Below are 72,089 nucleotides of genomic sequence, written 5' to 3' on the forward strand. Positions count from 1 at the left end.
GGATCATGTACACAACATTTTCTCTCAAATGCTTTTTGCTTCTTCCTGCTTTATTCTCCCACACTTTGCTTCTTGCCCCTTTTCTCAGATGTTCTTTGCTCCTTAAGGTTTTCCTGCAGCTCTCTTTCTCAGCATCCTTGCTGCAGCCACAGCCCTTCAAGGCTGTTCCTGCTCAATGTGCCGCCTCCTTCCAAGATCATGTTTCCAGTCAGATGCTCCCACACCCTCAGCTGCCTCTTTCTTTCTTAAATATTTTTCTGCATGGTGCCAGCACAACAGATAACACTGCGGTCACTTTTGTGTCACCAAAGCAACATTTATATGTTGTTATTTACTTAAAGGAGTAGGAGAAATCATGTGTTCTGTTTTCTCTCTGGTGCATTGCAACTGTTGCTACCACTAGGAATGATGACAGACTGCCAGAATGACCAGTCCACGTTTCTTGTGATGCTTTGCACAGAAGAACCACAAAAAAAGGGATCTCAACATATTGTTGTGGGATTTACTGAAATAAGTGCAAAATAGATTTCTACAAGTAAAGCCAGAGTGGTGACAGAAAGACACTTTTCAGAGCTATAGGGAACCTAAAGTCCATATGGCTTAGCAAGAAGATTGAGAGAATGGAATATGATCCCACTCTAGTTTTCACTCAGTAGGGTTATTGCCAACTTCAAGCAGAATTTAAGTCCAAATTTACAGCGAAAAAAATAATTTTCAGACATTCAAAACTATTCATTTGATGCAAATTGTCAGTCTAAAAAGACACTGTGTACCTAGTCATTTCCAGATCAGGGGAGAACAAAATCAATTAAAATGCCTATTGAATGCTGTATGTTCATTTTGTAATCAAAAATGTGCATATGTTATGACAAACCAGTGATGACACTTGTGGGCTTTGTAGCTAGTAGTGCCTTTGGGGTTTTTTTGCATTAATCTCAGGATTCCAGCTAAACTGTGACCCGTACTACACATACTGTTAAAATCTTTTCATAACCAGCAGTTCTCAGGATTTTAACTTGGAATCAGGGAAGAGGAGACCTATTCAAAATTCACACACACATGTTTTCCTTTATGTTTGTCAAGAGATTTTGAAATGGCTTTTTCTAACTGAAAGAACAGCTAGAAATATACTTGACATTTCACTTATTTTCGAGTATTTTTAACCTTGGTGCAAATGTTTCATCTCTTATCTTGTATACTGGGATGCAGTTCATGAAAAATTTATCTTCCATGTGGCATCCAATATTTGGAGATTATACCACCTGGAATCTATTTATTCAAACACACCTGGTGCTGTCTTCTCTTTTTAGACTGTATTACAACTTACCCTTGCCGCTACCATGAATCATAATTTCTGGGCTGTAAAGAAGCCTGTTTACTTCTTTCCCAATAAGTTCCATACATTTTGGAAAATGGCTGAAAATTCATGAATTCCCAGTGCCATTCTACTGGAGTTTCTCTACCAGTTTGTTTTTATTTTATAATTTTTTTATGTTCATTTAATAAATGCCAACAATGGAGAAAAGGACTAGGCACTTTCAGTATCAGAAGCCAAACTTTTGTTACCCCGAGCGTATTTATTGCTTTGTTTTCTGTTTAGCTTCACTGTTCTCCAAACAACTCTGCGTCAGTGCATTCCCTGAAGAAGCCACAAGCCCTGAAATAAGAAGGATTTTTTCTACAATTACGTGACAGAAGGTACTCAAAACCCTGTGCACCTTAATGCAAGTCTTACTTTGGCAGTTCATAGAAATTCCCTCTGCTAAGGGCCTGAACATCAAAAGAAATATTTTAAATTAGTTCACAGTAGATTCTTCACATGAATTAAATTATCTTTTGAAAGCCAAATACCATAAAAATTGCAAACCTCATAGAGCTAACTATAATGTAAATCATTAGAAGCAACATTAATCCATTTCATCTTTATCCTTCATTTTACAATGGAAAACAATCTGTGATTCTTTTCCAATATTCTGGCTTTGTAAAGATGACGCTACAATATTTTATCAGCCCACTTTTGCCTAGCCAATTTATTTCTCAGATCACTGGGTAAAGAAGCAAGTTTATTGCAAAACTGTCAGATATTTATATAAAATGAGAGGCCAAGGAATAAAAATACCCTCACTGCTACTGTCCAAAAATAAACCTTTTACACACTATTTTTTAATCAATCTCTCTGTAATTTGCTTCTAATTGTTATGCTGTCTCTCTGCCTCTCTGCTATTGGTTTGTCTTGAAAAGAAATTTAAAATCCTGAAAATTCTGTCCTTTTTTTGGTTCATGAAGAATTAAAAAAAAAAAAAAAAAGTAATAGGCGTTTCTTGATCGTCTGCCTTGAAGCAAGTACAGGATGTTTTTGGCCTGGGATATTCCATTAGTGGTTTGGGTGGGCTGTTTTCTTTCTCCCCTCCATATAAATAATGGGGTTCCAAAGCAATTTGTGGGAACATTTCAATGTTAGTTATTTGGGGCTAGCCTTCCCAAAATACCTCTGTTCTCATTTATCCTATATTTTTATACCTTTTAGTAAAAACAACAAAAAAGCCCAAAAAAAGTCTAGTAAAGAAATAGTTAGTGACAATCAAGATTCTAGCAGAACACACACTACACCAATCTCCAGCACTCACCTACAGTATCATCAAACTCCCTATGTAAAGTCTCAGTACCAACCTACAGTGTTTTAGCATCTGTTTTCTCAGTGTGCGTGGCTGCCACACAATACAAGCATGGTGAGTTACCATAATTTAACACCCAGAATTCCGTGGTTACTTCTCCCATCAGATTTTACAAGTCTGACCATTTCTTCCTTATTTGGCCCTAGCAGGTCTACTCGATCATCTTCCCTGGTCAGCTTCCTTATTGCCTGTATCAAGAGCTGCCCTTGATGCTCACAAGAGAGCTGGACTGTAAAGGTGTCTCTGCAGAAGATGTTCAAGTGCCCACTAAAGATTAATGCCTCTGATACTGACGCTTTCTCTAGTTCTCCAGAAAGAGGCTTGATCTACTTTTTCTTCTTGACCAGGTTTTCTATAGCAAATGCCCACCAAAATGCCACACTTGCTGATCTGGTCCTTGCTCTTAAGTTCCCAAACGGCTCCTCCTCTTTCCTTACTGTCCTGATCCTTTCCTTTAGCATGTACCTATCCAAAGAAGCCTACTAATTATGTAACCTATCCTTACCACTCTGTGATTCCAATGAGATCATAGCTCTGTGACTGCACACCGACTTCTCATTCCTCCTTTGAGATTCCCGTGCTGCAGGCATTCATGCAAAGCATAAATGAAGCTTAATAAATGAAAATGCAAACTCTTTGCATTTTTTTATTTACAATAAAACAACCTGTGCAACAGGACAGGCTAGGCTTTTTTTGGAAAGAAAGCATAACAGCAATATATCCGTGTGGAAAAGATGACTTAAACCATACTGGGCTATATGCAGTAATAGAGCTTGTGGTCAGCAAGTTAACACAAGGGATTATTGCCCACTGTTCTGTATCTTTGGGACTACATCTTCAATACTGTGCTTTAATTTTGAGATTCGAGTATAAGAAAGATAGTGCCATACCAGAATGGGTAACCATCCCTGTAAATTCAGCAAGATGTCTGGGGTACTGGAGAACCCAATGTGCCAGAAGATGCTAAGATAACTGGTTTTGTTCAATCCGTCAAAGAAAGAAATCTGATGTGGGATCTTATTGCCAAAATGAGCTACTCAGTGAGAAGGTAAAGACAGATCAAGAATTATCTTGGAGGTACACAGTGCCAGGGTGAGAGGCAACAGACACAAGATGCTTGAAGGGAAATTCTAATTAGATACAAGGAAAGAACCCTTTTTGCAGTGAGAGCGATAAAATACTGAAACAGGTGCCCAGAGAAACGGAGGAATTTACATCCTTAGAGATGTTTAGAGTTTAACTGAACAAGCTTTGAGAACAGCTTCATCTAGCTAAGCTGGTTCTGCTTCAAGTGTGCAGCCAGACAAAACAACCTCCAGAGGCCCCTTCCAACCTAAATTATTCTTGGATGATATCACTACTGAGGTCACTAAAACATGTCAGATAGAAAGACTATTTTTTCTCATTTTTAGTTTTGTGAAAAGCATTGAATTTCTTTCCTGCAAAAGAGTGAAAAAGGCACCAGAATTTCCTGAAGTTCCTATGCAAAGACATACAATGCTGCATTAATTCTTCATCTACCTAAATATTAAAAGAAGTAACAAAATTAGGAGATGAAGCCTAAAAAAAAATTCAAGTGAATATATTTCCTTGCTATTGAAATACCTATTGTGTATTTCTAAAAAAAAAGGTGACTGGATAATTCTCAGTATAACACTTCCTCCTCAGGATTTCTGTTACCTGTAAAGCTAAAATGTGGTAACAATGATAATGCAAATGACAACATGTAGTTTCATTTTATTTTTCCTTTTTTTAAGAATGTAAAACGGTTGGGATATTTACCTATTTGGCAAGCAGTCACAAAATATTATACGTCCTGACAGACCTCAAAGCACTTCACAACTCTATAATAATAGACTAATTCCATTTACTACTGAAGTGCAGCCAACTATGAGACAGAACACAGCAGTGGTTTAACAGCACAGATGAACGCTGTCAGCCCTTTAGATTAGTAGGTAGATGTAAATATCTTATCCATTTAAAAACCATAGGGTGCTTTGAGACAGACAGAGTAGAATTAGCCAAACTTCCAAATAGCAAAGCAACCAGAAGTAATATCACTGTTCTTCTGTTTTTTGGAGGTGTATTACTTTTTTTTCTTTTTGTATTTCCATTCTGCTTTTCTTGTTTGGTGGGTTTGGTTTTTGGGGGTTTTTGCTGGGGTTTTGCTTGTTTGTTTGTTTTGTTTTTTAATGTACAATCATTAGAAAGCCTTATTTGGGATATCTAAAAGCCTTACTCCAAATGAACACTGAATTTGACCGGAGTCTAGAAAAAAAATAATTTCATCTATGGAAATCACACTGATGTCTCGTTTGATGGCCTGCAGTTAAATCCTGACTCACGAAGAACTAAAACACTGAATTTGTTCTGATCCCAGCTCAGAAATACTTTACTTTTCCACAATGCTCCTTGAAGTCCCTCAGTAAAGCTTAATGACATATACTCTTGGTATTTAAACATACAGGGCTCAATCTGTTGCTTAAATATAAATGTCTAATGCTATTTGTCATGCTCCAGAATTATGTGAGACATTGTCAGGAGTCTGGCAGATGTAACAGGATCTATGGGAGACTCATGCCCATCTGGGAAGGCAGCTGGAGGCTAGATATAGGCAACTAAATCAAGACTCCATTGCAAATTTTAAAAGCAGCAAGCTGGTGCTACATACACCACTCTTTCTACAGTTTCTGCCTATTTTATCTGGTGATACCAATTACTATGGAAGTGACAGAATGAAAATTTCTTTTGTTTTTAGAAACTGTAATGGCATCCTACAAGTGTATCAGTTAAAAAATTACAGATTTCACTGGCAAAGAAAGTGTGTCTGGTTCTGATTAGAAAGTGTGTCCTTAACAAATTAAATCGCCAGAATCTGAGGTTGCATTATTATTATTAGCAAGACAGAGTTCTATAATTAGTAGGAATAGTTTAATATTGCACCTACATTTGTCATGTAACAGAGGTTACGAGCTTTAGTTGGTTAACTAATCTGGCCAGTGTCACTATTCGGAATTGAATGAACGAGACTGAAGACACGTTTGACTGTAATCATAAGGACCAATATTTCAATTTTTCAATTTTTTCATTCTGCAAAGATAGTTGAAGATTAATTTTAACAAATAGAAGAAATACAATTAATATTCTCTTATTTCAGATGGTTTAACATGTTCAAGGGTTAAATGTTTCTAATCTGAAGACAATATGTACTGGAGAAGTATTAGCAGTCAGTTGTTCAGGCTTATAGCCTATGTCCTTAGGTTAAATATGGTGTGAAGAACGAAAGAAAAAGTAGTTTAATATTGCTTGCTATGAAAGATATTTTTTTGCTTCCTTTTCATCATGTTAGAAGAGCCAATTTGTCTGAGTCATTCAGCCATATTTCTCTCTGATTTCTTCTTTTCTATCTCTTCATCTTTTCCCTAATTTCAGGAAGTATTTAATGAACCCTGACATATTGATAAGACGGTCAAGAGGTCTGCCTCCAGCTCCTGTTTAAATATGTAAAAGAAAATACTGTTACAGAAAGTCCAAATGACACAATAAAAACTTCTTGCCATGAACTCTATCTATAAAAACTACTTTTAGTAAGTCAGACTTTAGATGTGACTTTTTTTTAATATGGGTATAAAATACTTTCATACTTTTTTAATGTGCCATCTTTGAGGCAGTTTGACCTGAGAAAGTTACCTAAGATTTTGGGCTTGATTTTTACCTTACTCTTAGGCAGACATACAAACAAAAAACCCAAAGTATATTTTCATTCATATACATGAGTGTATCTGGTAATTTTATACAGGGTATTAGCAACCAAAGATGATATCCATTCCCTATGCAAGCTCTTATCAAGTACCTCAGCATCACAGCATCTCAACTGTGCTATTTGAAAATGAAAGGAACAATGATGTTAAACTACTTTATTAACTTTAGATATTATTTTAAGTGCAAAATGTTTCAAATTGACCACAAATGTAATGCAACAACTACTCATGTTTCCTATCTTGTTCAATATCTCCTGTTCTTGTTTCTAGTGAAGACATGTACAACCAAGTTACCTGGGCTGCCTTTTGTAGAAGGCAACACATCACAAACACATCACATTTTTAGGATGCAACACAGCATGGACTCAAAAACTCAGAGCAGATTTTTTCCGTTTCAGACATGAATATTGTATCATGCTCTTTAATACTGAGCACAGAAACTTCGGCTAAATTTGATGTGGTGCAGAGACTAAAACAACAGCTAAGCAAGTAAACCAAAACAACAACCTACCATCAAAGAAAAATTTTCTGGTGTGGGTAAATTTTTAATTAGGAGAGATTTCAGAGAGATCTCAGTGCTGGAGCTGGACACCAGCAGAGTGCACAATACAGAGCACTACAAAAGTTTCCCTATAAACTGCAAATTTTTCAGTAAAGACCTGCTGTGGTAGAGCAGCAGGAGAGTCAATGAGAGTTGATTCATCCATTCACTGATTCCCCTCAAAGCAGTGTGCACTGTTCAGTGGAGCCACAAAACCTCTTGTTCACTAAGAACTGCATCTGTGTTTCTGATTTTATCCTTCTGCACAAACACAGACACACAGAGTAAATCTTCCTATAATCAGTCCCTGTTCTAGAAGGGTTAATTAGTTTCTAAATAAAACTTAGTGTTACTTTTTTAAATTGCTTGTTGCAGCTTGTCTTCAGATAAACATAAAATCACTGAAAATATTTACCATTTAGAAACTTATTCTTCTGCAGAAGTAGTGTATTGACTATTAGGTTATTTGCTCTACATACTATTTATGCTGCGCTGCTTTTTCTTTTCCGTAAAGGAATTGAATGTTGTGGTTTTATTAGTATTAATTTGCAAGGCCTTTCCCTCTTGCTACAGTATTAATGCAGAAAAGAAAGTGCTGCTTTGTGTATAAACTGTTTTCAAGGTCTAAAGTACATTTCAGAATTAGATGAAAAAATTTGATCTTTTCGCTTTAAAAAAAAAAAGCTGGCTAAAATATCTTTAAGCATAATTCTTTCTGCACTGGGCCATGACTGGCTTTTTAATCATTAATTTTTATAATTTTGTGAGCATTCAAAATAACAAAAACATTACTTGAAATGCAGCAGTCAGCCACTATGAGTGACAGTATAACACTGCTTTACCAGTGATATTTTGGTATCTTTGAATTTTCCTGTTTGAACTCAGATAACATAAGATGTAAATTCAACTACAATGCAAACCAGTACAATAGATATATAAATGTTGTATACCAACATGAGATCTGTTTTTAATTTGAATCAGTTTCAACATTTTGGATAGTTGGACATAGCACAAATTTACTAGGGTCAAGGATGTGTGTGCACGTGTGTGCATGTTGTTTAAACCAACAAAGTCCACAACAAAATCAGATTTGGTGAAAGGCCAAAAGCTAACTTAGTTCAACCCTCAAACAGTGCAAATTGTCAAGAACAGTAAAGTAGTATTAAAAGAATATAATCAATTCACTGAAGAGCTCTAGGCAGTCTATCAACTGTTTACCTCTTGGTTTCCTCATTTATATGGAACAAGCCAATTCAACCATATGGTGATGGCAGTGCTGCTTTAATAGAAGAATCAGAAGGATGAAGAATGTCTATAAACTCTTCAGTGAATAGCTTGTGGAAGCAGAGCTTCTCCAGTTTATAAACAAGGTTTCAATGGGTGAGGCTTGAGGTGCACTGACAGTTTCAAAACCTGCATTGCATTTGTATACTCTATACCTAATCTCCAGTAAAAGAGATCATAATCTTCAGGGCTGTCGATTGATACCTGTCACCATCACAGAAGTCATCATAAAAGAAAGGAAGGACAATTACAGAACTACTGAACCTAACGAAAGAGAGAGAACTGGAAAGAGCACCCATCTGTGGCCGTGACTAAAGCATGAACAGAGGCCATGTTGTGATGCGTGTTGTGAGCAAGAACAGAGGCCATCTCCTTCCTCTGCACCAAGCAGCCTGTTCTGCATGCTCCAGTATTTCAAGGGCCTAAACAGAGGATCTTCTTCTTTTGCAATCACAGAGAAACTACTATGGAAAGACCTTTGTTTGATATATGACATCAGTTTGGTTTATCTTTGTTTCTGCCTTCCCAAATTAGATAAAAACAGTAAAAATTTTCATTCTTGGGTACTGCTGAATTCAAACAATTTTTTTTAGCAGATTTCAAATTAATTGAATTTTGCTAAAAATAAGCAAGGCAGAATATGAAATCTTCTCCATATAGAATCTGCTCTTACACTTCCAATATTCCAGCATTCCAAGGGAAATACCAACAGGGATTGCCATAATACACACCGCTGACACTCAAAATGTCCTTTTCCTCTTCAAAATTCCAACAATTCAATAGCTCTCAAAAGAGTTATCGGCAAAGACTAAAATTAGCTGTAAAAGTTCATCCCATCACAGGCCTTTTCAAGTGTATTCTAGACGGAATTATAGCAGAATTTGAATGTCACCATTTGTAAAATAATTCGGCCCTGTGAACAATGGGGTTCTCTGAGGATTTCTTCAGATTTTCTTATTAACCTCTGCCAGTAGAAGTAAAGAAAAAAAATTATTGCGTCATCTGAAAGTTTTTCCCTTTTATATACTTACTGCAGTGGTGACCAGATGGTTACAATTCTGTCCTTTTAATCTCTTTTTACTCTCCAGTGTTTGTGTGTGTTATTGAACAGCTGCCATACTTCATCCCAGAGGAAGGCTTGTGTCTCAGTTTTGGATAATGGATTTGCTGTAGCATAATAGTTTTTTTACAGTGATTTACCTTATCAGCAAAGCCCTTAAAGACTGACCCCTTCTGAAATTCAATACTTTTACACGGTATCAGCTTGTTACATCCATTTCTCTTCAGTTTAATAGTTTCACTTAATGTAAGTTGAACATCAAGAATAAGTGAAAGCTGTTAAAATGTGATACTCACTGGATGGTGCCTATATGGAATAGAGATCCAGTGTTCCACAAGCTTCACCACATTCCTTTTTCAAACCATTCCCTGTTGGCCAAACCCACAGAGATCTTTACATAAAGACCTTTTACATTTGCGTACAGCCTGACTACCAAGACCTCCTGGAATCATGAGATACATTTTGAAGTTGGTCCCAACTGCTCTGCTATTTTCAATGGGAGCACTCAGCAGAACAGCTGGTTTTACTCATGTTTAATCTTTTGCAGTTCTCCTAGGCAAGACGCACTGACTGAAAGAAATGAAAAAAAATCTTTTCTCTCAGAAAAGTATATAGACATCCAAAGACAGAAGAGAAGATTTTGCATACTGAGATGCCAGTGGTTGGAGGAAGGGATAAAAACTGACAACAAAAATATACCTGAGAATTCAGAGGTCACTGTATCCAACTTCTTGCTGCCAGGCACAGTCATAATTATCAGAAGCTGTCAAGCACTGTGGTAAGAATTCTCCCTTTTCCCAGAAAGTTAGCTCTTTTCTAGCTAGACTACACAACTCCTTTATAAAATACTCCACCAAAATGTATTCATGGCTAATTTCTCTATTTACCTCTCTGCTAGCACTGGATTTTAATAGATTCTTGCTGCTCTGGCACTTACTTGTGTCTTCATGCATTTAGAGAAAATAAACACAATCCCCTCTTACTTCTCATTTTTCTACACTAATTATGTCATCCTCTTCCAGATCTCCCTCATAAAGGAAGCCACTATTCCTCTGAGTATTGTAGATGCTATTGTTTACTGTAATTTGAAATCATCACCTGAATATGGAACACATAAAAGAGACCTTTGCAGTATAAATTTACTATGGAATTTTTATTTTCTCTACCTCTACTGGAAATTCCTCCTTCACTGCCCAGAATATTTTAAGATTCAATTTTTCTCTGGTGATCTTGTAATTATTGAGACCCAGTCAAGGAAATGACAATTTTCAAAGCTGCTACCCTATTATACATGCTGACATTAGCCATGAAAAAAAGGAGCAACAAAAAAACCAAAACAAAATGTAACAAATAAGACTGTAAGAAAACAGTAGCATTTCAAAACATTTATACTCTTATAAACCATAAATGGCCATACTCAAGTATATAACTTTAATGCTGATTTCTGGAAAAGTATGTCTGGACTTTTCTGTATATCAAGCAATGTATTCATATTTCAGATGGCAATGCAATCTTTGCCTACCTCTACAATAAGTGAAGAATAATCTGATAAATGAAAAAGAAATATTGGATAACAATTACCTGGTATAGCTAATATTCAAAAGATGACTCTTTCTAAGAATATTAAGAATATCCCTAAATGAGGATTTCATAAATGATTTAAATTGCATAATAAAAATTTATTGTACTATGAAGTAGAAGATCTATTCAGCAAAGAGAGGAAATTTTGTCAGCTACTGTAACCTACAGCCAATATAAGTTGCAAAAGAAAAAGCACATGATTGAGGAATTAGGAAGAGAGATGTGAGTCACTAGACCACTGCTCTTTAGATCTATTTTGGCTAAAGGAAGATATTTTTATGCATTTTTAGCTGCTTTTGTGAAATGTCTTCTAGGGCAGCATGAACTTTCCTAATGGACAGATATTTGAATAAGATGACCACCAAAAAGCATATCACAACCAACAAAGGTTCAATTTCTTGTCTGTGCAAACATAACAAAAAGCGAAAACCAGAAATGCATTTATGTAAAACTTCTCCAATTACAAAACCTCCACCACAGCTAAGCACCTCTGACATAAAGTGGTTGGGAAAGCATGAAGCCATGCTTTGCATGTCTCCAGGGCTCCCCCCCAAACAACCTTAAATGCAAACAAATAAAAGTAGCCCCTTGGAGGAAAAAGCAGGTACAATCTCAGGTAAATAATGCAATCATGATGAAAGTAGAGAATATTTATGAGCTATCTCAGAAATTCCTTCCTCAATTTTTTTAATTGTGTAAGGTTTTTTGATTCCTGTACTTCGTAAGTTCATAGTTTTGTTAACAAAACAAAGCCAAATGTTACCCAGAACCATGTGAGTAGCACCAACAGATGACACTGAAAGCAGATTCAAACCCAACCTGACAAGCATTTAAATAAAACTTAAATCTGATCATGCCATCATTCAAGTGTTCTTTGCACACCTCACAAGTATTGCACCATGGACAAGGGCAGTCTCCCCTCTCTAGTCTGCATGGGAGACAGCAAGAAACAAGGTTCAGGAAGCCACTGGGAAGCTGCCAGATCTCTGCCATTGTAGCAACAGTTTTCCTTTGAATTGACATAAGGCTTTTGTATGTTCCAGTTTTGCTTGGAAAAGGGAAGATGGAATGAGTATTTCTCTGATCAAGTCTTTCAAGTGAAAGACAAAGTGGGTTGGTCAAAGAAGGCTGCTGATGATCTGAAAATGAAAGTAAGAGGAATATACTTCCATAACCTGTAAATGGCATACAAATAACTCTTATACTGTTTTCTGGTTAAAACCAAAGGAACTGAAATGTCAGTGGCTCCATTTTTTTTGTCTTATGCATCCACATGGTCTTACAACTGTAGTTCTTGTTTTCAGAGCCACAAAAAACTATGTGAAACACAACAAAGCTATTTCAAAGAACATACAATTAATATTATATGACCTCATTTTCCCTGCACTTTTTCTCCTCCTCCAGTAAAAAGAAGTATCGGCAAACCATATATATATTAAAACTGCAACTCGTCATCAGATTATATATATACTCCATGATATATTCCTGCTTGTTCAGAAGCAAAACCATGTCTCATTTAAATTCTGAAAGTAAGATATACTGCTTTTCCTTTTGTAAGTCATTTCCAGTTACGTAATCAAGTACCTTCACAGCACTGAATGGTTTCAACGTGGTCCACCAGGCACAGAGAAGTTTCTTTCCCTCAGGGAGCGGCAAATCTACATTGGAGTATTTTGCAGGCACATTTCCAGACTGCTTGCTATCCAAAGCCTGTTTTGGATCTCTCAAGTGCTAACAGTATTTCCTTCCTGACCTTGAAACTACTCAGTCACTCCTGACTGAGAAGCACCCATGGTAAATTTTGTGTGACACAGGACCACCATTCCCCAGCAGTACTAGCTGGTTCCTCAGATCATCAGGAGAGTGAAACACCAATACACTTATAGCCTCATCATCTTCCTGCTGCTGTTCTACAACTTTGCTTTGCCAGCTACTGACACAAAGCAAGATATTTCTTCAAAGCTGTTTAATGAGTGATGAGAGTTGATAATAGAAATAATTGTTATGTATACTGCTCCAAAACTGACAGAAGAAACACCTACGAGTATTATAATCCTATACTCTTTTCCAGAAAAAAAAGATATAGAAGAAGGTTGTTTGACTGTGCACAACTATCATCTTCCTTTCAGCATAATAATGGTTGTGTATCTCTATAATTAAAGATAATTATAGACCATAAAATTTGTACAGCGATTAACCAAAAACAAGATGATGCTCTGTGCTGCCAAGACATCCATCATTTAAGTTTCTCCCTCTCATATTTGGAATTTCCCCCCATTCTATTTCTGCTCCCTTCAGCATTACAGTGTATCTGTAACTTCAAAAAAAAATCCCTGATTTTGAAAGTGGCATATTAAATCTGAGTTGCTCCATTATTTTAACCTTAATAGAACAGTGAAATGAGACTTTTACAATTATACTTTAACCAAAGAAGCACATTTATCTCTAATACCTAGAATGTGTTCAGTGTACATCCTATAATAATAAATACTATAATCCTTACAGATATGCTCTTCACTAATGCCATTGCAGGTACTCTCATTATTAACTCTACATGCTTAATCCCTTTCTGAATACCTGATTTCTGTAATTTCTATAATTATATAGATTACTCAGGCTATCTATGCACCAAACATAATGGTATTTCCTTCTTTATGTTATTTCTCCATTCACTTTAACAACCATTACTAACATGGCACATTTATTTCTTCTGATATGAGATTTTTGAGATTTTGGAGATATTCCTTTGAAGAAAAGAACACCAGACTTACTATCAAGGTTTTCCATGTAGTGACAAGCACATGTACAAATTAGCTTACTATTTAACAAGGAATAACTTGGAACCCTGAATATCTGCTCTATGTTAAATACCTGTACCTATACATACTTTACATCTGCAAAGAGAGAAAATATAAAGCCCAAGGTACCAAAAGAAAGATTTCAGAAAGCAACAAAAGATGGAAACACATTTAAACTGTATTTCCTCTCTAATTCCTATGTATTTTTGTTGAATGAAATTCAATGCAGTTTGTCTTTTTTTTTTTTTTGATGACTCTAAAATGTGCATTTCAAGTACACCTGGTTGAAAAGTAAAAGCAGCATATCGTGAAGTGAGGCTAGAAAAATCAATAGTTACCTTGTCTTCTGTTTGTATTGAGGGTTAAAATCCATGACCTACTATTGGTTTGCATGTAATCAAACACCACTTCCACTGCATAACAACCACAGATATGCAACTGTCTTCATGGGTTTCAATTTGGAATCATATTTGTTTTTCTTTGGCAGGAAGCATTAGGAATTTCTCATTTTCTCTGGAGCTGTTTGGCCTAAATTCAAAGGATTTTTTGGATGCACTGTCATCATGAAAGTGCTTTATTTATATTTAAATTTCCAGCCCCTCCATGGAGAATGCTACTGAACATTTCATTGCCTTTCATTCATTCCATTTTCACTGGAAAAGTGCACACTGCTTGTTTTTCTTCTCTATGACTGGAATAGAAAAAGGACACTTTTTAGTGATTTATCTATTTTCTTTACAGATTTGTTGAAAAACTTTTATCTAATGGGTCAGTCAGCATTTTCTATTCCTGGTATTTTGTGGGTTCCTCCTTATGTACATGACTGACTCCATAGGTCTTATGGCACTGCATCCTCATTGAAATAATAAGAGCAGAAATAATTCTAATTTCAGCACAGGAATTATTTATTAACATCCCATGGCTACTTTGTTAAAGCAAACTTTGTTTTTAATTTTTCAGCAGTATTAATTTGAAGGGATCAGAAATACCAGTGAAACACATGAGCAAACTGCATGTGCAATAAATACTTTTGGTGACATGGTTACCCATTTTGACTGCCAGAAAAAAAATCAGTGGATAACGTTACTCAAAACACTTTTAATGGAATAAAATTCCATTTACTTTCACTTTGTCTGAAGAAAGGAAGAGAAAATGCTAAGTTTATGCTGAAATGGAGCAACCTGGTCATTTTCATGGTTTTTCTCAAGATGAAGGATGAAAAGGGTCACTCATTTCACACTGCTATCTCTTGAACTTCTCAAAAATAAAACAAATGTGGCTGCAGTCCAAGAAGCTCAAGCAGTCATCCAAGAAACTGACAGTATCTTTCAGGAATGAAAAATGACTGTCAGCATGAGAGACAGTTCTTAGTTTGCCTGTCATTATTTACTTCTAAGGTCTGACTAGTTTGGGGAGATGTCAAGGGAGCAGCTGTCAGACTGAAGGCAACAGAACTGGGAAAACAACCTAAACTTATACTTGAATCATGATTGATCATAACCTGTACTATGCAATCAGATAAGCACAATAAGAAGACAAAACAAAAAGAAGTAGTTGCTCTCTCAGTTAAAATATTAGCAGTAGTATAAACTAATAGTTTAATTTATAGTTGCTTGGAAATATTCTACAGAAATGAAGTCTCACTGAAAAATAATGATTTGCTGAATTCCAGGTCTCTTCAAGCATACAATAAAAAATAAAAAAAACTTACTTATATTCATAACTGGTTTGGTTTTTTGCACTTTTTGCCAAAGAGGAACAAAGCTCAAGAATTACTTGAAACATACATACCAATTTTCCTTCTTCTCCACAATTTTTCATCTCAAAGCATCTAACAAATAATCAGTGAGTATAACATTCATTTTTAAAGCTGAGGGAAGGAAGGGACTCGTGTAACAAATATCACAAACCCACTAACAAAATCCACTGGTGAGCTGAGAAAGTGTTGAGCTTTTCTAGCTCACAGTCTAGGCGTGGACTATGCCTTTGTCCTGGGCTGTTTGGTACTCTATTCCCTATCATCTGCCCTATGCCCAGACCTGAATCCTGTGTCTTTAGGTACCTTTAAGAGAGTGGGGAGAGCCAGTGGAATCCCTTTGGCGCTGTGTTCAAGAACAGAGAGAAACTTGCTGGCTGCTTCTGCCCAGCTGCTCCATTTCTGCAGCAGGGAAGAGTTACATTCCTTTTGCTTTTAGCTAGCTTCTCATTCATTAGCCGAGGAAAGAGGTTTTCCTGGGACTTTGGTTTCTTCTTCTTCTCTTCTGGACTGATCAACAACAGCAAAGAGCTTACACCTTGGCCAGGAGAGCTTACACCTCAGCCCACACCGAATGCCAAATTCTCAGAGAGGAGAAAGCCACACCCAAAAAGGACTCTGAAATCTCTCCACAGCAAGAGGTTTCATTATTTAGCATTATTCTTTTTTTCTCCTGTGCCTGTGTGCACTTTGCTTGTTAAATAAATAGGGTTGGGGGTTTTTTTTCACTTTCCTCTGAGGAAAATTCTTTCCACACCTGGTGGTGGAGGGGTGGCTGTAACCTGCCTTCTATCAGAGAACATTCATTTCTGACGTTCCTCCGAATTTGTCTCAAACCGGGATGGCCCTTTATTCCGATTATTTGTGCCTGAGCTATCAGTTAATGATGTATCACTTCCTTCAGAATGGAGCTGAATTCAGTATATCAACTTAGTTGATTTCTGCCATCTAAAGCTGATCAGTTTATTATTTTGTTTTTTAAAGGGATGGCTAATTCAAATAGTGCACAGATCAAGAATTTTGTATTCCTAAAATAAGTGTGGCATATTAAAAACTTGTTTTTTGAACGTGCACAAAAGACATGTAGGCTTTTTAAAAAAGAAGATCTTTAGAGCCATGATACAACTGTTGAATGATGTTTTTCTTTTCAGCACTATAATCTTGAAGCATTTATATTTGACAACTTTTTGCACCACTGAAGAATTTTAAGTAAAGTAGAATTATTCATTTGCAAACATCATGATTTCTTTTTTCATTGCATTAGCAAAACATTTCATCTTTGAAACGTTCATGAAAATGTCTTCTGAAATTAAGTGTCAATATCTCAAAGCTTTGCAAAAAAATCTAAATTAAGAAACAAAAAAAAAAGAAAGAAATTATAAAAATGCACATCATGATTTACCTGTTCCTGTGTCTTATCACCTACCACTATTCTAACTGCTACTTTTTGCTGCAATAGGCCCTTCTCTCTCTCTCTAAAGGAGTATACACCCCTTTCTTTTTCTTGTTTCACAAGAATATATGCAGGCTACATTGCCAGAATGTCAGACAATTTTTCACCTTTATAAATGCTTAATGTAAGGGGGATGCAGCATATTGATACACTGCAAATGTTACTGAGTATGTACAAACAGGTTTACTAGTCACAAATTTTTTAACAAAATTGCTGTTATATATAGTAAGTTCTGCTGGTTTTGGCTGGGATGGAGTCAATTTTTTAGCAGCGTGTTTGGATAATATGGGGCTGCTTTAGATTTCTACAACAAAAGTACAGCTTGTTATTACCAGACCCAGCTTGTTATTGACAGAACCATTCTGATCTTTCACCATTTCACTGCAATAAGCCAGTAGCCACCAGTTTTCAGTTCCTTCAGAAATTATTTTTGAAATCACAAGGTATATATAAGCATTGAAAAGTTTATCCTATCAGTAGAAAAAGCAGTATTATTGTTTTCACTTAATTTCTACAGCAGGTTTTGGTGTAATTTTGAAGGTTGTCTTACAATTGACCTATAACAGATTGTTGAAGATAACTTGCCTACAACTACCAAATAAGGAAAATAGATATTTAATATTCAGACAATTTATCAATGAAACAACCAACAAACAGCAGCTCTCAGTATTGTTCTAACCATTAAATACTGTCATCTCTATCAGATTAGTCTTGGTAGCATAATCAACATTAAGGCAAGTAATTCATCTAGCAAATGCATTAGGATAAATCACTTGGAACGTATCAGAAATGAAAAATGATCTCAGAAAATCTAGCTGAATGTTCCCAGGGATCAAAATTTATTAGAAAACATCCTAAATCTTTGGTATTAACACTGATGTTTTACTTCCTGTGTGTTTCAGGCTCCAGTTTAAAAGGAGTCATTCCTATCACTGTAAGCTTTCAGAAAGACAAAGCAATAACAAATGAGAAATTACTTTAGTATTTTTTTGCCTTAAAACCTTAGAGTGCAAAGCACTGCACATACACAGTTCACCAGCGGGTCTGGGAAGAATCTTTCTCCCCAGAATCTGCCAGCCACTCAAAAATCTATACTATGCTGAAGCTGTTCTCTTCTTTATTTATATATTCTGCTTAGTTTTACAGAGAAACAACTCTGATTTGCCAATGGTACCTAGTTTTTACTTTTCTTCTGTTCAGATTACTTTGCCTTAATCTCTATGATCTTTCAGTGAGGCTTTGACTGACATTACCCCTTTTCATTTTACTCTCCTAGACCTAAAAAGTAGCATTATTGAAGTTTACTAGAATGTCTGTATTCAGTAAAATAGTTGTTCTTATTTGATCAGAAGCTACACACAAGGCAGCACAGGAGAAAAGTTCTCAAGAGGGAAAAAATGAACTTTATGGATTTTTCCCTGCAGTAGCAAACAAGCCTTACACCTGTCCTGTGAAAAATCAGGCTCCCCTTCAATTGCCTCTGTCTGAGAAACAAAAGTTCTCCTAAGGGTAGGACTCTGGAGCTAAGCAAGTCTTATCAGGGAAGAAACTCTACTGTCAGCTCTTCCTTCAATTTTTCATTTCAAAAGTAGTATTATCCCTCTCGGTAAAAACAAAACACAAGGAAAAACTGCAAAGCATTTGTCATACACTATTTCTTCAGAGCCAGATAACATGTTCTACAAAAAATCTTTGTTACTATTTCCTTTCTTGTTGTATTCTTCAAGCTTTCATTTGAAGTTTTATTTCTGCAATCTTCTCTAAGTATTATTTCTGTAAGTTTATTTTTTGGTGAAGGTCCTCTGCATGTATCCAGATCCAAAAAATTCAAGAGATGGGATAGTCTAATCTATTAGTACATATAATGATCTTTCTATTGCTGTAGGATTTCATCCATGAATTTGCCAATTTGTCAATATGTTGCAAATGGCAATTGTTGCCCTTAAATATATTTAATTGCTTCCATCATCCTGTTCATCAGATTTCTTTGAACCTTTCTGTTCATGTGGCAGACCTCTCTGAGTTTGCAGCCTCCTACTTCAACTTTGACTTTCTATATTTTCTCCTTTTTTCTTTTTTTAATCTCTGAAAGAACGTCCATGTCTCAGTTCACTGTGTTATCTTGATGCAGTATATTTAAGCAGGTATGAAGATTTCCTTTAGTAAAGGAATATTATACATATGATTGATGATGCATCTCTTGCCCTATGCTGTATACAAGCAAACGCTTGGGGTGGTTTTCTGCCAGCAGAAGTCAAAACATTTGAGGAATGGAATTTTGACTATGTTCTGGAGAACAGGAGTGATCCCTTTTCAGGTTCATGATGTCCAGCAGCAGGAACATTTAAAGCTACTCTGCTGCTCTGATTCATCTCAAAAGTGTTTAGGGTGACACTAGCTGTATTTTTCACATTGCCCAATACAGAATCAGGGTGTTCTATCTGCAGTCCTTCTTTGCCTTAAACCACCACCTAACTCTAACAGAATTGCCAACTGTGAGCTGAACAATCATAGAATCATTTAGATTGGAAAAGTCCAACTGCAACAAGACCAACAAGCCACATTTACACTCAACAAGTACTAATTCTGATTATAGAGAAGCACACATGTAATCTATTTCACGTTCAAAAAGAACATCTGAATGCTTTTAAAGGTGTTTTTTGGGGTTTTATTCTACGTAAAGGAATCACTTTCTGTGTTTTAGCAGCAATAGAATATACAGAACAAAACAGCAAAAGATAAATCCTATAATGCCATCATAACAAGAAGCAGAATAGTTCCTTTGGATAATACCAAGCATCTGATAATGTTTAACAAATAATTATCATCTGGGGAGTATTACACAAAACAGGAATAATTATCAGTAAAGATACGGAGCTAACACTCTGTAAAGCGTGTCAGTTTGTTCTATAAAGCTTAAATATTTTTCAGGAATGTGTTTTTGGATTTTGTTTTCTAAAGAGAGTAAATATAGCACAGATCTAAACATCAATTACTCCAATCAAACAGAAAAAAAGGTTAAGTGAAAACATAACACATACGTGTTTATCTCCATATATATTGTATATATATGTATAATACATCTCCATCATCACTGTAATAACAGAATTTTGTCTTTCTGAGTCGTCTACCACCACTTAGTGTCACTGGATAGACTTTCTCAGTCTATTTTATGTGTCTGACATGCCTTCTGGCTATACGTATCAGAAAGAGAGACTTTTGCACTTTGTTGGTCATTCAAACAGCTGCTTATGAAAATGAAAGAGAATTGAAAAAAGGAATGTTCAGAATACCATAAGAGAATTTCTATGAGATGGAGGAGGAGTTAATGACATTGAAATTGAGTCAGTATGGTACCAAAGCTGCTTTGTACTGTTCTTTAAAGTAGCTTTAGGGCCTAGGACGACAATAACATAAGGAAAATAGAAGGCATAACGGAAGAATTATAAAAACTATGACTCTGTCTCACCCTGAATGACATCCTTCTATATCTGTCCTCCTTTTGCTGCTGATTCATAACATGCACTGAGGAGTAACAAATATACATTTGCTCTGGCTTGGCAGAAAGGGCACAGAAAGTGCAGGAAGTCAGAGCTTGCTGCTCATATTTCTGATCTCGCTTCCATGTCTCTGAATAAATGCTTCCATGGAAGCTTGAAAAGTGGCTCAAAATGGACTAATACAGTGAAAGGGAAACAAAAGGTGTTTACTTTCATATTTTCTATTTTTCATATAGGAAATATAAATTAAGTATTCACCATTTTTATGCCAGTATTTTTACCAATTGTTTTACTAAGGTAGTAGCACTAAAGGACATGTACAGTAATTGGAGCATGAAACTTGGGCATTTATCCAAGTTAACAGCATTTGAAATAGAAAATCATCTAAGTACTTTCTAATAAAGATGCTGGGAGTATGAATCTTGTGTAAAATCCCATCTTTTGGTAAGCTGTAGCTTTGTCTCACAGGACTCTAAAACAGAACTATTCCCTTAGGAAAAATCACAGCATCTTCAAATAGATTTCTTTGGCACCAATTTTTCTGAAGTTACTTAAAATTTTTGACTTTTTTTTCTGAAATAAAACCGCCGAAAACTCACAGAAACACGGTTGTCTCAAGTTGCAAAAAAACCAAGGGAGGGATATAAGAATATCTAATACCTATCATCTAGGATTATACCTGCATTCAGATGTCTAGGTCCCATAATTCAGGTCAGGACAGTAGAACAGACTACTCTGTATCTCCAGAACTGTTAAAATAATAGTTTTGATCAGCTCTTCCACTTGATGCAGCTCTCCACACCCAAAAGGGTGTCCCTACCAACTATGTCCTAAGTGAAAATGTGTAGTCTGTCCTTGCATTATTACTGACTCACTCAAAGCTCACAGGCTGATTGAAAAGGGCTGCTGCAGACCCTTACAGCAAGTGCTACCAAGGTTTACTACTCTGGGCTCAGCCAAGGAGCTTTCCAAGAATTACACAGTCAGAGCCATGAGACAGCTTGTGGAAGCACTCCTGTTCTGTTGGTGAGACATTTTGACTGCGTTCTGGAGAACAGGAGTGATCCATTTTCAGGTTCATGATGTGCAACAGCAGGAACATTTAAAGCTACTCTGCTGCCCTGATTCATCTCAGATGTGTTTAGGGTAACAGTAGCTGTATTTTTCACATGGCCTGATAGCATTCATAGATTACTCTAGCCTCAGATCCCCCCTGACTTAAGACCTGCAACATATCAAGTAGAAAACAATGCAGAGTTTAATGTGATCTAAGCTTATATAGGTGCCAGCAACAGAGCTGGGGTGACTGTTTAATAAAATTTCTGCGTAATAAAAAAATTCATAGCATTTAAATCTTTTGTGCTGATCACCTTGTGAAATTTCAGGTACTTCCTATTTTAAGGCACCTTTGCCTTTCTCTCACAGTGTATTTACACTATGTATTTATGGAGATAAGTGCAAGAAGATAAACTAGAGAAATACGTGCTTTATTTATCAATCATACTCATTATTCGTACTCGTATTCATCTGCCAACTGTTGGTGATTTACCAGGTATTTTTAGTTTATTACCTAGTAAAGAAAATTTCTTCACCAGAACTTATTTTACTGTTTCAAGTGACATTAAGTAGCTGATATTTCTCATAACGTGCATTTTCACTAGCTCTTATTTTCTTCTCCTACTATCCTCATTACAGTGGGAGTCGATGAAAGGAAAGTGTGTGGCTTCTTTAGGTAGAACTATGTGGTCGTATCCGTAGTATAACTAACAGCATTGTTTTCTCAAATCAAAAGGCGTGTTGCCTTAAAAAAAATACAATCTAGACATACACAGACAACCAGCATGAACGAGAATGAATTAATACAGACATTTTTGATTGTGAACAGTACCTAGCCTCTAAAAGAACAAAATAGAATTAAGTAGCAAACAGGAGTGAGTGACTATGTGTATGGTGGACAGGATATTGGCAAATTAATATTGCAGAACTTTGAATAGATTTGGAATTTAATTTAGTGAAGAAATTAGCTTAGTTTTATTTTAGCAAAACAGCATTATCCAAACTTAATTACTCTTTCCCAATGCTTGAAGTATTTCCACTTACAGAAGTGACAATTCTCTAACAAAACTGGCAATGAATACCAGAACTGAAGTGATACATCTTCTCTATGACATTGATATTTAGATTATTTAGACAGACATATAGATAAATCACAGCCTGGCATCTTATCTTTGAGGAAAGCAGACCTGTTAGAAAAACAAGTGTGCATAGCAAGTGTAAAACTACACTACCATTTATTAGCCTTAATTTTGTATTAGGTAAATATTAGAAATATATACTATAACACAAATGCATACAACTACAACATAAATGCATACAAAGAGCTGGAATTTATTCTCAGGTATAATGCAGCTCCCAGAGGAAAAAAAAAAAGTTTAAATTTTTGATATCCATTTTTCACACCACGGATACAGCTTTACCATATCAATTCCACTCCTTTTCTCAACAACAAATTCAGGATATACTTCATAAGGATCACTAGAGTATCTGGCTTTTTTTTTTAATAAAGCAGTTTGGAACATTTATCAAACAGAAGACTTGTACTTCAACAAAGACAAGGACTGTCAAGATGCCAGTAAAACAGCAGCAACAAAGAAGCACCCAACAGTGGTTTTGATTTCAATACCTCAAAACTGGGGAATTTCAAACACCACTTTTTAGTACTGGGGAGAAGTTCGACTCTTACATCTCTTTGGTGTACAAAGTTCAAAGTACTGTAAGACTTCTATCAAAATTTTCCTTCAAAACAAGATCATTTCATCACATATCTGGTCTTGGCACGCACCTCGCTTCCAAACCCGACTGCAACCTTTCAGCTAGCACATGGTGCACAGACAGCTGCTCCCTGTGTTAGGGCCAAGCTGCCAGCTGTGTGACAGCAGCCCTGCACCTCTGCAGCAGCCAGAGCAAATAACAACTCTGGAAGCAAGGGAAAACTCTCTAGCAAAGCAGCATCCCTGAGTCTGCACCAAGGAAACATCTCTCAGTTTGGCAGAAAAAGAATCCATAACGAGTATATACAAAACCATAGTATTTTCCTATTTTTCAGTCACCTATGAGAGCTTTCAATTCTTTGGCCTAAGAGATCACAGGGCCCTGTAACAAAAAGGGTTAAGAGCTAAATAGTCCTTCAAGCCTTTCTGCAAAACCAAGAACACTCCAGTTCGGGCAAATTCAAATCTAGAATTGTTGTTCTGGCATTTAAAAGGACAGTCATAGAGAATAACAGCAGATAACATGTTTGTTTAATTTTTTTAATCTTGGAAGCTGTTTGTATGTAAATATATCAAGGCTCTAAGGACACCAGGGGGGAAAAAACCAAACATTTGTTGACATTTAGGGATAACTTAAGGAGCTTCAGCTAACTGATCAGTATCAACCATGCCACATTTACCAGAAATATTTTAAATGCCAAGACCATAAACTGGTGGTGCACAGGACATAATCTTATTTCTATTCCAAAGGGACTTTCAAATTGGTGACAAAACAAATTTTGTAGTAATTTCACTGTCAGCCTGTAGCATGATGACTGAAACCCTTCAAGTGAGTCAGTAGAGTTTTCATTTTGGGGAATAAGGTTGTATTTAACATGTAATATATGGTATAAATAACACTCACTGTACTAAGTTGCTAAAGATGACAGTATCTAAGAAATGCAAATATGTTTAATTAATAGAAATGAAGTAAATGTAATTTAAACACATAAACAACTGTGTTTAATATACATAAAAGTTTATGAAAACTAGCTTGAACTGCATGTGGTCTTGATGTACTCTAATCAAAGCCTTCTTTTTATTCTTTCACTTTCTGCCCTGGGTGTGTGGAAGTGGCTCAGATACCTAATAATATTAGCTATACCTCCTTGCAGACGTTAATGCTTGAAACGTTTCAAATCCACTTTTTATAAGCCCAGTACATTCACAGTCTGAAAAAGACTGAAAAAACAATGACTGTCTCAAAACAACTAAGGTGTGTGCGGGAGGGGGCCGACCACGGTCGGCAAAGGTGGAATGGTGCTCTGCCCCACAGCCCATCCCCTTTGCAGCCTCTAGTGCAGCTGTCAGTCACTGGCTCACTGGAAGCAATGTCCCATCCCTGCCCTGGAGACCCAGTACAGCCCCAGAGTGGCTATCAGAGCAGAAGCCCCACATGGGGGGGGGGGTGGGGTGGGGTGGGGGGGGGGGGTGAGGGGGCGGCCACAGGAGGCCAGAGCAGATAAAAACCACTGCACAAAGACACACCTTGTCACGTCCTTTATTCTTGGGGCGTTGGAGGAAGAATTTTCCTGATTTTTCCATCATAACCTGGCCTTTGTGTGATTTAACCAGAAAAAGAGCTTCTTGGGGCTGGACACTGGTCCATGTGGAGGCCCTAAAGCTGCTGGGTTTTGAGGGAGGAATATATCAAGCTCTTGGCCCCATTCATCCAGAGGACCCTTTGCAGGCTGAGTGGGGTTTTTGTGTCCATGGGCTGTCAATTCTTGTGGCAGCATGGACCAGAAGATCCCACTCATACAATCCAATTTTACTCACGCAGCTTTAAGGATGTAGAAAAGCAAGACACTGTATGGGAAAAGGGTTTGTTTGCGGTGAAATCAGCCCTACAAGAAGCAGCAAGATTTTAAGACAGCAGACAATAACTGAGAGACCCCTTTAAGGTCCTCAAGACAAGAATTTTGGGTGCAACACTCATTGTCAGGGTAGCACAAAGGGAGAGTGTCAGGAAGCGGTATGCACTGATAGAGCATTATAGCCACATTCACAGAGGGGAGTTGTTTACTCTCCCCTCTTCAAAAGGGTATTTTTAAAAGGGGATATTAAGGAACTAAGAATTTCTAGACTAAAAGCAGCAGAAGAAACTAAGAAATGTTACTAAATTAGCAGTAATTTCTCAACATCTTTGACAGTAAGTCTTTTGTTCTTCAAGCTGGCCCTAGAAACCAAAAAGATAACCACAGTCGCTGATAAAAAGCCTTCCTATACCAGTGTCTTTTTCTGTATCACAAAAAATGTGTGCTGGAATGTAGCTGCATAAAGATGTACAGTTGAGACTCTAATAGCAGCCTAACCTATATGAGAGTTCTGCTATGAAAAATCCACACAGAAACGTTTGCTTGGGTGCACACACTCCAAATTCCTCAACCTCAGATAGTAGTTGAAACTGATGAAACATCAAAAATTTATAACTCCTTGAAACATCACCACTTCTGCCCCAAAGGAAAAAGTTAACCTCAGGCCTCCAACCCTCCAAATTAATAACCAGTGCTTAGAACATAAGGTCTTTATTAGGTCTTCAAATTTAGTCTTCTTACTGTAGCTCCTATAGTTCCCTCACAAATTTGCTTAAATATGAGGAATTCCTTAATCCCTAACAATAAACTTAGACCAAAAATAAAAGAATAACATTATGCACATTTGCAAGTATGCATCAAAACATTAGCAGCAAGGAAACATATTATTATTATTACAAAATGCATGCCTGAAATCACAAGGATTCAAAAGCATTTTTATTTCAAATCAGTTTTTAAAGAGTATGATTTGTCTAAAGTGTTATTAGGACCTCTTCAGATGAAAGGAGAAAAATGGATTAATAACAAAGGGCATACTGATTGAAATCTAATTTCTATTATCACAGCTAAATGATGTTTTTGCATGCAAGCTGAAGCTGTGTATTTTGTGATACACAGTCCCCTAACACAATGTCACTCATTTCTCTGCTCTTAGAGCCATTTTCTGTTGAATTGAAAATAACAGTGCCTCATGTAACTACACAGTATAAAATGCTTCCAGTTAAAAGCCAAGTCTCTAAGCAGTGAAAATAATTAAATCAATCATTCCCAAACAGCGTTTTCATCTGAAGAATAATACCCACATAAAACCCTTTTAAAATAATGTGTACCTGGATTATTATCAACAGTACTCAGATGATTAATTTTTCACCCCCAAATCACACAACAATAAAATTCCTAACAGAATTTCTATTCCATGAAATAATGATACTTTGTAAAAACACAGAACAAACTAAATCATTAAGAGCTCTAGCAAATGAAAGATATTAAAGACAGCACAGAAACAAAAGAAACATATCATGAGATGCTCCAGATTCACAGATCCTCAGTGTACTGTCAAGTACTCAAAAATTCCATATACCGATCCAGAGGGTGGGAGTTAATTTAACCCCAGAAGTGAAGCCCCCTGAGCCAGACAAGATTTTTCAAAGCACAGAGAGCTCCAGCTCTGATCCCAACCCCATCCTCCAGGGTTCCTAAGAGCTACTTCTAGCACCAAAACACCCCAGCTAGGAGCACAGCCTGACTTCTACTTTCCAGGCTTTGTGGCAGACTACTTCTGTAAGAGAACCATGTTTAATTAGCTTCTACTGGAACAGCACTGTTATTCCTGAACGTTATCAGTTGGGATGAAAGACTGACTGAGGACACACATTTTAGTTTTCACTAATCTGTATTTCCTGATCTGAAAAAAAGTTCTTGCAAAATGTAGATCACTTCTCACCAGTACTGACACCACCCTGTGGCTGCTAGAATACCTTTGATTGCTGAATGTGCTGAAAATCAAACACCTGCAGCACGTGTGTTTAGTTATCTTGTTAGCTGCTAGACTAAGGGATATGTAAATAAATCAGTATTGTGTGCAGCACATCTTTTGCTAACCTTTTACAACAGCAAGGACTAGGAGTCTCTTCCAAAAAGCAGGGAGAACAACTGGGCATCGTAAAACTGTAAGTGCTGTAATAGCAGAAAATGTAAATTATGGGATGTCATATATGGAAAGCTGAGGCTTCCGGATCAGCTACAGCCAATAGCTACAGTCATTTTAGGCCAACTGCAACCTAACTTTTAGTCTAGATAACAAAATGGTACTAAGACATTTCACTTTTTGTTTCAAATGGATGGCTTCTATCAGAAAATCTAATGAGCATATCAAAGAAAAGAATTCATCTTCACAATGCGATAATGGAAGAACAATTTTCTTTCCCTAACAATGAAAAACTTGATCTTAAACCCTCTGATCACGACACTGAAAATATTTATGAACTAGAAAAAAATAACTATCTAGATGTTGATAAAGGGATGCCCAGTGATTTTATTTTTCCATCAGTCTAATTCTGCAGGAAGCTACAAACATCTTTGTCAACTGTCCAGCTAAAACAATAATTTTGACACCACACCTCCAGCCTTTTTGTCCATAGGACCCATTTTGCAGTTTCCTGTTGTCAGTCTTTCAGCAGAGAACACAGACACGCTGCAGTTTCCACTTCATAGCTTTAATATCCCAGTTCGAGAATCCCCACCTACAGTTGAACAGATTCAAACTATTCTTTCCTTCAACTGATAATTTATTTGCAAAACACCATTTTTTATTAAGTAATTTATTTTTTAGAGTTGTTGGAAAATTCACCTGACCAAAGACAAGTTGACTGGCTGTGTGTCAAACCTCATGTTTAAGTTCTGGCTAGTCACTATATACCGCACATCTCCTCAGCCAGTGACATCACTTCTACCCGTGGACTAGAGCTCTTCTAAAAACACTGACAGAAATCGTGCTGAAAACATTGAAAACCAGGATGCTCAAAATCCTCTTTCTGTGCAAGTGCATGACTGCTTGGATGACAGATATTCAGTCTCGGAACACTGGAGCCCATGAATTGTCCCCGCAAATGTCTGTGCACAGACAAGACTGAAACAACACCATGAACAAAGATGAATCAATTAGCCTTTCAAAAGTCAAACGAATAACAGAGATCCAACCTCAAGAACTGTGTATTTTTCAAGCAGGAAATGCTCATGGCAATGAAATCAAACATCAACAGAAGAAAAGTTAAGAGTGTTGTTCCACTAGCAATATCAGAAACAATGCTGCTACTGAGTAGTGACAATGCTCTGCACACATTGCCATGGGAAATAACAAATGCCCTTTTTAGCCTCCCTTTCTGTACTAGCACATTAAGTCAGAGAAGGTAATTAATATTATTTAGTGTCTCCTCCAAACTGAAAATTTTAATCAGAGTTTACACTTCTGTCGGGAACTGCGTAGTTGTGTTTTTGCAGTTTCTACCATAAAAAAATACTGCTATTTTTGGGGGAAGTTAACTAATAAAGGCATTTATCAAGTGCCAGGTCATTTTCCTGACCAAGTAGGCCCTGTATAAATTTTTTTTTTTTTTGAGAGCTTCGCTTATCAGTTAGGATTGATTTTAAGTTGTGCTGCTATGAACCTTCCTATCTGAAGCGTACGAATGATTAATAGCATCGGATGAATATTAATGTGCAAAGTAAAACAAGGGGATAAAAATATCTTCCAAAAAGTGTTACCTCAGACAATCTACCACTGTACCTTATCTGCTGCTGCGGAAAAAAAATAAATTAAGAAACATCTCTAACCAAAGGTTTCTTTGTTAAAATCAAATCATAATCACTACCTAAACTGAAGACATGACAACTTACATGTTGTTCAGAACACCCAAGAGAATATCAGTCCGTTTTCTTTCTGAATCAATAAATAACCATGATTTCTTGCAATAAAGGAATTCATTTCTGAAAGACAAAAGAAAAACCAAACAAAAAAACCCCATGAGGTTAAATTATACACAGGTTTTTTTAGTAGTCGCATTGTGATAATACGTGAAAATACATAACCATAGCTGGGAAATTTACAGGAACATGCTACAATTTCATTAAAAAACCTGCATAATTAAATCTTTGCTTGTAAGTGTAAGCATACTATTAAGATATTGTAATACTCAAAATATGTTTCATGTATAGGTTAACGTTACTTGAGCTACAAGGAGTTTAGTATTTCTGGTTTATTTTGTACCACCAGAAAAAAAGGTTTTATTTTCAGGAAGCAAGCATTCTCAATTTCAACCAAAAATGCCTTTCACAAAGAGTCTAACAGAAATCAGAATCTTGTCCAAAAAAACCCTAACATTGTTCTTATTTAAAAAAAAAAAAAAAAAAATCAGATTTTCCTTGAATATTAATGGCAAAAAGATTTGAAGAAAATCTTGCCTATTACATCCCAGAGTACCTCCCTTTATCCTTTTTCAATACGTATTAATGAGAATCCATGAAGAAAAGAACAGGTAGGCTGAATAATAAACTCTTGTAGTGAAATCAGTTTAAGAGGGGAATAGGCTGGCAAGAAAATGAAGACTACTCTATACATACACGTGTACATATATGGTCTATATACAGTTTATTTCTACTGCTCTGACAGAAGTTTAATAGAGCATAACATTCCCTCTAGTAGGAAATTAAACTGATTTTAAAAATTTTGCCTCGTGCAGCTGTAAACAAATCCTAGTTAGCAAGTCTTGTCTCTTATCCTAAAAAAAAAAAAAAAAAAACATGGTACAATTTCCATCAGTACTGTGGAATGTTCCTTGCTGTCAACAGGGAATTTCAAGCAGTTTTGATTAGTGAATGTATTTCTGCAGATGCCTGAATATTTTTTTTTAATTGTTAGCTAAATTATTTAAACATTTTTTTCCTTACTGTTTGTGACCCCTGTGAACCAGTTTTCAGCTATCCTACAGACGAGGAAGCTAAGCACTGAGAAAAAAATTACTTAGAAGCTTTTAATAATGTTTAACCTTTCAAGACTGAGAGAAAATATAACTGAGGGTGAGCTGCAATGAGACAATATGTTAGGTTATGCCTAATAAGTCCACTCATCATCTAAAGCTTCATCAAATTCTTACAAAGAAACAAGTGATGGCATGCAGGTGCTCATGGAATGAGTGCTGGTAGCATGATACACCTTTCCAGTTTTGTCAGCCTTTCACAGAACTGTGATTCTGACATCCTGCATTTATCTAGCCATAAAGAAATACAGACTGGATACAAGCAACTTGATTAAGTGGAAGGCGTCCCTGCCCAAAGCAGAGTGGTTGAACCAGATGACCTTTAAAAGGGTCCTTCCGACTCAACCTATTCTATGATTCCTTAATTCCCAATAACCTCTTGCCTGGTTCGATGCCTTCCAGTTGTTCAAAAGTTATATGGGTTCACAGAGAGTAGAAAAATGCATAAAACATGGTAAAATGATCTTTACATTTCTAAGTTAAGTATCTGCAGCCTTTCCCTCACCAAACTATGTCTCTTACAAGAAAAAATTTCCAAGGATTCATTCATATGCAGCTCACCTGCTCTGACTCTCATAGAAGTGTCTCCACAGGAGCAGTTAAAAAACAACTGAATCCTGGCAAAGAATGCAGCAGTTCAATGCAGCCTCTGTGCTTTGGATAACAGTGAAGTTTGTTTCCCACTCACATACACGGCCACATAATATTAAGACTGCCACTTAAGCGTATAGGTGGGTTTAGGGCTTGCAGTGACTACATGGAAATATCTAGCCCCTGGTATCATCTGCTTATTGTGAATATACGGGGTATGGAAGCAAAGATCATTAGAGTAAAAATATTACAAATTTGAGTAAGAAAAAATAAAATGAAACCAGAGAAATATAAAATCTGGGGGGAAAAGTCCATTTACTGACGTTTAAAAAGTCATCCATATGGCACATCACAGAAATGAGTTCAGGGAAGAAGAGTATAATGGTTTTATGTAAAATTAGGACTATGAAGTCCTTCAAAATATTTTGTCTCACAGCCCATTATCACATAGTGACCAAAAGTGTCACTACTAAACATAAAGAGCTGAAACCAATTATCTTCTCACGTACAAACATTTTATATTTTAATAAGCACTACTAAAAGTTTAGCATTATGAGTTTAAGGGAGGAAAAGTAATAAGAGAAGAAAGTAAATTAAGGTGAGATAATCTAAATATGAAAACACATTTAATCAGCATGATGCAATTTTGATATAATTACAAAATTTTACACAAACTTTAGTCAAGGCTGTTATAATTAGTGTTGTCTAGACCGCAGAGGGTCTCGAGCCTGAAAAGCTGTAGCTAAGAGAATGATAATGATTACACATGGCAAGTTTAAAGACAGCAAAATGTGTAAGATGTTTTCAACATCCACATCCCCAGAGTAGTGTCACTTACTTTTATTTATTAATATCCTCCAAATGCAGCACTTCAGAAGAATTCAACTAATCAGCTAGCACACACACTATTTTACAGAAATAGAATCAAGGATCTTCAGACAGACTTCTGCCTACTTGCCCTTTAGTTACTTAGAGAAACTATTAGCAAAAAACATTTGTGACAGTATTTTTCCATTGTTCTGTTATTCTTAATGTCATATTCCCTGTGTTTAAAACTAGGAAATAAAAAACACAACTCCTTGTCTCGCCTGCAGTGAGAATGAAAACAACTGATCTCAGTCTTCAGTGTAAAAACCCACGCTACAAACCTTTGGGAATTTCACCAGGTTTTTTTTCCTACTATCAGAATTTTTGAATTTATCAAACCTTCTCCAGATGCAAACAAAATGCCCCATCCACAGTTAAGTGAAGTGGAAATATTACTATGTCATACATACATTTCTATTGCTTTTGTACTTTTGTTTATTTTAACTTGCCACTTCAGCAGCAGGATAATGTGTTAAATGTACTTAGTATATAGTCCTCTATAAGCCTCAGCTAGGTGCAATGCTGACCCCTTTTCAAGCTGTCCTGCAAGTTCTCCCACACTAACAGTTTCCAGTTACTTAACTACTTCCAGGATATCAGGATACAATAAATAAACAACTTATATTCATCTGTGTTAATGTGGTTTCAATTTTAATTTATTTGTATTTTAATTTATATGTATTTTAATTTATTATTAAAAATAGGCTTGTAATTACTTTTTTGTGAAGATTCACTGAATAACTCATCTTCTTTTCAGGCATTTGTTATATGCTCACCTACCCCAAAAATATCATATAACACCGTTAATATTTTCTTAAATCTAATGTTTTTTATAAAACCTTCCCCTTATAAAGTCTTATAACCCTTTCTGTAGTTATAAGTCACATTTTGACACAACCTTTCTAAATTTATCCTTATACAGACATTTCTTCTCCACATAATTACATCTCTGTGTTACTTTCCTACTGTGCATTTTAGTTTGGTTTGATTTTGGTTTTTGGGGGGTTTTTCCACAAAGGCAACCCATAGCACTACCATGCAAAGTAAATGAAGTTTTCTGGAAGATGGAAAGAACAGCAGAGTTGACGCAAGGCCAACCAATTAGCCCACAACAAAATGTGTTCAGTGCTAGTCAGTCTCTTTAAATTAACTTAGAAGAGCATAAGGTAATAGTGTAGAGGGGACTAAAACAGTGCTTATAATGAGCAAAATGGGGAGAAAATGTAACAACAGAACTTTTTTTTTGAAAAAAAAAAAAAAAAAAAGACTGAATTATGTCTAATTTCAGTAGTGTTGGGTAAACAGAAGGGCCAATTAAGGACTTTGCTTCAGGTTCAATTTTCATCTTGAAAATGGGTTAGCATACCTAAAGCTTATATAACATTGCTCTTACATTTCAAATTATTTCTTTCCCTTAAAAACATTAGAATGCAAATACAGTGGTGTCACAAGCAGCTACTCAATCAAAATCCCTCTGAGACTTCAGAACACAACTGTCTAAGAGCCAACACAAGTGCAGTACAAAACAATTCAAGTCAGCGCTGGTGTTAATAAAACAGAAATTTCAGAAGTTATACAGCTACACAGAATTAACTGTAAGAGCTCAGGTTTTGGTCAACATTTCTACTGCTCAAAAGCTAAGCAGCAGATAATGTAACTACTACAGGAAAGCTTGGGTTTAGTTTTATACTTTATCCATAAGGAAAGGTGATAGCTTCAAGCTATCTTTCTAAGGCACTGGTTCAATACAGAGCCATTAAGGTACAGTAGTGCCTACAATTCAACAAGTTTCTGTCCTTACAGCTTTGGGTTTTTTTACAGCTGCGGCACAAGGAACAGTCAGTGAAGGCTGCTCATAGGAAATTAATTACTTTGAGCTTCCAGGAGTGATACAGAGCTTGTCAGAAATTACTCAATTTGTTGCAAGAAGTTCTGCAGCTGGAGGAACCTTCATAACATCAGGTGATGTTGCTTTGGGGTTTAACAGTTGCCCTACATCTCGCAACTAAATTACAAAGACTTTGAAATTTTTCTTTTGCAACACCACTGCAGAGACTTACTCTTTCCTAGTATAACATGCTGCCCTCTTTCCTTCCTAAAATAAATGCATTGAACAATGCCAAGTACTGCCCAGACAAGACATAATATTGTAATCAACCTGTTTTCCCAATTTATTAACATTATGAAAAAATGCAGAATTTTTCAGAACCCAGAACAAGTCTATTGCCTCCCAGGAAGAAAGAAGAAATATGCTGTAGGCATTAGATTAGCTAGTGTTTTCTCTGTTTTAGCCAAATGCTTTACAATTCTATTTTGAAAATTATTCCTGTATTTCCCATACAGTGCAGGATCAAATCTCTGGAGGAAGAAAGAATTCACAGAAAGCAAATTCTACTTCATTTCTGGCAGTCTGTGTGTTACTGGGGGGAAAACATCCACAAAGAATCAGGCATGGTATTTGTGAATCCTGGTCACTCACAGAACTGAGCTGTTTGAAAATAATGGATTTTAAGGTGCCCTGATAAGGAGCACTCAAAATTTACAGGTTACTACATGCAAGACTCACTTCATTTTCCGTATCTCCCTTGTGAACTTTGCCATGTTACTTCATCTTCAAATGTAGTGAGGGGGAAGTAAAAGTTTCTTGAGATTACTGATGGAAAATAGGTAGACAGCTCAGAAAGGATAAGGTCAGAGCATACATAAGTTTAAACAGGATTTACATGCTTTCAGGCCTGAACTTGAAGCTCTGCATGTCAAGAAGATAAAGTCAGTCTGGTTGCCGTATTTTTACGTGCTCAAAAGCAAGTAGAGAAGGGACCGTATCAGTTAAAACAGAACTGAGAAAACAATTCATGTTACATTTGAATTCTGAGACTGTCTCATAATTAAAATTTAAGATGTTACTTAACCTTCTTTATTGTGTTTATAAACATGTAATCCACTTATTGGCAATTTCTTAGCATTTTGTGAATGTGGCAAAGTGCCTCTTTTCCAACAGGTGTTCAAACATGGATTGTCTGCTTAAAATCAAAACGCTTCCATGAAGCCACAAACATCATCAAAACAGTGGGCAACCTAAAAGCAGTCCAGACAATGCCATGGGAACCCAATGCCATTCATGTAAATTTGATGGAGTGTTTAGAAAAACAGAAACATAATGCAGGAACTGCAATAAATAATGACCTGTCAGTCATAATAAAAACAGAAATCATAAGAGACACAGCAGGTCATAACACTGATTTCTTACAAGACCTCATGGGGTGGTGGTTCCCATGTGACTATTGTTAAACACATGGTTAAGAAAAATACAGAATATTTTCAAAAGTTCCTTCCAGTTGCTAACACAGATGCTTCTCAATATAATATCTAAAAGGCTATAACATTCATGAAAACAATTAGTAAACAGTGATTATGTTCTATTATACAATATTTACAACCATTTGACTTATTTATACTCATGTCCCTGCCTGTACATATGACAATTTTTTTCATAACGGAACATAAACGTTTGCTAAAGTCAAAATTTATCCTAAGATATAATTGAAATGTTGCTTATAGTCACTGCTTTTAAACAGAATTAAAATCTTCATGTTCTGTTCAGAATATAAATGGTCTTATGAATAGGCATAAGAGCTTTCTGTATCAGTTATGTAAAAAGAACCAGAGGAAAAGCACACTGTTGTACTGAAACAGGAATCCTAGGTGGCTTCCCAAAGCAGAGAAGGGTTACATATGAGAATAAATGCTTTCTGAAGATTGTCATATTTATTTTCAGATGTTGATTTGCCTTCATTTAAATATTCCCTTAGTCCTTTTATTTAAATTGGTATTGGCCAAATTATACCTTATTTTTGAGGGGGTTTTAAATCAATATTATCAGGAAAGAAACTAGTCACTATGAATAAATCCAAAAGCAAATATTAGAATATGTAGTGACGTAAATTGAAAATCACATGGAAAATAGAAAGAATTTAAGTGACATCAACACACCTCCAATAATACAAAGTTCAAAATCTTCAGTGGCATTGACTAGTTGTATAACCTTTCAATAGATAAATAAAACTACGGAGATAATTGAAACTAACCAAAATTTAACAAGTGTTAGCTATAAGCTTGAAAGTAGTTGTGAATTGTCTCTAGATGAACTGTTAAGAACATGAAATAAATTCATATTAATAATACTATAATTAGGAGATTATCAACTTAGCAATCAAAAATGAGTTCACATTTTTTGACTTACATATTTAAAGAGCTAATTATTAATCTGTAGTTTCAGAAAACTACACTGTTCATTACAAAACACTGCATAAAACCTTGTAGCACCATGTAAGCAGAATCCTGACTAATCCAGTCCAACAGCCAAACAAATAAAACAAATAAAGTAACACTTATTACCATACTTTTGTCATCATCTTTTAATTTAGAGTTTAAAACAAGAATCAGTTTATTGCTAACTGAAGTCGCAACAGCTGGAGAGCAACCCACACTGTAAGTCTCTGAAAAAGAGTCTGTAAGGAAAGCTTGGAAGATAACCAGAAGAAAGGAAACTTAATGCAAGACAGAGGTCATTCCAAGTGCTGAAAGAAGCAGGAGAGAAGGTATGGAGCTGAAAGTGAAAAAATGAAGGAAGGAATTTAGGTGTAGAATTGAAAGAATATCACTTTTTAAACTCAGTAAGCAGCTAAACACACACAACTGCCTACTTACTTTTCTTCCTGCTGTGTGAGAAAGAATTTCAATGCTAAAACTGTGAAAACTCACATGTTGAAATAGTTTAATAAGACAAAAAATAAAAAGGTAGATGCCTTTTCTAGCCCCTACAAAAAATAAATAAAACAAATTCAAGAACAAGTGATTAAAAAAATCCAACGAAACTCATTGCTCACCACCAACTGATCAGTGTTCAGCCAGACCCCAGGCAAGGGCAGTCCCTGCAGATTTTCTCCCCTTCACAGTTTTCATTGCTCAGCATGACACATTAAGATCTGTAATATCCCTTTGGATGGTTGGCCTCAGCTGTCCTGGCTGTGTCCCCTCCCAACTCCTTGTGCAGCCCCAGCCTATTCACTGGTGGGGCAGCAGGGGATGAAGAGCAAGTTTTGATTTTGTGTAAGCACTGCTCAGCAATAACAAAAACATCCGTCGTCGTGTTACCAACACTGTTTTCTGCACAAGTCCACACAAGCTACTCTGAAGAAAATTAATGCTACTCCATCCAAAATGGGTACAAAAGCTTCAGAGGGTAAGACCTAAAAGACCTCAGCACGGAAACAAAAAGGAAGTTAAGAATTGCAAAGGACTCTGAAGGTGAACTTCAGGTTGTATAAGGCTAGCGATCAGAGGGGATTGGAGACAGATGTGTGAGGTGAATTTAGTAAAACAATAAGGGAAGTGATTCCAGTATATACCCTGGAGAGATCTACTAGTTATGAAGGGAATTGGCTAGCAATACACTAGGAGAGCATCAATTAATATCATTATTTTTATAGAATGCAGCTAACATGTCAGGAAGACACCTTGCTTTTTGTTCTGATTTCTGTCCATAATTCTTGCACATCAGTCTTTTGGCAAATCTCAGATTCACTTAGAAGTGCTCCCACCCTTCTCTCTTGCTCTGCTACTAAGGCATCATGGCCATTCTCTTTTTGTATTATCTTTTCTGAGTCATGATCCCATGCTGAATAACAGTCCATTCCCCCTCCCACTTAAGATGACATTAAAGTAGTTTTAGGAATATATCTATGTAAAATCATAGAGAATTCTATATAAAATGACATTCTCTCAGGTTTGAAATCTCATTCTATTTGAAGCAGGTTGCTCTTGTTGCAGAGAAGTGTAGGCCCTTAGAGCAAGATTTACTTAGAGAAATATTCAATTCTTTTCTGCATTTACACTTTCTAAGAAGCAGCTTATTGTGTCAAAGTAATTTAATGACCATTACTTCATATATTTGTTCTCCTTTGCTAATATCGACAAATACTGGCCACCTTTCTCTTTTCTGCTTAAACATTCTTATGAAAATATTTATTAACTCTGGTCTCACAACTGGGATTATGACTTTTCAAGCCAGCTTCCTTAGACAAAGAGAACACCTGAAGGTAAGGGTGAGAGATAAAAAGACTGTGTCATGAGTAAGGGAGCACCTTTCTCCTGGTTCTCAGTTCCCAGGCAACATCCATCTCAAGATGAGACCTTGAAGTGACAGAAACACAGACCCAGAAAACTATTTCACATCAATACCTAAGACTCACTTATATTTTATTTTCCTCTGTCCTTTGAAGGAGCTGAGACAAGCTTTCAGACAAATAAGATACTTTTAAAATACATCTAATAGGCATATTTTGAAAGGGGAAAGTGCAATATAGATTCCAGAATTATAATGATGATGATCATTAAATGAAATAACAACTCAAATGAAGGACTCAAATAATGCTGATCACTTAAGGCAGGAAAATAGAAATGAACAAGTATTTTTTTAATAATTGGTTTAAAATTAAAGAAACACTTAAATCAGAAGCTTTTATGGTTATTAGTGTTGATGATTAGTTTCTTATGGTGGGTGATGGGGGGAACCCTGAAAATTAAGTAAGTTTGACATGCTGAAAATTAAAGGAAAAAATAAAGCCGTGAAACAGAGCTCCGATCTCCCCATACCCACAGCACTCTATACTGAACACCTGAAAGATGAGAGAAGCATTAAGAATACTTTTAGGAAATAATTGCATCTCCCCAACATATATCAATTTCTCTACCCTATTTCTTTTCCTTCTTACTTCCTCAAGGGGACAGACTGGAGCAAAACGAGTGAAAATAATGGGAATTTCCAGCATATTTGGAGACTGTAAATTAGTGTCAGTTGTGTTTTCTCAGGAGTCAGACATTGAACCAATTCAGGTTTGAATATTACTTTCTTACAACCATGGTTGTTATGATGACAGTAGTAAATGTCAGGCCATGAATCTACTAACAATGCAATAATTGTAGCATGAGGACTCAGACAAATGTTTTAAATTCTGCACAGCTTTAAGGTTACAGTATGTTGGTAATTCTCAGTGCCAGCACTGCAAGGGTAGGAATTGTCTATTCTTAGGAACGTTTTTACAGTGACTAACCTGTATTCCTAACAGTAGCAACCCACAAAAGAAAACTGTGATTTCCTAAGCCATGCTCAGTCAAACTCCTTGAGTAGCAGTAGTCAGCAAGAAGACCTTGATCAGGAGCATCCTAATTCAAAGGTCAGGTACCATGGCACGGCACAAAGGCTTTAAACACATTTGTGACTAAATTGCCATGCACACTAGAGCTCCAAATGTGCCGTAAGCAGTTGGTATGTACAACATGGTCAATCCCAACACTTTCCTTTCCTACCTCATCCTTGGAGCTAGTCTTTTAAAAGCTTACCCGGAAGATCAGTGCTCTACCGTCGTCTCTCCCTGATCACTACAAAAGCACTCTCTCTTCCAGTATGAAGTCTGAGAGTTTTAGGTACTGAGAAGAGACAGCAAGATGTGCATGGCTGATAGGTGCTGTGTGGTCCCAAACATGACCGCTGCACACTTGCCCCATCAGGCTGTCATCAGTGCTGTTCTTACAAATTTGCTGGAGCATAGATGCAAACCCAGCCAAGATCCTGAGTCTCTGGTTTGGGAAGGCTAGTCTTTTGCTAAATTCTCCCTATTTATGTTTGATTCCAGCTTTGCATATGTTTTACTGCCATCTCATTCTGTTGGTTTCCTATATCCACGTTTATATGTTTACTTTTTTTTTTTTTGTAGATTATAGACTGAATATACAAGTCACACGGAGAAAATACATTGCATAACAACTACCTCAAGTTTCCAGTGTTTTTAATTTCTAAATTCTCAAGTTACTCTAAATTTTGGGGCAGAAGACCATATTGGAGTAGTCTAGTCTGAGTACATCACAGGGTGCCTTCATAGTCAGGCTTTTGCTAAGAATACTTTGTAACAGAATGTATTTCTTTTGAAGGAAAATGAAAAAGTTCAGGATCTCATTTATTCCTGCAAAGACAGAAAATATAACTTTTATACCTGCGTACTCAGACCTGAAAACAGCAAAGTATGTAAAAAGCTCCTTCCTAAAAACATAGAATTTGCAACTTCAGGCAAGCACACAGAAAACTGATGAATGCTTAGTCAAACTACCAAAGACTACATTGAGCAGGCATTTAAATATAGCAGTGATCAGAGGAGCATAACTTCCTTTTCTCCTCCTGCCTGACACATGACTTATTTCAGCAATTGAAAGCATAAAACATTGAGAAGAAAACTCTCCACAACAGCCAGTGGAAGACGGCCACTAGATGCTTTGGAAGCAAATAAGAGCCAAATAATGTGCCCACACTTTCAGTAGAAATGTGTTTATTTTCTTGCACTAAGAATCATGATATAAATAGAGACCAGACATTTCTAAAAATAGGTCTTTGTAAAGTTATAATAGAAGCTTGTGGCAAGTATCAAAGAATTTAATAAAAGACCGAAAACTTCATGTTTCAAAACTGATCTAATATTTAATTTCTAAGGGCAAGGGAGACAGCTAAGATCTCTGGGAAAGAGCACATCATTAACAGCCTTTCTTGAATGTTAGTTTTGAGAACCTTTACCTGACCACTTTCAAACTTCTGATGGATTCTGTACCAAATAAATGACCAGGCAATATTCTGAAGAATCAATTTGGGGCATCATAAATATGCATTATTCAAAATAAAAAGTTTCTGTGATTTTCTAGATAAATATGAAAAATAACTGCAATTTTATATCAAAATACCTCATTTACCAGGATTTCAATTTAAATAATCATAATAAACTCCTTAAGCAAAATCAAAACAAAAACACCTAAAAGCAAAAATATTCCACAATCTCTTTAGTCAACACAACTGGGTACAGGAGCAGGAAATGGAGATGTTTCATTTTGGGAGGGATGATTTACATGCTGCAGCACAGCTGGATGGCACAGTGGGGAGGTTATTACTCCAGCAAATTGACTGAACTTTTCCAGTATTCAGAGACCCCACATATAAGATGGCTTACACTGCTGGCATGAGCAATGCAGCAACAGGCAATTCATTACAGAAGATTAGGACACAGATACACAAGGTCAACAGATTAATTCAACCTCTGTGCTTCTATTTTATTTTTGGTCAATGTTGTCTCTAAGAATATCTTTTCTTGTCTATTGACCAGTGCAGTGTTAGGACAAATATGAAAGTTATGAGAAATTTCAGTGTCCTGTAACCTAATAACTCTCACCATTGCTAAGATTGTTCTTGAGTCTACCTAAATTTATCATTTTTTAATTTATTTCTACAAAATACATCAACTGCGTTTTTACTGGAAGCTAGCCTGTTTGAAGGTCAGGAAAAAAGATTCTTTCAGTTTAATTTTATATGTCCTAGAAACACTTTCTTAGCCAGCTACAATGCTGATGGAAATTGGCAATTTTCAGAAAGATGAATTTTCACTTCTGCAGCACTCTGTGAAACACCTTCTAATGTAAAGATTAATTGGACCAGAAATAGCTCTGACTATACCATTTTAGCTCCTGTCAAAACTATTTTGTCAGAGAATTTGAAAGAATGCCCCCCAAAATGCATATGATTTAGAATTAATATAGTGGTATGGGAACAGGATATATTATTAAGAACATTTCTGAACATGCCACATCTCTAAGGGAATCCATAAAAAGGATTTTAAGAAGGGAAAAAAGATGAGGGCTTCTCTGAAAGTGAAAAGGGGGAAAAAAGGCATAGCATGAGAAGCAGGAGAGAAAATACTTCCAGGATGCTGGTAAATTTTGATGCTTTGAAGATGTCCTGAACAACAAAGACACAGTATGGGGCATACAGAGAGCCAGAGAGGGGAGTGTCTGGATGAGGGTCAGTTTGCTCTTGGGTCAGCAAAGAAGAGCAGACAGTCACTGCTGTAAACAAAATCTTAATACGAAAACAGAGGAAAAAAATCTAAGTAATCTGGAATGTGGAGTTTGTCAAAGACAATGCAAAAGAAGCTTAATCCAAGAAAGACTGAAAGCTGCTGAAAGTTGTTTTATCTCTTATATACTGAAGAGTGATTATGTCACCTCAATGTTGCACGCTAAATGCTAAATCTCTACTGTCTAAACCCGTGTTTTTCATTCCACAGCACAGGTCCAAACTATACAATTCAAGGCAATAAATATGCAAAGGAAAAGTTTCTACTTATTTTCCTATAATTAGCATAGATATACAATTTTATTTTGTTTAAACCTTGGAAGTTAAGTAAAAATTGCTCATGAAATTACAGAGCAGAAGCTGTTGAAAATGTATGACAGTTTCTGAGTAGGGGAGAAAAAGCAGTTAAAGAAAGAAGTAGTGGAAGAAAACAGCACCCTGTGTATTCTGTGTCTGTGAAACACAGTAACACAGTCATTTTTCAACACAGAGGTACACTTATTTAAAAACTACAGTTGTGCCACTGAACTGCATTTTCACTCACTTGATATAAGCAGCTCAGCAGATACACTCTGTGTCTTTTCCACCTGCTAGGTAATTACAACAGTGCAGTTATAGGAAGAAAAAAAATTCCTTTATTAGACATTTTTCTGTGCACCTTTAAGAAAGGCTGAGTCTTTTCACTAACATGAACATGGTTATATAACCCCAAGTCATACCCCAAGGTATGGAGGGGGGAAATAAACTCTAGCAGAGGTTATCACTCAAGCACAGCCAATTTCCTTGAATGAGGGTAGAAAACTACAGTTAAGATTTGAGGTAGATATCACAATGTCAGCCTACTGAAAGTGGAACAGAAATAGTATTCAGAAGTATACCATTAGCAATTAAATACCAATACAGGAAAATTATCAGTAAATTCTGCTCTAAGATTGGATTTTTAAATACAGAAACTGTTTAAAGGTGAAATACTGTGGCACATCACAGTGCACAATAATTAAGGTGCAAGTCTGATATTTCAAAATGCTTTCTTCTTGGCTGTAGTATGTGTTCACCATGCACAGTAATTCTCTGTCATCAAAAGTTAAAGACAACACTAGAAAGATTTACCTTTTTTTTTTTTTAAGCACTCAAGGGAATTAGGAACTTCAGTGGCTTTTAATGCAAAATATCCTGAAGTCATACAAGTACATTATTAAATTTAAAACAGAGAAAAAGAAAAATAAATAGAAACTTCATTTTGATGCTTCTAAAACTATTTTTCTAGAAAAAAAATTAACAAAATTGACTCAATTTTATTTGAATGTCACTTTGTATTTCAAGAGAAAATTGCTCTACCAAGGGAACGTATGGACAAAGAGAAAGGTTTGATTTGGGAAGGAAAAAAACAAAAACCAAAACAAACACCTTCCTTTGTGAGTTGTTCAATTTATATTGTCTCAGTTTGACTGACTATAAGGCACTCTGTATTACATGAATTACATGCAAGACAGGAATAAAATTAAATCCTTCTCCTGAAGACTCTATAAAGCAATGCAGCAGCCTGCTGAACTCAAAATACCTATTGCTAAGACTATCATCAGATGTGCTGGAAGTATTGAAGTAGGTGGCTGGATGTGAACATCTTTAAGGAGGGGCAATCAAACTCTCTCCCTGAAGTCACAGCAGCTGAAAGAATTTTATCTAAAAGGATGCACCACTTTATCATTACCCACCCCACAACATATTTCACACTATAGTGGAGCAAACTTGAAATAGATAGTACAAACTGGCAAAAAAATCAGCTATGAGGACAAAAGCTTAAAAGACCAAATTCAAAAGCAGTACTGTCTGCTTTTGAATAATGTGTTGGTCGCTTTGACAACTGACATCCCTCAGTGGGAAGCTAAGTAACACCATACCAATGGTGACTTTAGCTCAGCTTTGGAAAAACTTGTCCATACTATGTTTTCTGGAACAGAACAGGGACAAAAAATACAGCAGACTACAATGCACAGTTCAGATTTTCATCATGTTTTTATGTATAAAACATTGTTAATTAAATTCAATTATGATAAACTTCCAGTAAAGACTAAGTAGAGTTTTGCGATATCCTTGCATGAATATGATGATTTCTCAGGGGTAGAGGTCTCAGTTTAATAAACCAATGAACTTTTCAGTTCAATGTCGAATATCCCACAGATATTCTTGATTTCTTAGCAGTTTAGAAGGAGAAGATAGAGAGACGTTTATCATCAAAGCTGTTGGAGGAAGAGTTTTATTGTTGCTATGGTAATAAGTATGTATTTTTTACTTTATTTTGTCATACCATACAATTAACAGGCTTTAAGCATTCAGACTGGACAATCAAGCTTCCTCTCCTGTGCATCAACAACTTGCCATAAAGAAGGCGGGAAAAAAAGGGCTGTAATCACATAAAAATAAATTTGCATGAAACTAAGAAAGCTTTAAGCTTTCGCAGGGCAAACCACAGTAGCTGATTGGATCACAGAAGGATGTGTTTCTGCAGTCTCGAGTAAATAAAAATTGTGATCCAAATAGTCTCTAAAGAAAAATTTCTTTACCCTATGGAAAAAAAAAAAAGTAGCACATATTTCCAGTGGAGAGAAGGGTGAAGTTTTTCTGTGTTGCCCCTTTTTATATTCCATTCTGATATCTCCCATTAAATCTGAGGCGAACTGCCAAGTCTGGCAGGAAGCCTTATAACCCTACTAAGAAGCAGTGTATTCCCAAAGAATTGGGAGACAAAACTCAAAATATAGTTAAAAGAAGACTTTTGCACAAAAGCTGATTTTTAGCTTTTAGTTACTGAAAAAAACCACATTCTTTATCAATACAAAAAAAGACAAGAATAAGCAGAAGCAAGTCCAATGAAGGGCCACTGAAATGGTCAGGGTCAGATTCACTTGTCCTGTGAGGAGAAAGTGAGGGAGCTGGGATTGTTCAGAACAAATAACTTGGGGGGCTGGGAGGTGGCAGGGACAGTTTCTACAGGAGGATATCTTCACAGTGGTGTAAGGGAGAAAGTCAAGAAAGAATGCACAAGTTGAAACAAGACAGGTTCTGGCTTCTCTGTCATGAGAAAAATCAAGCTTCAAATGAGGCTGCCCACAGAAACTCCTGACTTGGTGTCCCTGGAGGTTTTCAAGACTCCTCTGGGTAAGGTCATGACCAACCTAGTCTGTGCCCAAGCTGTCCTGGCTTTGAGCAGGAGGCCTGCCTAGCAGTGGTCCCTTTCAACTTCAACTACTCTATAATGCTTTACACATATGGAAAATTTCCATATTAAGTACATTATATTAATACATGAGTATTATAAGTTATAAAAATCCATTCCCTTAATGGTTTAGCTGAAGCAATCTGAGAGATTTCCATGTCCCCTTTCAGAAGCAGGCAGATTTTAAGCTAGGATGAAGGATTCTTTAGTTTTTGGAGACAGATTCACTACTTACAGGGTTTTTTTCTTCTCTCTTAAATAGTGGGCTCTGCTCTAAAACTTTATCCAGTAACAATTGCGTTACCCATGCTTAATGTGTGTGTGAGATCACGTTCTATTTCAGCCTTAAAGACCTGTTAGTTTTCTCTAGGTGCAAGCGCCCCCTCTTCAGCTTACAGCTACAAGACAACATGATTTTTTTCCCTAGGAAATCTCTTTCACTTTCATATTAACATGAATAATCCTTTATAGTAGAGTCTACCAATTCTTTCAAGCCTAGCTTACTTCTGAGAAGTTGGAATCTTCCCAACTAGTAGTAGTCCTACTTCCGTTGATTTAAAAAATTTCTGAAAACACTTTTTTTTTAAACTTTGTAGTTTGTGGTAATAATTAGAATATCCTGCATATTACACTGATGTCTTCTCTTAATGAGTTCTGCTATATTATCTCCTGAATACTTATTAAACATTGTCTTAAATGAAAATTTAAGCTGCTGGCAAGGACTGAAATCTTACTACTGAAGCACTCTTTCATCTGCATTACAAATTAGCAGCTAAAAACATGTCTACCTGGAAGTTATGCAGCATAGGTATGGAAATCTTACAAGATCTAGGATGAGGTTATTCTTCCATAAAATCCATGAACCTGAGGTGTAAGCATAGCTTTAGTCCACAATAATATTCTCATTACTTTCACAGGCTTACTAAATATTATATGACATTAAAAGAATATATTTCAAGGCCCGAGTCTCATTCCATTTTTGAAACTGTGTCCATGGTGCTTTATAACTGCAAATTAAATAAGATTTCAGTGATAAAATGGGCCTAAGTATCGAGGGGCTATTAGAATTCACATGCAGAAATACAGGACCAAGCTCAGAAACCACCTTAGTTACATCACAGGTCATCTCTATTGCTTCTCTTTCCAGACAAAAAAACCCTGTAACAGCTTGTTTGAATCAGATTCAAATACCTATTTTTGAATTAAGAATACTTTTTAAAAATATGCTTAAAATTGACTATAACTGCTTTTGTTAAACACGGTTTTCAAAAAAAAAAATATATATATATATTTAGACAAAAATTGGCCTCAACACGGTAAAACAAACAACTACAAAAAATTCTAGTAAGAAAATCTTTATTTCCCTACACTTAGTCCTAGCTTGACTAAATCAGTCACTAAACTGCCTAAACAAAGTTACTATTCTGTTCTAGCTACTGAAATTAGTTTGGCATTTGTGCTGCAGTTTCTGTTGTGTTGTGGTAATCAGTCTGGATGACAGCTCTGCCATTGGTAAGGTGGACAAGTAATGATGACAAACAACTATTTTTTCCACTACCATGTAGGATTCACAAAATACAACATGATCATGTCTTGTATTGGCTGCATGCACCATGCTTCTAAATGTCATCAAGCCAAACCAGCCACCCCCCTGGATATTTGCATTTTTCACCTTCTCACAGCAGTAATGGCTGAACAGAGCAGTAAGATTGCCAGCATATCCCCATCCAATTTTTGGGGTTTTTATTTGTTAAAAAGGCTGGAGCTTCAAATCTGACAAAACAAATTAGTTTGGTGGCTGCAATTCAGACCTCATTCACGTACCAACAGAGTCAATAAAACCACCCAAATTCAGAAAGGTGGTGTTTCCCTTATAAAACTGCATTAAGTAAACAGAAAAAGAAGGTCCTTGCTCTCCTGCTGCAGTTTCTTCACTTCACATCATTATAACACATCAATAAATCTGTCTGAGCACCTGCCTGTTGTTATTGGCTATAAATCCCACAGTATTACTAAAGACTCCAATTTCATTTTAGCAAACGTCTGTTACTGATTTAATGCTCTATGTTTCAAAGAGCTGCATCTTCAGTTGAAGATGTATAGAAACAGTAAGGCTAACAAAGCAGGTTCTGAAAAGGATTAGAGACAGTTGTCATCTTGAAAGCGCTACTTTACATTCAGCAAGGTTATTGATATCCTCAAAACATAATAATTGTCCTAACTGGGAGACTGGAATCAGTGGGTCTTCCACGCAGTCTTAAGACCTTGGAGTGAACAGCACTAGTAAAGAAAGATGTTCCATTGTGCTGTGTTATATTACATGGTTTTTTCGGTTTTTATTTCTAGCCTCATTTTGTTTCATATACGAACAGTGAGGCCACATTTGGAACTTTGATAAAGAACAATCTATGTGGAATCTCTTCCTTAAGAACATAATTGAAAGCTATTACAAGATCATCTCTCAATCAACACTTTGATAAATTTAGCAGACTGAATTTCTCAAGTCTTTCAGTGGTAATGGTTCCCAGATTACAGGCCTTTCTTGAATCTCTTCTCTGAATTCATCTCAGCAATTTACATTTGCATAACAGGACGGCCAATTTGGACAGTAATGTATGGAGCAGTTCCATTGATGTACAGAAAAACAGTATCACCCTTTACGATCTTGCTTGATGTTTGCCTTCTAACTCAACATTATTTTTGGGATAGAGGGTATTTAAATGCTCCTGAGAAACCAGTGCAAGATCCCATGAAGTAAAACATGAGGCAAAATACGTTTAACTACTCATATATTTCTAGCTAAAATCAAGAGTTCAGACATTAACATGCTTTATATTTTCTGCTTCATCTAATGCTGGAACATACAAAACTTGTTTAACTATTCACTGCAGCACTTTGTGACTGTTTCTACCAGGGATCTTCTAACTCTACTTAATACTGTCAATTAACAAAAGTACATGATGTACATTATCATCTTCACTATTATCTTTTTGTTTAAATTTGGCAGACTTAGAAATGTCATGACAGAAGTTTGCTATTAGAGTAAAATTGTGATTAAGTACAATGTTGTTGCCTGCCTGTTTTCAATATATTAAATATGAAGAGTGGAAGACTGGCCATACACTAAGTAGAGACAGTCTCACAAATACTGTTATTAGGTGACTTGCATTAAATTCTAGTATTTCCTCAGCAATTACTGCCTGCAATCATTCACAGAGTGTACGTTTTATCTAAACAGAGTTTTATCTTGACCCTATTTTTCAAAGGTATGAGTCTTTCTTCTCTTCAATTATCTTTGCTGTTTGGGGTTTATATTCACCTATGAGATTCCACTTAAATGCCATTCACTTGACTGCTTTCCTCCACCTCCCCCCTGCATCTCTCGGGTAAATTTTTTTTAATTTCCTATGGAGTATCTGACACATGTAGTGTTAATTACCTCTACCTTCACAGAATGTACATTGATGTCTTGATTACAATTGGATGCTTCTGTTTCCTCCTTTAAGGCTTTTATCTGACGAGGTCCCTTATGCAAAACTGTATTCAATTAACAAATGTCTCTGCAATACAAATATCTACTGAATTTCAAGTCTGACTTAGCTTGACTTGCCATATTAATTGAATTAAAGTGGTTTCCTGGAAGGACATTGCTTATTGATGAGATGACCTAATCAAAATTATCTTGGCAGGTATCCACAGTCAATATGGAGTCATATAGAATCTGGGGTGGAAAAGCAATCAGATTGAAATTTGCTTTCCAGTTTCTTTTGAAATTAGGGCATTTCAAGTCTTAAAGCATCCCTAATACAACTACATGAAGTTCTGGGAGATGTTGTGTCATTTAGAAGCTGTATCTGAAAAATTTCCTCTAAAGCTGTTGACTTGTTTTGGTGAATATTAAAAAAAACATGCAGATACTGTTATTGCCTGAGACTTCTCTAAGAAAACAAAATATGTCTATAAAGGACATATATATAAAGTGGTTTAAGGGTTGACATAATCAGATTTTGGGTTTTCAGTACTTTCAGGCAAATGTACACGGCTCAGGGAGAAAGAAGATGCAAAGACGATGTGTGCTTGGGCAGAGGAAGGTCCAGAAAGGCTCATCTTTTGACCACAGGATGTATTTCATGGCAACATAATACAGCCCCGAGAGATTAAAAAGTATTTTGCTTATGGAATTACAGGTCTCTTCATGACTGAGGGGAGACAGTAACAGAAACTCATAGAGGGGCAGAAAAATTATGGTTAACCCTAAAAATTTATGAAGTAGAAGAACCACAGCAAGGAACAAAAGAGGGTCCCTGAATATGCATGACAAGCATCTAAACTGACCACATGATAATCTAAGTATTGTAAATGGGTACACATCTATAGCAGGACCTAGTCACATCATATAAATATGAAAATTAGGTAAACAGAAAGAATTTGTCATTGTGATAATTAAGAAATTTAACTAAATAGCTGTCTATTGGGAAAAATATTGTATGAAGTAGACTGCTCAGCAGCATATACAGTGTCCTATAACAATTTTGTGACACTTAGCATGTTATTTTATGACAGTATTTCTACACAGCACAGAGGTGGAACCAGAGGACAGAAACTTTCAACCCTTGGGAACAAAACACAGCTGGCGAGTTTCGAGGGTTTTAACTAAATTTAAGTTCTCGGGAAAATACTGGGAGAAAAAAAATGCCATCAAAACAATCAAATGAGTAACCACTAACAATTTCTTTCTACAACAACATAAAAGTCTTTATGAAGGTTTCCTATACTAGCACATGAATTCAATGTTTTGACACTGCCCCATTCGATATAAACAGGAGGAAATGCACAACGTAGAGGAAAACAGATTATCACAGAGGCAAAGTGGCTCAGAGAAAATTCTCAAAAAGTATTATCAATGCCATTTTGTCAAATGAAACAAATACATCTTTTGAAGATTCCTCTTGATTCAAGCCCACTCAATGTTTTCATTAATGATGAGGATCCTGAAAGATAAAACATAACTTTAAATTCTAGGCTTCCAACTGGTTGTCATCTTGACAATGTGTAACTATGATTTAAAAAATTGAACCAAGCAAAATTATCCTTAAATATGGACAATATTTTGAATCTAGGGTCATCACCCTCCTGCAAAAATATTGTGGAAGTGTGGAAAAATGGCTTCACAGAAAAGGATTTGGAGGCTTTTATGGTTCAGGAGCTAAACGTAATTTTATGCTGTTGTAAAAGCAGTAAATTGTATTTGGGATGTACCTGCTAATACACAGCCTTGAAAACGCTGGAAATTATCCTCTACCATACTTATCAAGGATAAAGACTTACACAGACTATCATGTCAAATTTCAGACATTTCAATGAAGATTAGGGTCAACTGCAGATAGTCCAGAGGAAACAAGAAAAATTACAAAGAGATTAAGAGCTGTGAAAAAGGCGGAGGAGAGAAAATTATAAAGGAGTAATAGAAGGTTATGATAAGCTTCCAAATACCTAAAGAGCTGCTGCAAGGAGGATAGCATGAATTCATTTTCCATGCCTAGGGATTACATGACCAAGAGTAACAGATTTAAACTGCATCAAAAGGAAGAACCAAGTTAGTCCTAAGGAAAAAAACCAACCTATCCATGTGGAAGATAATACAATAAAACATAATATGGAAATTGTGATGCCTCTGTCCCTGCAAACAATCCCTTCAGAGGCACTTTGGCCTTCCACAGACATGGGCTGACAGAGACCTAATGAAGTCTGACAAGGGCAACTGCAAAGTCCTGCCGCTGGGATGGAGTAACCCACGCCAGCTGCACACAGGGCTACATCAGCAAAGTGACAGCCAGCAGATTGAGGAAAATTATTATTTCCCTCTACAGCACTTGTGAGACTCAACTGCTGTCCATGGGTACTTCTTGTATAAAACACAGATTACAAGACATGTTGATGTTCTGAACTGCAGCCAGCGTGAGTTAGAGCCTGGTGAACATGATGGATAAGGAGATGGAAAATGAGGCTGGTTAGTATTCAGAAGAGAAAGTTCATGGGCCATCTTACTGTAATGTCTAATGGGAAGCTGTCAAGAATAGAGAGTGAGCATAAGACCCTCCTCAACGGTGACTGTGACACATGAAAGGAGATTAACACAAACTGCAACAAGGGTAATCTGCTTAAATGCAAATAAGAACAAAAATCTCCATGAAGATTGTCAAATATTCAGCTGGCTTCTCAGAAAGATGTGTATGTCCATCTTTGGAAATACTAAAAACCTGGGTGAGCAAAGTTCTCAGCTACCTGATCTTATCTGGCCATACACTAAGTAGCAGCTGCACCAAATGATCTCCACAGCTACTGTCCATGAAATCAAATCCTCCTGAAAAAGAAGTATCAGGAATGACATAAGCATACTTGATGGTATCCTATGTGGCAAAGATGACTGCATCACCTTGAGCTATTCTGTCAGTTCTATAACCCTAGAATTTTCCATCTTGTGGGGGTATTTTGAGGACATGTCAGTTGACAACAGAGGATCTATCAGCAGACAATTTCACAGAATGACAGAATAGTTGAAGCTGGAAGGGACCTCTGAAGATCACCCAATTCCAGTCTTTGTCTCCAAACACAGTCAATTAGAGCAGTTGGCTCAGGCTCAGGTGTATCTGGATAGAGGTAACAGCAAGAAAAGGGGACTGCTGGTGACCAGTTTAGCTTCCTATTTTGAAAGTTTGGGTCTCACCCAGTAAGTCAAGTTTGCATGGCACATATTCCTATCAGACCCACAGACATTTGAAGATGCCATATAAAAGTGTCACTGGAAAAATGAACCCGCCCGTAAATCAGAAAAATGCTTGCAACAGCCTTCATACATTTTTATTGCCTCATTTTTACCATCATCAGCATCACTTACAAGAATAGTGCAGGGAATCTGCTATCTTTCCTCAACACAGCTGGAAAATTTAACTCAATTTTGCCTTACACCACCCCTTTCCCATGTACTCTGCATGCTGTTATTTGTCACGAACAAATAAATTAGCCTTAACTGTTATGAGCAAGCAGAATGCTCTCAATTAGAGGTAGCACCTTCAGACTCCGTTCACTCAGCAGCAGGAGGACAGGAAAATGTTTCTGTTATTGAACTCCTTGGCACTGTCTTGCTCGAGGATATTTATTTTAATAAACACAAGGTCGTTATGCTGGCATGAGGACACCACAGGTTCTCCCTAAGTGTTACTCTCTGATTGCATGCTATCTGTCTTGCTGTTGTATCTATAGCTGAGTTCTGTCAGCCTCATCTGAGCAGCTCCTGTTAAAATTAGAAAAAACCTCAAGGGAGGGCAGTCTCATAAACAGAGGGCTCTACTTCTGGACAGTTAGCAGACAGCTCCATATGCAGGAGCAGCTCCAGCTCCTTTGTGCTGCTTGCTCAATCGAGCACCTGTCACTTCACAGTATTGCATCTATCTCTGCATACTAAGGACAAGCTTGTTGATGTCTTATTCACCTGGTTTATTTTGTATACAAAATGGAATGTAGCAATGGAAGTGCTGATCATTAAGAAGCTTTTTTAAGTTAGAGATGTTAGATTATTATCCTGACCAGATCTAGAACAAACAATTGCATACTCTGTTTGACACTTCTCTGTTGTAGATGAATTATACTGTCGGAACAGCTAACGCCACCAGTTTTATGGATGTTTTAGTCCGCTTCTGCTGCCTCAAAGCACCAATTTGCCACAGCACAGAACAGCAAAAACAGTGTGATGAAAACTCACTCATGGCCCTAAAAAAAATCTTTTTTAAAAGATCAGTGTGCCTCCAGTGAGAACAGTCTCATTGTTACTTCTTGTCTGCAACAATGAATGGAGAACTAAATGCTCTTACAAAATATTTGAGAGATGTAGTACTGTTCTCTGTCAGTGGTGAAATTACCAAATAGCCTTAGCTAATATTTGGAATGCAGAAGGAAAAGAATTAAAAGATCATTGAAGGGGGAGGGACCAAAAAACCCAAACTCTCAAGCATTCACTTCCATTAACACATCACTTGTCAGAGATTGAGCTTTTCCTGAATCAAAATATAGAGACCACACTCTACCCTCTGACATTCTATACATTGAAAAATACAAGGAAAACACCTTGTTGGGATTCTGTTGACCTAACAGATACAGCAGTGACTGGGGATTATTTGAATGAGGAGGGGCGCAGAGGGAATTTCTTTTTTTACTTATTCTAACCCAAGGAAAGTTTGGAAAAGAAATTATTTCAAGCGAAAAAAAAAAATATATCATGCACTATATGTCTCAATTGCAATAATAGAAAAGGATGCCTTTTTTAAAGACTTGAGTTATTAATTGGAGTATTTTTTTCTAATATCAGAATGAAACTTCAAATGTTCATAGCAAACATATAACTTAGAAAGTTGCATCTATGGCTTACTATTGCATTTGAAAATCATGTATACACTGTGTGTCCATTTTCTCAGGTTCAGAGAATGGCAAAAACATTCTCAACAGTCATAGTAATGTATAAGAGTGGAAATACTTCTGTTCTTCCTTCAAAAATGGATAAAAATTTGGCAGCTGCTAAGAGCAATTAATCTTCCTGCTAACTCTGCCATTTATAACAAAACCTGTAATTTGAGAAGCATTTTTAATTATCTTACACTTTCAGGCTGTCAGCCACTATGGTGATGCATTATATGTTCTTTGTTAGCAATGATCTCCAGGATATCTGATTTCTTAAACACTTTCTAGCAGTTGAATTCTCTCAAGATAAATAACTTGCTCTGTATTTTGGTGAAGAGAAGCAACCAAGTTCCCATTTTCAAATGCCATCATTTTTCCTACACACACTCTTCGAAAAAAATCATAGTCTTCTACACCTGGAAGATTTAATGACAATGGACAATTCAGCCACAAAAAGAATTTCTCAGAGCTCTGTGTTCAAAAGATGCTTATAAAAAAGGTTCAGTGCATTTCTTTCAGTACTGAGCATGACCGTTCAACTATGCTTGCTGGAATACTTTGCAGTGCCCAAAGCATCAGCCAGAGCAAATGCAATCTTGTGTCATGTTTGCCATCAACTATTACTTCCACCTGGTACATCGATTTAGCTCCCTTTCTAAACTTTAGGCACCCTAGGTACAAACTGTCTTCTCAGTAACCCTAACCACACAAATTGTTTTACATCTTGCCTTTTTAAAATATACTGTGTTGTGAATATTCTTCTTTCTGATATTATTCATTATTAAACATCTCTTCTGACTCACTACACATGGTAAAGCACAATTGCCTTAGCTTTCTGTGTCTTTTTGTGCCTATTTTGCATGCACTCCATCTCTGCTACATATTACTATGCACATCCAGATCCATTCAATCCATTATCATCCTTGCAGTTCCCACAGGTGATTCAATGTTTGTAAAACAGATGCTAGAACCATATAATCATAACTATTATTATATGTTATTATTGTTGCTGCTGTTATGATTATTATTACAGCAATAATGAAAGGAAGGAAGCATTGATGTAAAACCTGAGTTTTTAGATGCAAACATATCTCTTCCTTGGTTTGTTGTAGGCTTTACTGTAAACCATTTGCTACACAGATGCTGAACATGTCTGGAATCAAACATCCTTCTTGCAGACCTGCTGCTTGGCAGCTGAAATTTCCCCCAATGCATTTGTCCTTCAACAAGTAAGCATCCTGCTTTGAGTTCTGATTACTCTTTGTGGGGAGGGGAGTAGGGAATGGAAGATCTGAATAGTAACTCTTAACATACTGGTGTACTACACAAAGACAGTAAGAAACATAATCAGGATTATAAATTAGAAGAAAGTGTTAAACTGTTCAATGTCTGTTCAGGAAAACATTGTAAATTTTTTTTTCAACTCATTAATAACCTATAAGAAATTACTTAATATTTGCAGAAGAGATAAAAATTTCTTGCTTGATTTCAGACCACAATATTCAAATGTGGGATTCAGACCTGACAATGCCATTGTTGAAGTGCATCTCTTTGCACTGAAAATCTCCTTCTCAAAATTAAGTATTCTTCTTTTGTCCACCCTCCTATTGTACAGCATCAGTCTTAACTAATGTCCATGCTTAGTCACTGATATCACACCTTTGCTTTGAGCAGATTTGCCCCAGGGATTAATTTAACCGAATTTGGAGAATACTTTAGCATCATCTAACACAAGATGTTGCATAAAGGGAGGAAGGGGGACACCTATTGTTTAATACAAGTTAGAGATTTAATAAAGAAATCCTCTGAGTAATCACGTATTCCTGAATACTGCTGTGCGTTTTCATTTAGTAGCTCCAAAACTAATTATTATGTAGCTACCTCAGTGTTTTGAAAAACATAACATGCAGTTATTTTGTGATTGCATGTTATTTTTTCATATCAACCTTGTCACTTCAAGAGGCCTTAAAACATAATTAAAATATCAGAGATCCTGTGATTAAGCTGAAGAGAGGCTTGTGCTTTGAAAATTCATCATTCAGCTACATTGTTTAATAGCTCTTCAGAAAATTCTAGCTTAAAAGATGTTTAATAATATGTATTTAATCAAGCAGCAAAAAGAACAGTTCCCATTTCTTTTATAAGGTATGTCATTGCATTCAGCCATCAAGAACCACCTCTTTTTGGGCTGCTCTATAAGCTGCAGTAAAGGGTAATTCAATAAACAAAAAACAAAAAACACAAAACAAAAAAAAGTCAAAAACCCAACAAAATAAACAACAACAAAAAAAAAAAAACCAAAACCAAAAAAACACCCAAACAAACACGAAGCTGGACATTTCCTGCAAGTGGGGCAACCAAGTACCAACTCATTCACAAAAACAAGGAAGAAGCTTCGAGCAAACTGTCTATTCATCAGGCCATTCATTGTTCTCCCACAGAAAGGACTTGCAAACACAATGCATACAGCAAGAAGCAGCTCAAAATTAGGATTTCACCAAAAAGTCTAGATGATACATATATGCTCATATAAACATAAAAGATAGTTATTCTGTGATTCTAACCCATACACTTTTTTTAAGTTATATATTCCAACGTACAATGATAACAAAGTCTACACTAAAGTGGTAGAACAACTACACTAATTTTGAATGGCACTGGACAGGATAAGAAAATATTATGTCAAAATAAATGTGGCCTGGAGCTGGAATCCACTTCTCTTTTTCCCAGACATACAAATCTCCAGTAAAATCCACCCTAAGCTTCTCTACTGTAATGCAATATCAAATCAGTAACCAAAAAATAAGGTGGTTTCAACTCAGAGTAGTATTTTTTCATTAATTATCAGCAGTGTTGAAAAGTAAGAATTTCAGGACTGAACTACAGGCCTTTGGAAAACACTAAATAAATTATTCATCTCAGCACTTCTCCATCGAGAATGTGTCTAATATTCAAGTTCAGATGTTTATGGGAGCATCTTTTCAAGCTATTGAATTTTTATAACCTTAAAGCTAACTTGATAGGACAGTAAGGAGGTCTTCAAGCTTCATGTCCATAAAGACATCCCTATCATCCAAGAACATGTAATCATAGAATATCCTCAGCTGGAAGGGACCCACAAGGGTCATCAAGTCCAACTCCTGGCTTGGCACAGGACAGCCCCAAAAATCAAACCATGTGCCTGAGAACATTGTCCAAGCACTTCTTAAGGCTTTGTACTGTGACCACTTCCCTGGGGAGCCTGTTCCAGTGCCCAAACACCTTCTGGGTGATGAATCACTTCCTGATATCCAACCTAAACCTTCCCTGATAGAGCTTTGTGCCACTGCCTCAGGTCCTGTCACTGGAGGAGAAGAGAGCAGTGTCTACCCCTCCACTTCCCCTCATAAGGATGCTGTAGACTCCAAGGAAGTCTCCCCTCAGTAATAATTGTGTGTGAATTATATTAGAGAATCCCACCAAAACAACCTAACACAAACATGGTCAGATTTCTAATATTTAGGGACTCTTAACAGAATATTATGTGCTGAAATCTAACATTCTCGGCAAGAAAGAAGAAAGGCAACAATCTACTTTAAAGATCAAAGAGTCAGAAAATGCACATCTAATGACCTGAAGTTTTACATTAATAACTTTAGTCTGTTTTACACCTATGAATAACCAGCACCTTCTATTCCAAAATCATTTCCCTTCCTAGAATCACATTATGGACATTCTCACATATGATTTTAAATATTTGAACTTTTCAGTGGGATAGGATCATCCTAAGCAGTTAGAAACTGACAGCTGAATTGCAAAGATACTGCTAATTTCCATAGAGAGAAAATATAATCTTGATGCTCAAGATTCAAGCTGCTTGTAGGTTTAAAAAATAATAAATACTGTAACAAAAAGAATGGATTATACAGCTTTAGATTTACTATGTTCTTACCACAGCTGCTGGCTGAAAACTGTCAAGAGTAAAACTTAGAAAGTGAGAATTTACTGGATACCAAGTAGCCTATAACTATGGACCCATTCAACCTGGACTATTCAGCTTCTGAAGGTTAATTTTCTAGCCATCTTTTTATTTTTTAGTTATCTGTAATAGAAAGGAAAACACACAGCAATTAGATCTTTTAAAATATCTCAGATTATGGAAGATATTGCAGAATCAATACAGGAATGTAAGAAAATACTATAAACCAAACATATTCATTGGTCCCACTGGGAACTGTAGATTGTTAATTTCTCTTAAAAATCCAGCAGCTATATAAAATAACTAGCACATAGCATTCTCAGTCTGAAGACTTGTGTGTGATTGGAGACATGGAGAACTTCTGGTTAGCTTGCTCAAGACATTTTTTCAGATCTAATGTTTGCTAAAATGAACACTAATTTGTGAACCAAAGTTCAAATAGCAACATCTTTAGGTGGCCAAAACAATAACTGTCAGAGGAAGGGGGGAGCTGTTTCTTAAGATTTCTGCCGAATGCATGGAGACATGAGTGGGGATTTCCAATTGCATGCTACAGAATCCATGGATTTCACAAATTTCCATATTGCCCCATTTGATACACCATCATAACTTTTGTCTTCCTACACTCATAAAGACTAGATCAGAATTTAGATCTGTTTTCCCTATCGATGAAAATATTTCTATTTCCTTGACTTGACTGAGTTTTACTTGTCCTGACTGCTTCCACAAATGCCTAATTTAACTCAGAGGAGAAAATACTACAAATTTGTCTAATTCAAGCATTTAGAAGTTAAGGGAAACCTTAAAATGACTTGCAATTAATTTGCTGAAGCAAAAGAAGAGCTAAGGTACAGGAACTCTTTGGTCAGTTTCACCTTCATTTTGTGAAACCAGAATTTCACACATCTGAAAACTGTATTGGTAGAAAATGTCAAATCTACCACCCAAACTGAACTGACATTAATCAGAAGTGGGATGATAATGCTCATAACCTTCTTATCAGCCTCCTCTAACAGGAGACAGATAATGAGCTCAAAGTTAGAATGCCATATAACAGTGGGAGAGGACAATTAACTGTGGATGCAAAATCCAGTGAATCAGTGTGGACATGTAAAATGCACAATATAAAATCAGAAAGATATTATTCATGGACAACCTTGAGCTGTAACTCTTGCTGTCAGAAACTGACCCTCACTATGTGAAATGTTACTGGTGTTAACTAGCAAGGCTACAAAAGTCTTTATGCTGTAAGGAAGCACCATTCTCACTTTAAACTTGTAAAACTGAGCAACAGCAGATTAGAATCTGGGTATAGCAATATCAGTATGTATGCACCACAGAAATCAAGTGAAAAATTAATACATGCTCTTAAAGTCAATAGAGCTACCAAGGAGAGTTCTGGCTGTCTACAGAAGAGAAAAGATCATACATTCAAAAGATGCCATGTAAAAAGTGACCAGTTTCATTTGACTTATTTACAAGGTCTGAGGTAAAGAGAAGAGCAGAGATCTTCTGTAGCCAGAGGTATGAATCACTGCAAGGACAAGAGGACACCTGTGGTGCTACAGACAACTTGAATGAAGGGAGCCCAGATGGCTTTGAAGTAAATACAAGTTCATTTCTGGCTACCCCAGCTTACTTATCAATAAGGCATAGAGGAGTGAGCAAGCCTACTGCACATCCATCATTAACATTTCTCCATTTCATTATAGACAGAAAATGCACTTGCAGCATGTCAAGCTGAAATAGCTCTTGGCATGAGTCAGAGAAGAAAAACCATAAAAGATCAGCCAGGAGGAAATGCAAAATTGTTTAAAACTGGTGAAGTGTTTGTTTCTCCCAGCATCTGGAAAAGGAAACTGCTTTATTTTTCAGAAAACCTACTCAATAAAAAAGAACAATACAGAATTTCTTATTTCCTGAATATTGTTAAAAAATAATTTTTTAGATTCCATTCCTCCCTATTAGGTGTTCAAAAGAAAGACAGAAACAGACAAAATAGCTATTTTCTAGAATATATCCTCTCCTTTTTCCTTCCATGCCTTCATTTTTTTTTCCAGGATTACCATAGTTTACTTACACCAAAGACATTAAGGATAAGACAGTATTTCAAAAATACAATTTAATATATTTACTGGGTTTAGTCATCCTTTACTATGTGTAGAGGTTGAGGCACATAAAGGCTTTGCCTACACTGCCTGCTAAAAGTGCTCTAATATCCTGAAATTCTGCTCCCCTAGCTGTTTTGAGCACCAGTGAAGAATTCTGGTGCTCTTTTTCTGCCTACACACTACTACCTCCTTCTGATGGAAAATCAACACACTAGTCTTCTTTTACAATCCAGATAGAGGCAAATTCAGTCACCCTCCCATTGCTGAAACCATGTTCTGTAGTCATCAGATGATAAAATGAACTTGAGAAATCTCAATGCAATAATTTTATCCTTTCTTTATCACTTCACCTCTGCTTTAATCAAAGGACTGTCAAATAATGTTATCAAGGACAAGCAAAGCATTCAGTAGTTAATAACCATGAGCATTTAATAGATAGCATAAATCAAAAGCCAGAAAAAAAACACAGAATCAAGAAATTAACCATTCTGAGGGCAATGAGGGAACGTAAAAAAGTTGAAAAATAAAACTTTCTGTGCAATACAACTACAACATGGACAACAGCAGTTCATACTTTCTCTAATGTTGCTGCTCACAGTAAGTGCCTGTCTCACAGGCACCAACTCTAACTACTCACAAATATACCCACTGCTTTAGGTATCAGATCAAATGATCACAGAACTGATCCACTCTTAAAAGGTATGTAAACAATATATATATAGTACTACACATTATAATAATAATATATAAAGAAATAATAAATTGACAGCCTACTGAACATGAGCCAGCAGTGGGCCCAAGTGACCAAGAAGGCCAGTGGCATCCTGGCCTACATCAGGAATAGTGTGGCCAGCAGGACTTGAATCCTAAGGAAACCTGGTGTGACTGTGTGAGTGTGGGGTGTGCAGCTGTGAAAGAGCCTCAGCCCCAGCTGAGGGCAAGTGTGACTGCCAGAGTGGCCCCTGGATGATCAGGCAGAGAAGTTTCCTTAACAGAGACCTTATCACTCTCTACAACTGCCTGAAAGGAGGTTGTTGCGAGGTGGGGCTTGGTCTCTTCTCCCAGGTGACAAGTAGCAGGACAAGAGGAAATGGCCTCAAGTTCTGCTAAAAGAGGCTTAGATTGGATATTAAGAAAAAAATTCTTACTGAAAGGGTTATTAAGCATTAGGACAGGCTTCCCAGGGAAGTGGTGGAACCACTGTCCTTGGAAGAGTGGAAAAATATGTAGAAGTGGTGCTTAGGGGCATGGTTTAGTAGTAGAGCTGGCAGTGTCAGGTTAGAGGTTGGATGATGTGGTTAATGGCTGATGGATGATCTTAGAGAGATTTTTCAACCTTAGCAATTCTATGAAATTTAATTTAAAACATATACCTGACTCAATAACAGTTTTGTTATCTATTTCATTCTATTGCCATATTTTATGCATACCATGTATAGTGTCCCTCATGGTTTTTTTAGGTGTCATCTTTGGTTTTAAGGCACATCAAATAATTCAAAGATCTCATCAGTACAAACATTTTTAATCCAATGAATTAAGCAACCACTACTCTACCAGTCAAATGCTAATTTCTACTACCTGTCAGGAGGGTACCTGCGCCCAGTCCTTCCATATCCCTCCCATATAAAAAGGAAGGGAGAATAGGCTATAATCCAGTGACTAGAGTACTAATAAAAATATGAGTACAACATTGGTAGGCTTCTCTTAGGTTTTTTCCATGGAAAGCCCCATTACTCATTCTGTGTGTTAAAAATTAAAAAAAAAAAATTAAAAATGTCCAAAGTAAACCATAAAGTGTGTAGCACCCTGTATCCACAAAATATTAGTTCAAAGTTCACAAGCTATGAAACATCCCAGCTCATAGGTGTGTCCTGAATTCTGCTTACATACAAAACCAGATAGATAAGCAACAACCCAAAAAAAGGTTTTTCGTCTTTCTCTGCCTGAAGAAGTGTGTGCCAGGCAGGTGTCAGATGTTAGTCACTACTGCTTAAGGCACATGTATATAGACTATGAGGAGAGAATATTCCATCAGACTGAAAAAGTCAAATTCCTGGATTGGTCAACATATCCCCAAACTCTCAAACTGAATTCAGATAAAATAAAACCTTAGGAAACAAACAAACAAAAAAGTGTTTCTGCATGCTTTGGAATTTTACATTAAGGTTTTTTTTTTAAGAAAGCTCACGGTCATACCGTTTCTCACAAGCAGAAGCTTGTACCCGTGGTGAATCAGCACACAACCTTTGCATATATTGTAACACAGAATTATTAATCATCTTCCTCCTTTCCTTACAGAAAAAAATAATAATTTTAGTATTTTATCTTAAAATTGATATTTTCATTTCTTAATACAATGTTTGTTACTGCTAAGCTCTTATAAGATTTTTCCTTCCTATTCCAGATGAGCGGACAGAGGAAGACAATAGTAACACGATTGGAAAAAACCCCAGATATCTGTTATTTGGTTGTTTCTCACACACAGAATCAATCAAGTGAGAAAACTACATCTCTGAAGAATGCAAACCAAAGGAAGAAACAGCATGATTTACATGCAGAAAGACAGCTCTGCAAAAATATTTTCTTATCCCAAGGACTTGATCCCATGCTCAGTAAAACTGAAAGTTCAGTCACAACCATTCTGGAGGGATTAAGAATTCTGACTGGTAGTTGCAGTCACAAGGAGCAGACCCAGAAGAAGAAAAATAAATTAGGAAGGTCGAGTAAATCTGGTACTGACCGTATGGGACACGAGGACTCAGTCATCTGTTGTTTGTTTTGAGAGAGTTTAAAAGGATTGGCAAGAGCCCACGGTGAACCTGTGGCACACACAGGCCAGGTTCAGACACAAGACATAGTGCTTTAAGTGTGTTGCAGTTCAATAAATGACGCACTTACAATCCATCTTATCACAGTGAAAAGTAATTTTACTTAATGAGTGGAGCACTATTTTAATATTTTAGATTAATCTGAGGAAATGAGAAATCATCCCATTTTCCCTACTTTTTTTCCTAACCTCAGCCACATTTGACCAAGTATGTTTTTTATGCAGGAGGCAAAAAAATTAAGATTGCAACCAATTCCACATTTTGATATGCAATGCTCCATGTGTTCATGAAAAAGTTATGCAGTCCAAATTATGGATGTATATGGGAATAATACTTTCCTATAAGAATTGGTGAAAACTAAGAAAACAGTTTTCCATCAGAAAATGCATCATTTTACAGGAAGGTTATAGACAGAATTTCAGAGAGAACAATGTCAAAATTAATCACTATATATTCCCATTTAATTTCAATAATGCTAAAATATTGCTTTGATGACACAAATATTAATCCCTAATATATCCTTTGTTTTGAACTAGAACATAATCAATATTATTGGAACGGTACGCAATAACATCTTTTGAAATTATCAAAACAAATTCTTTAAGAAACAAGAAATTCAGTTTTTCATTTCAATTTAGAAGTGAAATAAAGAAATGTCAATTTTTTGAGATTTCCCATTGGAAAGATAATTCAAGGTTGTTTGTAACTTCAAAGGGTCATTTGTTGCCAAATACATTCCACATTAAGAGACCTAAGAAAATTACTATTTTGAGCATGTATGAACACAAAACATGGATGTTTCACTACTTTTGTGGTCACTAATAAAACCTTTGCAGTTTCAGTGGTGGTCAGTATCCAAAGAATTTAAGATCATGATCTGATCACTAAGAAATGTTATCAACTGTGAGCAAGGTGACTTATTTTTTTAGATATGTTGTTTATATGTTCTTGGCATACATAGCTCACTATTTTCCTACTTCAAAGTCCCAGTCTTTTATGTATATAGGTGTTCATTGCCAAAGCTCCTTCTTATAAGAAACTCACAACTGGATTTTCAGGAGGACAGAAGAGCATATTAACATTGCCTAATATTAGATAATGACGTTGGGAGACTTGTCTCCCTTGGGCCCTGCATAACCCACAGTGAGCAAGAGAATTCTTCAGAGAACAACTCAGACCTCTTCTGTCAGACTTCTGCTCACAGTCACCTGATAAAAGGTCCTCTTTAGATACAGAAGACTCCTTAGACATTAAACTGACATACCTTTAAGAAATGAACATTCTCACCTAAAACAAAGAAGCACAAATATTCTTTCCTTCCTCCCAGTTTAAACAATGTTCAAATTCATACTTGTAAAAGACAAAGATCAGTACAAGGATTGGAAGCCAAGGCTCAGTCATCAGAATAGACTTAAGAAACCCTCATCTAGTACAAAAGTATCAGTTCAATACCAAGTCGTATTTCTAAATTGGTCATTGATTTGCTATCACATGGAAAGCAACTCCTTTGAATTCTTCAAACATGATTTCAAACGTAGCAAAAGACCTCATTTTGGTTTGTTTCTCCAAGTGTAAGTGGACATCTTTGGGTTTAGGTTATATCTGTCACTATGACATCTATATAAAGGAATAAAAGCACACCCAAGTGGCGTTCACACTAATTGCTTAATAATGGAAAAGCACCTTCAGGATATGAAGTATTAAGTGTTGCAAGCTCCAACCTCTTTTCAAAAGAAAGTTACTAGTGCTTGCAAAAGCAAAAATGACTCCATGTAATTAAACAACCAAGACCCCTGCTAACTCTGCAGTGTACAGCCCTGTACCCCAGTCAGAAGCCAGCACACTCAGGACCAATCCTGCTGAGCTGTCCTCATTACAACAGGGCGAACAAAGATGTTTTCTTTATGTTCTCTCAATAATTACATTTGATCTGCCTCACTGAGGATCTCCTGCTAGCAATGAAATGTATGAAGTGTTTCAATGGGTCAGTCTCTAGCTGTTTTATTTTCATTTCAAACATAGCAGAGACTACCTATTTATAATTTCCAAGGCAATAACCAGTGTACTTTCCCATCTTAAGCCTTTCCAGTGACGATGAGCCAATTACACATCAACTGCAAGCTCAGCTAGCATTTTATCCTAATTTGCCAATGAGCACAAAGTAAAATGGGCTTTTTCTAAGACTTCGGATGTTCTGTAACCATTATACCCAGAAACACTTTGAAGGTTCATCAAAGTTACTTCAATGATTTATAGGTTTTTTTCTTCCTGCTCAATTTCCAATATACCTTTGCTTCAGAAACTGGTTGATTGAAAATATTAAGGCCTGTCGCTTAATATGGATGCAAAAATAAATCCTTAACATGAGCTCATATGGACTTAACATACAATAACTTTACCAAGCACCGTGCCCAGTTACTTGCTCTGAAAAATCAGAATAAGTTGTCACTGAATGTAAAATACTTTCAAATACAGAATTTATCTAAGCAATTTTTCATACAGTAAAAGCTCTACAGATTAAAGAACAAATCATCTCTCTTAAGTTCACACAGAGGGTCTGGACAGGAGAAAAGCAACCCAGGTTTGTCAAGACCTGGAACTTATTCCACATGTGATTTCTGATATAATTATGTAACTCTGCTGCAAAACAAACTACAAATACTATAAAAAGAAAAACATAAATTAGGACAGAAATCTATTTCTGAAACAAAAAGCTTTTGCTACAATTTGTTACATTCTAATTCCTCAGATAAGGAGGGTACTGACATTTCAAAATATAATCTTTTTGGTAAAAAAACCTAAAAACTATTGAGAAGACTTGTAAATTGCATTGCCTGGTATTGCATAAGGACATGTAATACAGTTTATGAAGACTCTGATACCCAAATCCTCTTCAAAAAGAATGAGCAGAATAGAAATTTGAGGAAATTATTTGGAAAAAAAGACATTAACAGAATTTTATTTTTCACACACCAAATTTTAGACCATACAACAGTAATCACTGTTGCCTTTGTACAAGTGGAAAGGCAAAATAATTCCCAGTACATCACATCAGTTATTTGAAACTACAGATTTAAAGTGAAAACAGAGAAATCTCAGATTTCAATATTCTTTCTGAGCTCCCTGTTGACAATCTGCTGAGTCCTCCCAGCAGGGATCTCTAGCTGAAGAAGGTTAAGTTCATTGCAAGATAAAACATTAAACTTGAGGCCAGAAGACAGCAAACAGGGTTTTCCAAAGCACATTCAAAGTAAGGTAAGACAAACTGATTAGGGAGGTAATTTCATTGCTTCCTGTAAGAATTAGTGAAGACTCATAGAGCTTGTTTAAACTACATCTAAACAATCATTTCATAGCCTTTTAGTACAGCTTCCAGCTTAATATGACCCAGCATACTTGAATCCTTGCCTGTTCAATGTCTTCCCTAGACAGTTCCAGGAACTGAGCCTTAGCTTAGATTCCAGTGATCATATTTCAGCAATGGGATGAGCACCCCTGAGTGCACACACTGTCCAAGAGTACTGTCATAAATGAAACTTTTCCTACCAGCATTAATCACTTAAGGCTCGTCCTGTACGCTTACAGCCAATGAAGGCTTGCTTTGAGAAGTGATAAGGCAATACATCTAAGAGCAAATGTTGCCTAAGCAGAAATGCACAGAATAATACCTCTTTCTTCCCCCACCACAGGCAGAGACAGATTGCAAGGCATGGTAAAAACATCTCTACCCACCGAGCCTTTGGCATCACATCAGCAAAGAAAGTTACCACCACCACAAGTGTGCATTTGACCTTGAGAAAAGCATAGTGTTAACTGGTACCAAAGGGATTAGTAAATGAACAATTTTTCCAACACAGTTTTCAATTACTTTGATGAGCAATTAAAATGTTAATTAAAAAACAATCCAAAACTCAGTACTCAGAAGGTTATGAAACAATAAGCTCTTGTACACTTGCTGCATTGAAAACACTAAGAAGGTCACAATGCAGCTGGAGCAGAGAGGTGTAAAAGAGAGGGACTGTATTGTACTTGGGGTTGTTTGCTTACTTAAAGAGAAAAGGATACTTTAGAAAAAACATTGCCAGATATATCTAAGTGCTGAGTTAGACCAAAGATTTATATAAATTGTAACTAGGCAGATAGTGGCTTCAGGCAGAAATAATCACTCACCTAGGACAGGAAAACAAGCATCTGCCCACTATTGTCGCATCAAGAAATTCAGAGTTTATGAGTCAAGTTCTAAAATAATCATGAATTGTTCAAATAATTAGGAGATTTTTTTTAAATGACTAAAATTTGGGCTTACTTCCTTTCAGCTATTATGTTCTTCCATCAAAAGAATTAGAAACTTGCTTCTATTTCAACTTCCTGCTGTGATTCTCATACAACCGTAGAAATTTAGAACTTGGCATATGAGGAAACTTGATTACCGTGAGTCACAAAAAAAAGATTTTGAAACCTAGTAATACTGTCTCCTTCACTATGCAGCAGTTAAGACTGGTTCGGGAGGAGGAAGTGGCTCACCTGCTCCTCCAAAGCTACTGAAATCTTATGCATTTACCAAGTCATGTTTTCCATCATATCCATAAATATTTGCTAGAAAAACAAACAAACAAACAAAACAATAACCCAAACCAACCAACAAACCTCAGAGTTTTGTTGGTTTTGGGTTTTTTTAATGCTGCCAAGTTGCATTTAATGCAAGGCAGGAAACCAACCTCCTTGTCACTGTGCACTGACTCTATCAGAGATGGTGTAATAAAGTGATTTTCCCTTAAATAATGCATTTTATGTCATTGAGACTCGTTAAAATTAAAACAAAACAGCAAGGTAACCTCAGCCTTCTAGCATCCTCAAAAGTCACTGTGATTCACTAAAAGCAAACAAAAAAGTCTCTTAGAAACAGAGGTTCTTGCCATCTATTCAATAGCTGTTTTGTCGTGTGACTGATATCTAATATTTGAGGTCAGAGATGGAGATTTTTTGCATTCTTGGAAACAACTGTATGAGTTCTCCTCTGAAACAGTATTAATTTGCTTTTCTATTCTATAAAAGCATACTTATGGAACCACACAGTATAGATTGCCCATATCTTACACATCAGTTTATCCATCGGTATTTAAAAACAAATAACAGAAGAAATACTATCAGGGAGTCAAACAGCGGAAGGCGCAAGAAAAATATTTATACCACAAAATATAACTCAGATCTTATCTCAGAACTTAAGTTCTTGTTCTAGTGATATAGGTTCTGAAACTGCATTGGAGTGCATGGTTACAGAGACCCAGACACAAGGCCAGAAAAAATAATTGCATAAGTAGTCTCACTGAAGTAATCCATATACTAGATTGCAAAAGCAGTTTAATCTAACCCCACTGCCTAGAGCATGTTGGTAAAAAAAAAAAAAAAGGCAGAAATTCTTTGCCTTACAGACTGAAAGCCATAATAAGTTATTACTGAAAGGTTTATTTTTTCCTATTAATAACATTAATCTACAAAATAACCTGAAAATTAAAATTTAAATCCTTGAATTACACCTTCCACTTCAGTGTATTACTAATATTCTTTCTGATTAATAAATCTCCAGGGCTGTACATGACAGCTGTTAAGAGAATCTAGTAATGCTGCAGGAAAGAAATAAAACAATTATTTTTATTGGAAACTGCCAGGTGAAACTTGATCTACTCACTGTAATTAACATGAGTGGATTTTGGCCAAGACCTCGTGAAGATTAATACCTCAAATAATGATATAGATCAAATTAACATTTCAAAGAAACATTACTATAACAATACCATTAATTTTATTTGGATTCATCTTCTGAAAAAAAAGTCTACTTTTCAATATTGTTAAAAAATGTTTTACTAAACAGTGAAATGTTCAAATGAGTGGTATCAACAAAAAGAAAACATGGCTGCAATGATTTTTAGGGTGAAAAAAAGTCCCTAAGGTGTTAGCTTTCCGTTTATTTCGTTATAAATCCCCTTAAGTCTGCTAATCCAACTTCATTTCTCCAGCACCATTTACATTTTGCATGTGAATTGCCCAGCAGGTTCTGGCAGTTCCGGGTTTTTGACTTAGCAGAGAGTCAGAGGATCCTCACATTTTTTCTATGCCACAAAATCCTTGTAATGCCACCTAATTAGTATTGTGGTATATGCTAGAAATAACACATTTCTTAGGTGACAAAGTGGACATAGTCTTACCCTAATGCAAGAGAATCAAATATAAAATATTATATTATTAGCATATTTAAGGAAAGTTAGTGGTTTCACTAAACTTGACAGAGTGTGACTTCCTAATACTAGTGCCAATAAAGAGCATAGAAGAAATTCACTGAAGGAACTGACCAATACTCACATTTTTAATATATGTTTTCATTACATATATTGAGGAATGAGAGCCCTGAAGATGAACAGGGGAGTGGAGCATCTCCCCTTTCCTATGAGGAAAGTCTTAGAGAAATAGGGTTGTTTGGCCTGGAGAAGAGAATACTCAGAAGAGAACTTAGAGCACCTTCTGGTACCTAAAGGGGAGCCACAGGAAGGCTGGGGAGGCTCTTTTTACAAGTGGCAGGACAAGGAGGAATGGCTTTAAACTGAAAGATGTTTAGATTAGATATTAGGAAGAATTTCTTTACTGTGAGGGTTGTGAGGCACTGGAACAGGTTTCCCAGAGAAGCTGTGGATGCCCCATCCCTGGAAGTATTCAAGGCCACGTTGGATAGGCCTTTGAGCAACCTGGTCTAGTGAAAGGCTCCCTGCCTAAGGCAGGGGGGGTTGAAACTTGATAATGTTTAAGGGTCCTTCCGACACAAACCATTCTTTTTCTATCACATTATTCAAGACAGCAGTCATTTGTGGCACTGAGGAAAAATACGGAATATAAACTGCTTGACAGTACTAAGACTTGAACTGATTCAAGTTCAACTGATTGAATTTGGCTACAGAAGTCAAATTCCATAAAACTTAAGCTAAACAAGGAACTGTACCAATAGCTTTCAGTAGTTTAATACCAAAAAACCAACAATGAACAGTTTGTGTTTCTACAGAGCCAGGAGCAGTTTCTGTCTAAATACAGTTATTTTGTTAACCACAGTTTATTTAGGTTTCCATTAAATATAAAACCACCAAGCTATTTCTCTTAAGATCCACAGCTAGTTTAAGGGTGCTGCAAATGTGTTCACCTTTTCTCTAGTTTTCTCTACCGTTTCTTTGTACTAACATGGAATTAGTCATCCCTTTCAATTATCATCACAAAAACAGATCAAATTGTTGATATGTAGATTCTTATGAATTGCATCTCTCAACCTAGGCCCACAGTTTCAAAGGCACTTCATCTGAAACAGGACAAGAATAATTCATGGAAGGGGAGAGGAACAATCACAACACAAATAAAAAGAGTAGTTATGGAACCCATAAATCGGACAGAACTGAAAGGTTTTCAGAACAGACTATAAAACAGCAGATATCAGAGAAGAGGAAGGGACGGGTTTCTTCCCCTTTCAAAATGTTAAACTGAGTAACTCTTTACTCTTAGAGATGGGTTCAAATTGACTTTTCTACAGACTGCTACTAATGTTTTTTTAGTTGCTTTATGTTACGATAAAGAAAACATTTCTGATATAGTTGCTATTTAATCTTGATTTTAGATATAGACCACAATTCATACTGCAAGCCATATCTATATGGTCTATATGGCTGAAATTCAGAGGCCTGATGCTGGGGTTTGAAGCCTACAGTTGTCATGTGGATTAGTGTTACACTATGTTCATTATGTACATTAATGTTACATAATAATTTTTTTTTTTTCTTTCCCTACTATCAATATCCCAAAGGTTCTGCTGAGATATCCTGAACACAAAATGACAGTTTGGTTGGGGTTCTTTGAATAAAAAAAGCAGGAGAGGAGTCACAGCAGAGAAGTAAACCCACTTACCTCCAGAAAAGAGATGAGAAGAGGAAAAACTAGTTGGAGGTGGGAAAAAAAAAGGAAGGAAGCATGACAGTATGGCTTCAGTAATTCACTTTTCCTGCTTCCTTTTTACTATAGAAAAATAACTCTGGCAAATAAAATACAGGAATTTCTATCTGCTGGGGCAGATTTACTTTCCTGCTCTATTTACGTCAGCTGATTGCTCTTCTCATTCAAAATTGCTTCGTTCTGGGAATACATAACTTGACTCCTTTCCTCCATGTGCCATTTTAACTTGTATTCCCTTTGGTTTTCTCTTCTCCCCTCCCAAGAAATTTCTTTTTCTTTCCCTCCTAACATTCTCCTCAATATAATTCTGTTTCATTTGCTGGTATTTTTATATTGGATTCTGAGAGCCAGACTGTAGTTTTACAGCCAAAATATTTCAGTTAACAGTATAAAAGACAGATGGCAGAATTTGCAGTGTTTTAGTAGTGATGGTCTTTTACTGACAGTCAGTACAAGGAGGAAAAAAAAAAAAAAAAAAAAGGTTGCCGAAACTTTTTCCCATAAACTTTTGGAAGTATGTGGAAACACTGGGAAATCATGGAAAGTGTTTGGAAAGTCCCTTGTTGAAAAAGTCAAAGATGCAGATAGAGTACTTGAAATTGCACATTCATGAAAGGAGGCAACAGGTCTCCTTTAGGCCAGGGGGTAATACCTGCCTCCGTTACATCTATTGGCAGTAACTCCAGAACCCACTACTTCTTTTCTACAAGAGAATGTCCTGGTAAAAAGTTGCTCTTTTTATAAAACTTGAAGGCCATTCCCACATGTTTTTACTACTTTACTACCATTTCTGATTAAGAGGAGAAAGAAGGGATATAAAATTTAGCTGTGTTTTGTAGGACATAAATAAAAAGATGCAATGCTCAAGGGCAGAGAGATTTGAAAGTTAACCAAATCAAAGTATTTGCAGGAACTACAGCTTGCAGAGGATAGCCTGACAAATTGTTTTTCTTACAGCTCCATCCTCCCAAATACTCCTTCTCTCAGGAATTTGAAAGTATGAAGGCAGGAAAAAATGAGGATAAGAACCACATGGTATCACCATAAGGAGAGTAGGTGGAAATATTAAAATGGGGACATTTATTTTATAATGTGTATTTCCCCACTGCACCTCCCAGATTCACCCACCTTTTCATTATAATATTTCTGTGCAGCCACCCACCTAATTTGTGGGTTTAATTTATTGTTGTGTTTTTCAGTGCATAAATGAAGCCTCCAGTTTGGAAATGAAGAGCACAATTGTACCAGAAATTGCATGCTGACCCATAATTTAATGTGAACCTTCACATAAATAGTAAACTTCGCTGCTGCTACTGCCTCTTTTGGAGCTTCCCAAGCTTTAAAAAGAAAAAAACATAAGATTAAAAAAAATAATAATAAAAACCAATCTTGTGCTAATTTGGCATGGGTTAGTAATTTTCAGTGAGCTTGACACAATTACTTATAAACTGCATGTAGTGGGGTTTGAACCTTTTGCATTGCAATGAGCGTCTGCCACCTGTCTCAGGCTCCTTGCTACAGGGACATAGGAAGTTTCAACGAAAACAGACCAAAAAAAATTAAAAAGAAATAATAAAGGAAAGCATTAGCACTGAATTTTCTGTTTTATCCAGCAGTCTTCTTCCCTCTACTTCCCAGGACTGAGCAGCATGCAAACACCCAGCCACAGCTGTGAGGGGGGTCACAGTTCCTCTTGTGAGTAAGCACATGGCTGCAGGTCCAGCAGGGGGAAGGAGCTCCCTCACTGAATTTTGGTAGAAAAGTGGAAGCTCACTTCCCAGCTAATCCCAGCTTCACAGTTACAACATGGAACACGTCAGGAGCAGTAGCAGCAGATCCTGTCACATCTCTGCATATGGTTTCCTCTCCACAAGGCAGTGGTCTGTACAACTCTCCAGAGAATGTCACTACGTACAAACTCATCTTGTTATCAGAAATATTCTCTCTAAATTAGACCTATTTTAATTTTAACAATAGCCTTCTGCTATTCAGTCACATTTGCCAGTTTCAATTAACATCTGAAAATCTTCTCTATTCACATTCCAGAGCTTTAAAATGG

This window comes from Coloeus monedula, assembly GCF_965178545.1.
Source record: "Coloeus monedula genome assembly, chromosome: 6".
NCBI lineage: Eukaryota > Metazoa > Chordata > Aves > Passeriformes > Corvidae > Coloeus > Coloeus monedula.